This window comes from Macrobrachium rosenbergii, chromosome 2 (assembly GCF_040412425.1).
Source record: "Macrobrachium rosenbergii isolate ZJJX-2024 chromosome 2, ASM4041242v1, whole genome shotgun sequence".
NCBI lineage: Eukaryota > Metazoa > Arthropoda > Malacostraca > Decapoda > Palaemonidae > Macrobrachium > Macrobrachium rosenbergii.
The window spans coordinates 75284901-75356989 of NC_089742.1; the positions used below are offsets into that span (position 1 = coordinate 75284901).

Here is a 72089-nt window from a genome sequence, read left to right on the forward strand (position 1 = left end):
ACAATTAATTTTGATGCATCAGTCACAAATGACAACAATGATCACTAATTTTATTGTACTAACATACAAAAATACAGTCTTCTAACTACCTACATTTAACCAAGCCAAGAAACAATTCCCTAGACCTGGCAAAAAGAAAAAAAAAATCTAAAATAATCCAAAAACAATACAAGAGCCAAACAACAATCTACAACTACAGCTAGTCACTCATGTTCAACTTCTTGTGAATCATCCACATATAGACATGACAAAGGCATCACTACCAAAATAACAGATGCCAAATTTTGTGGAACTGGAAGAAATCCATATGTATTTGCCGAAAAAAAAAAAAAAATTAAATGAAGAACATTATAGTTACAACCACCGAATAAAGTTCATGAAGTTTTGATTTCATTATCTTATTACCATACATAGAGGAAAGTAACAATATATGATCATGAGTGAGACACAAGCAAAGGCAAGGAAACACTCTGTTAAGATAAGCATACTAGTAATTCTATCATGATGCCCTGATTCAACAAACTCCACAGCCATTTCCAAAAATATGCAATAAATGCAAAAACCACATTCACCATTTTTGCTAGTCATAAATTCAAATTGTAAAAATGGAATGCTTATGGATATGGTCACATCACACAAACTTTGGATTGGTTAAGTGACAGTACTTCTTGGTCTAAATTATAAGAAATTAGCAATTTTGCTTCCTTTGAGATTTTAAGCACAATATATACCCTGAACTGTTTCTGCAAACCTCAAAGTACATCTTACACTCAGGTGTAGTAGAGTAGAGGACTAGGTTAAGGCAATTGAGGGGTAAGCAAATTGTAGAGACTAGGTTAAGGCAATTGAGGGGTAAGCAAATTGTTTTCATTAGTTATTTCATGATTGGCCATCACAATCATGATTTGTAAAACTTAATCCACAACTGTCACAATGGAATATAAAAATCATTACCTACACTGTGCTGCACACAAGTTAACACTGAGTTTTTAAAACCTCAAGACTATTCAACTGATACTGACAGAATCGAAAATATGACACTCAGGGAATCTTACTGATAATCACAAGCCCTTCATCCTAAGGCAGAGCATAAGAAACCAAGGAGCCCAAACTCATAATATTCATAAAAAAGTTATATATATATATATACGAAATATAAAAGTACTGTCGTACTTCTCAGAAATGTGAGGTAAGATGCAAAGTGAAATACATGTTACAAAACAGTTTATTAAAAATATATTGTGTACAAAGCTTATAGCTTTTGTCAAATTGCCATGGACTTGATCACTAAAAATCTATAAGCTTTGTACTTATATATGTTTTAATACACTGTGTTTTGTAAAATGCTGTCATTATGGATCTTACCTCACACACAATATATATATATAGAGCCTTAAGTGCCACACATTAGTTTTAAAGTTCTATGCACTACATTAATATCATGGAACCGTTCCATGTCATTTAGGTACAACTTGTTACATCTAACTCTCTTCCTAAGAAAAGACAAATTTTGGATTTCTCTATAACCCATTTAAAAAAAAATCCATAATCAAGAACTTAAACATGTGTTATGAAATTTAAGCAGGATATTCCCTCACTGTCCTGACTAGCAAGCAAGTCTTTCTTATAATTTGGACATAGACATCATACTTGTAGATCCATTACTATTATTGACTCTTATTTCACATTTTAACAAACCTGAGATAAAATATTTGTAGATCCAATTCATCTCTTAAATGCATCCAGCATCTTCACAAATATAACCTCAGCAAGTTGAATACCCAAATTGAGACACCATGTTAGCAACTTCATAATCACTGTATTATGATATAGTTGAAATGCACCAGGACCTTATTTAGTGACTATTATTGGGCTAGCTCATATATTGTTTTTGAAATATTTAATAAACTGCCATTCTGTACAAACTCCATGACTGCATAAACTGAAAATGCTGTTGGAAAAAATTTTCTTACTGGATTTGTTTCTGAGACTGACTTTCACTGTTGGTTGCAATCTGGATAATACCATAGACATGCTGAACGGTTAGTACTGACCTGCAATCTGTGCATTTGGGGATTATGCCATTTGAAAACACTCTAAAGAAGTTGCAATTTGCTGTATTAAACTTGCTGGTCTGACAAACTAAACAATTTTAAAGTGGTTCTATAGAAACCTTGAAATTTAGTACACCATGACTGTATTACACATTCCACCAAACCCATATGATACTTAAACTACCTGACTAAAGTTGAAAGTTCTAATCTCGTAATAATTCCCATCACTACATAATATTAAAATTTGGTTTTGCAATTTCATACAAATTTACTACAAAAATTTCTTTTGAAAAGTACACACTTCTGCAAAAACTTCAATTTTTATTATACCAGATTCCTGGAAATGAGCTTCAATCTGCACAAATGTCTCCACTACCTACAAAATATATCCAAGAAAAGTCTAAACAGATCTTTGTTATACATGGGAAAAATTATAAACTCTGTATGGAATATATGACTTTCCATCAGTCTTAAAAATAAAATAATGTGTATAATTAATGCAGAAATTATCTCCTTACAATATGTTTATCAACTTACAAAAAACTGGCAAGATTACTCACAATAACCCTTAAAAGTTAAAAGTGGACAGCTTTTTGGACGGTTATATAAATTTCCATAATTTTTCTCTCCTAAATATAAATCTAAAATTAGTAACAAGCAACTCGAGAATGCCAACACATAATAACGATGCCATTTTAAAACATTTGCTGGTGCACATAAACAATGGGTTAATTAAATTTTGCCAATAGAGAAAAGAACTGTACAACACTAAAACCCCTTGATGAAACTTCAAACTAGGTTTGAGCATGCAACAATAATTATTCACTTTGCACAGAATGTAAGTGAACATCAGTGTAGAGATACATGTGCATGTACATTACTGTATAAACAAATTATGCTGTAATTTTGGGATGCAGAACTACACCAAGTCGTCATAATACTGGTGGAGGCAGATTCTTACGATCAACTTAAACCTTCAGGTAACTTTTCTGTTAATGAGAATCCATTTTCTACTTCTCTTCTCAATTCCATGACTCAAAAAACAAGAGACAGAAAGTCACAAAGGCAAAAAGGCAAAGGCAAAAAAAAAAAAAAAAAAAAAAAAAAGATTGATCACACATCAAAATTTTCAAGATATGTTTTGGATTCATTACACATCCCAATAATTGCATCACAAAGAAGAGTGTTACCTTCAAGTCATGACAAGATGTTCATCACATACAGTATAAGGGGATTTAGGAATGTCAGAACCCAAAACAACATTTGACCAATACAACTCTGTGAACATTACTCCCACTGAATGTGGGAGTAATGTTTTTTAGATATGCTTTTTATATCTATTACATACATTACAGGCACACAACTGTTTATTTACCCAACTGACAGCCTATTAAGGTAAAAAAAAAAAAAAAACACTAATTCAGAAACAGAATAACTTACTGTTCATATAAGGCAAAGCCAAGGTTTATATTCTACCTGATGCATAATATTTTTCATTATGCTGGGTTTACACTGAATACTTGGGAGGCTTAGTAACTGATGTTTATACAATTACACCTACATACGTGTATACATAAAAGTGAATATTTATGTATACAATCTGGATGTACATGCAGAGAAGACTCTTCTTGAAGACAGAACAGGATAGCAGTAACATAGATGTAAAAAACTACTTATTGCTAGTGATAACAGAAATATGAACCTATCAGAATACCAATATCAAAAATAAATCAACAGATACTCTACATAAACTATCCCATAAGACAAACTTGGCATCCTTTCATTTATTTGGCATTTTCAAGAGCTTGGATATTTAAGCAATCTTGACAAAAATAAATTCACTATACTCATTACTTCAAGCCTGGTGCCTTCCACAGAAAAAGGGAAAATATTGATAATGTACAACAGTAGACTCACAAATTGCCACAAACATTAGCTTCCTTAGTGAGTAAAAGTAAAACCTGCATAAGACTGAAATCCACTCAAAACATGAATGAGGATCTAAATACTTTAACTTACGTCAACGTTCCTAGAATATTTAAAATTTTAAAAAATTCTAAGCTTTTCAAACTTATTTCGACATAATATGTCTACCGTTTATGACCTCTGCAATAATTTCAAGTCTGCATGTTTGTCTTGTACTGTATTTCTTTCTCTTAAAAAAAATCTATAAATTACGTTAATTAAATGGAAATACTTAAGTACTATCACATTCAACAACTCATGAAAACCTACTGTTGTCTTCCGAAATGCCTGTAACACAATGATAATTTCCTTCTCAAAAAAAAAAAGTAATACAGTGCTGCAGTAAACTACATGACAATTACTGTATTATTGTAAAGAAAATGTTTGTTTCCTCATAGCTTATAGAATTATATATAAACTCTTCATAACCTAAAGGATAACCTTCAAGTTTATTATAAAATGAGAACAGTAAAAAAAAAAAAATGAAATTGTGAATGGCTTCAGGAACACCAACTATAACATTAAAAAATGAGACAATAAAACAAACAGCACTCATTAAAATGAAAAACATAAAATACATAACATGCTTGTAAGCACAAGTACATAATATCAGATGCTAACTTGATTACTCATGGCCCATGAATATTATACACATTTGCTACAATATTGGAATAAAATAAAATTTACTAAAGCTACGTCTCACCTACACTTAAGATGATCAACGTCAGTATCCACCTTGAATTAGGACTGCAATGAATTTCCCTTACTAAATGATTTTCTCTCTTTCAACTCTTGTACTGTTTTACTGTAATGTATAACCTAATATTAATAAGTCATGGATAAATGGCATAAGCTCTCAATATCATTCAATGATCCCTAAAATTCCTAAATAAATCCGACAAAAAAAGGAAAAATAGGATATCATCTGATAATAAACCAGGTTGATTCTTTCAGTAAAAAAAAAAATAAAAAAATAACTAGATAAGTGGGGTCATATTTGTGAGACATTGAATAAAGCTCTACTAAAATAAAATAAATTTCAGGCATTTTTCCAACATAGCAATAAACAAACCTACAAAATATCGTAAAACTATGTAACTTAAATGACTCAAGATCTTGAAAATAAAGTGACAGAAATAAACCAGTAACTTAGGTGACTGAAATAACCTAAAATCTAATGAGTAAATTAAATCAAATTCCTTGACTTAAATGATCTCACTTACAAACGAGAATACACAAGTTCAAGAAACAAGACTGTCTGTGTCGTTTCCTTGTTGCATCTGCACATCCCAACTGGAATTTGCCAAAAGACTTGGAGACAGGGTATCAGTTGAAGCAAATGGTGCTTGAATGGTAGGATATGCAACCACATCTCCCTCTATCCAGCAGTTCAAAGTCCAAAATGAGCTGTTTGGGTATAGGGTTATAATTAGATTTTAAAAAGCTATGACACTGTACTAATGATTCAGCCCATCTTTTAATTATAAAATAAGCATCCAGTAAAAGTTATCAAAATCTTATTCCAGCTACGGAACAGGCATTATTAATAATAATTCGTATAAAGTATTTCAAATACTTTGCACAAGTCTTTGAGATGGTTTGGACATACAATGAGGAGGGGTGAAGACCAGTTACCTAGCAAAGCAGCAGATAAGGAAAGTAATCTTTCAATTATCTGGATTAATAGAGCCAAGGACCCATCAGATCATGGTAAAATCCAGATAAGGGCACTGGACAAGTAAAAAGTCTAAGGGGTGTTCAAAGGTAACTCTGTACCCTTCCTCACCTAACCTCGTCAATACCACATTAACTGTAAACACCCAATATGCTTATAAAAAACTATCAACACTCTTTAAACTGAAAACTTTATGCAAAAGGCAATTATCTACCTTTTTTCCCAAAACTGTAACAAAATATACTGCATAAATACACTCAGAAAGAACATTGTCTCTCTCTTTCTCTCTCTCTCTCATAAAATGTCACAATTCAGTTCGTATGTAGCCTAGCTTGTGTGTACCCACAGCCTACTATGATTTTAAGATCATTAATGTGTTTTTATACACCTATTTTCTTATCATTGTTATCATTTTGTATTACCATACATGAGATACCATATGTGTGTGCAAACTATTGACCTAGGACAGGTGTTACACTTGTAATCATTTGTTTAAGTCAAATAAGCTATTAAAGCTGTATTTAAGATGAAGATAATGGCAATGAAACTCATATTTTACTTACTGAATCCATTTACTTACCAAAAAGATGGGATTACTGCGGTAAGAGGTTAGCAAATGTTCTCTGGGCTATCTAAAATGCAACTCACGATACATGATATATACTCGTATCTCGTATGATAAGATCATGTTTAGGGGACGAAATTTTAAGGGTCACATGTTACGAAAGACACGTGTATACGGATCCTTCATTTGTTTTGCTCATTTCGCCCTATCATGGAAACTGTATTTGTGTATACAGTAAACCTCCAGTATTTGCGTTCTCACAATCCCTGAACTCACGCATTTGCGGGTTTCTCTGTGGAACATATCTACCCATTATTTGCGGAAAATTCGCCCATTCGCTGTATTTTTCACTAAGAAATGTTCACTAATTACTGTATTTTCATATAATTTTCATGAATAAATGCACTTTTTGTGATAAAACTATTAACATACTCAGGTATAAGCATTTTTACAGGGTTTTTCTTGTGTTTAAACTATCAAAATGGTCAGTTCTAAGTGTTTTCAGAGGGATTTTAAGTACTCGCGGATTTTAGCTATTCGTGGGGGGTGGGGGTGTGGTACACATTCCCCGCGAATACGGGGGTTCACTGTAATGCCATGTTTACATCTTTAGTATGTATGGCACTTCTTAAAGATGAACATCCACAGCAGATTCATTTTAACAATGCTACTAAAAAGTAATTGACCATTTTCTGTTTTACTGGAATTACTGTAATGATTTTTCATTTCACCTCAAATTATCACGGAACCTTTACTTGTATGCCTGTGTGTGTTTACATCTACTAGTGTCATTTCATCGATGCTGAAGTCACTGTCTCTTACATAGTGTGGGGGTGTATGTGTCACTCTTAGCACAGTGTCACATTTGCCATTTTTCTTTTTGCTTTGCTTGATCTACTGTACAGTATTTCATTACAAATTTAGGTGTGTGTGTGTTATTGTATAGGCTTTAATGTAATAGATACTTTCTCTCTGTTGTATATTTTTTTTTTTTTGCTTTGTTACAGCAACACTGTACATATACTTTAATAAAATGTGGAGAAATCAAGCATAAAAGCAATATAGAAAAGCTCTAGCAAGGTCAATAATGCCAGCGAATGAGTGTATGTATGTACGCACCCTACACACTCAACTGCATTGATCTTTTGGGTTATTAAAATAAAAATTGAGAAAATACAGTAAAAATATAAACGAGAATAGTGTAAAATATAAATAAAAAAGTGAAGGAGAGTGTGTCGTTACTTCAGTTGTTCTCTCTCTCTATAACGTATCTCAGTACTGTACATATCCTTTAATAAAATATGAATTATTATAAACATAAAAACATTAAACAAAACAAGCCATAGCAAGTGAGATGTCTATCTAGCCTTCTCATTCCCCCCACCCAGCCATGGAAATTGCTCCCCAGCTCCACCCACCTTCCAAAACAACCCCTTCTCTGAGTGAGTTCCCCTACACAGCCTTACTGGCCCTCCTCCCCCATGGTGCTCTGCCCAGCTATCCAACCCAACTCCCCTACCCCACCTTAGAAATTTCTTGAGGCTTCCCCCACCCACCAAATTCCTTTCTCAGTCTGTTTATGTGCAAGCAATGTTACCAACATTTTCCTGAGGCAGTACAGCATTGCCAACTATCAGAGGGTGTTTTTTCAAATTTTTTGAAACATGTATACAGGTATTCCCCTACTTACGATGGGGTTAGGTTCCAAAAAACCCATCGTTTGTTGAAAAAATCGTAACTCGAATAAGGCCTAGCCTACACTAGGGTAATCAATACCATCTATACACATATGGTAGCCTAGCCTACACTACACAGTATACTTTATACATATATGGTATAGTAGTTATTAGTGTCGGCTAATTCTGCAGGTTCAATGCAGATTGACATGATAAGTCAGTATAAAGAGAAATTGAATAACAAACAAGGCCTAGCCTGCACTTTCGTATATCATATATGGTAGCCTAGCCTACATTATACTCTATTCTATTTTCACATAACACGTATTATACATACAGTACATCAAAATAACGAATGTGCATCTTTTCCACGGATCTTTTAAAAAGTTATGTCTTACTACACTGTATCCAATTGTATAAATTTTCATATTGCTTTTGCATTATAAACTGCGATCATAGCAATCAAATGTTTTGGTTTGGGAATCGATCATGCGGTGTTTATTTCGCCGCATTCAACTCGGTTCAGAGCGCATTTCTTGCTTCTAGTTAGCGTAAATGAGTCTCTACATACTTTATTTATAAGGGACATATATATTTTTCGTTATACGAAGTGTTTTTAAGTTGAAATATAACTTAAATATGTCTCGTTATGAAATTAATTTAGCTATTTTTTTTTCGTTAATAGATGACGTTGACGGCTGGCTGTTTGGGGGCATGTTTGTTTTGTGTAAAAAAAAAATCAAGATTCCGTTCACTATTTTCTCTTGATTTCATCATCATACTACGAGTTTTTCGTATTTATCTTTTATCGGCGTGAAAACAGCAGTAATATGTGTTCTTTCATGCCCAGTAATTTTGATTAAAATACTTTCTAATTTTATTTGCGGTCGAGTTTCATCCATGTTGCCAATGCACGATAATTTATAGTCATTAGCAGCTTGAACATTCTTTTCTCAGCTTCAACTACAACTTGCAGCTTAAATTTACTGTAGCAGTATATTTCCTTGCTGATCTTTTCTCCAAAGTGGATAAGAGTATAGTGTAAAAATATATCAGTGGTTAACGTCATTTTTAACATAACTACGGTAATTAACCGTACGATGGTTGAAATACAAGCAAAACAGCTGTTATCCAATTCAGTTATTAGCAAAACAACAGTTTCTCATTCGGTTGTTTATGGCTGTACGCATTTTCGCAAGAGTATAAGGTTACTAACAATACTTTTATCATTCTCTTACTTTTTTAACTAGAAGATAGAATAAAGAAATGGCGAAAAAGAAGTTGGTCTATTGTAAGTTGGTCTCTTTTGCTGTCTGAGACGCTGTTGCCTTTGCCCGCTCGAAATTTAAAAATATTTTCCAAATATTGTCGCATCGGTATTAACTGCTAACTCCATCGTAAACTCGAATTATCGTAAGACCAATTATTGTCACTCATGCACTACCTGTATTTACAAACGCAAAAAAATTGCAAACGAACACTGACCTATTTTGACTTCCGACACAACGAGAGCAAGTGAGGTCGGCTCATTGAATTAATGTACCTATTCCAGCCTCTTGGGCCAATGTATCGTACACCGTACGCTGCCGGATTGTACGCTGTTGCCTGCGCCAGTTGCTCGCGAAATTTAAAAATACATATTTTCCAAATACTGTATTGTCGTATCGATATTAATTGCTAACCCCATCGTAAAAGCGAATTATTATAAGTCAAATTATCATAACTCGAGCACTACCTGTATCATATACCTTTGGGGCCTTGGTCCTTTGTCTGGGTGCATCGGATAATGTCAAAGTTCCGGATAGTGGTGATCGGATAACTGAAGGATTACTGTAGCTGGATGAAGGAGAATAGTGTTAGGGTAGTAATGTATTGTATCTTTGCCTGAGCTTTTTAAGTTCCAATTGCACAACATCCTCAGGGAGACTGTTCCACAGTCCAACATTGTGAGGAACAAAGGACCTCTGAAACTGATAAGTTCTATAGCGAGGCACAGTTACTGCATATTGGTGCTGCTGTTCAGCAAATCTGATTGCTCTCGATAGAAAAAGGGGATCAGGGATCAATGTGAATGATCTGTTCAAATACAACTCATGATACACTGACAAACAAGAGACCATCCACATCAACAGTCCAAGTCATAACTGCTAATATTAAGAAATGGAAACCTACCACCGCAAACCAATCTATCTAAAAGAGATAAAATCACTGGCAGAAGCAGACATCCATACCGGAGAACAGCATTCTAATAAAGGAAGGACAAATGACCTAAAACAGATTGCACTGTAATAAATATAAGAGGCCTTTCATACAACACCTAACTTTCGTGTGACATTTGCTGACACTTTCATTAGATGTTTCTCAAAAGTAAGATGAAAGCCAAAAGTTACACCTAGAATAGTTGAAGCTTCGGACTCATTCAGCAGAGTCCCATCGACTTGGAGGGGAGGTTGGGGTGGAAAATCTGTGTGAGATCTGCTATCAACAGTATTTTTGTTTTACTAGAGTTCAGCCTCATAACCCACCAACTAAACCATGCATTGATCTGCTCCATGTCCTGATTGAGACTGAGGGCAGCTTCATTTCTCATAAGTGGAGATTTTACTACACCCACAAGTGTTGCATCGTCGGCATACTGAACTATCTTGTTTTCCAGGCCAACAACCATATCACTTGTAACAGTGGTCCAAGAACACTACCTGGTGGAAATCCAGACTTAGTCTTGCTTCGCTAAGATCCCATCAACAGCAACTTGTTGCTGCCTACCTGTAAGGAAATCTTGAAGCAATCCTAAAACATATCCACCCACTCCATGATTCTGAAGATTATAAAGATGTGCTTTGTGATTTACTAAATTGAAAGCAATGCTATAATCTATTTGAATTACTCTATACTCAAGACCCTTATCGAGGTTCTCTTACAAATGGCATGTCAATTACAAGGAGCATCGCAGGTACCTAACTGCTTCTGATATGCATATTGACTATCAGCAAACAATCCTTTAGATTCCACATACTTATATAGTGGCTTAAAAATAAGTTTTTCTGCAACTTTGAAAAGCACAGGCAGAATAGAAATTAGCCTGTAGTTACTGCAGTCTGTAGATATGCCACTCTTTAGAACAGGCATTGTATCGCTAAGCTTGTGCTCATCCACAAAGATACTATGTTGACATAAAAATCTATAGAATCTACTAACCTTGGGGGACAACACACCAGAAACTTTTTTAAAAAACAAATGGAAGAACCCATAAGGGTCTTCTCCACCTCAACTATCAAGATTGTCAAGAATTTTCTTAACATCCCTAGAGCAAAATGCAAATTTTGTAAAAATAGGTTCAAGATGACAAATATCAGGGAGAGAGACATCCTCAGCTGACTGCTTAGCTTCAAGAGCTCTACGAAGCAGTTCAGCTTTTTCCTTAAGACCAGTAACCAATCTATCATCATCCGTTAGTAGTGGAGGAATGGAAGATGAGCCTGACCCAAAGACAGACGATGGCAATTTGGTCCACCACAGATGAGGCTGAGTAATTCCTTCAAGTTTCCTCTTTAAATAATTGCTGTAATTTCTCTCAGCTATACGATAAACGAGACAACAAAAATGGTGTAATTTTCATGTGAATGATTTTGTCTTGTGTTGAATTTGGTCTGTTTGTTATGGTAAGCTCTTCTATATGTTATCAAACCATGGCTGGTCATTTGTCCTGAATTTAATTACCTTTCTAGGGACATACCTTACTAAAATAGGAATCAGCATTTCATTTAAGTTCTTCTTGGGATCAGGATCTGATGTAGCATCTGTAATATTAAGTGCCTGACATGCTTCAATAATGCAATCCCAATTGGCTCTAGATTTCAGCCAAACTGTTTTTCCAATGGTAGAAATAGGAATACAGTGATTAACAGATATATCCATCTCAATGTTACAGTGATCGGAAGTCCCTATATACCTGCAGACCTTGGACTTCACAATAGCCGGAACAACTGTGAATATGAGGTCTAATCTATTACCAGAAATATGGGTGGGTTCCTCAATTAGCTGGACAAAATCGGAGGATACACAAAACTCAAGAGTAGACCGGCCATGTTGATCTGTGGAATTTGATTCAAGCCATTCCCTGTGCTTAGCATTGTAGTCTCCACAAATAACGGGAAAGTTGATGTAAAAACATTAATAATAATGATGAGGATGATGTTACTAATATCAATTCCAAATCAATTCAATTTTTAGTGTATCAATGAATTCCACAAAAATAACTTCGAGCAAAATATGTTACACAACCAAATATAGATGTACAGCAGTACTTTAAAATTTTCTATTTTTTTATTACAAAAAATTCTACAAGAAGTCATACAAATGTAGTAGTAAGTTTTATTTGGATGTTTTTCTAAAACTTATCTTTCAGTTAGATTTTTTATCTACTCTTTTTTTTTTTCCCTAGCTTCAACTAGAACTTTCATGGTACACAAAATTTCACAATAGCCTCATTTCTGTCGATGATAGCGGATGAAGCCAACTGAAACCTGAAAAAAAGTCAGGCTCCAATGCTACTGGCACCCTACTGACAACACTCACTTGAACGTTTGTACTGTACTAATATAGCCCTTGAAAGCTTTCTACTAATATACAGCACACTTAAAAAGAAATAATTTAGGATAATTAATGATTATGACAATGCTTTAAGAGAGGTAATCCTGAACAATCCAAAAGGCTAAGGAAAGACTGTGAGCTATAAACTAGTCCGACGTAAGAAGTGAGATAGTCACTTGTGGCTTGGGGAACCATATGCACATGTGGCAAGCTATCAGGAGCAAATCTTATTTTCTTCTACTGAGGGACTGATTACCTAGATTCATACAGATGTGCGAATAAGCTATGTTAAAAGTGATGAGCTTGTGATGATGATGATGATGATGACGATTTATGGAAATTTGGCTATAAAGCCAAGCACTGGGGCACTTTCAGCCATTCAGTAGTGTTTGGACAGCAAGATTAAAGAATGGAAGACGACCTGAGGTACGGTAAAAGGCTAAAAAGTGGATGCAGCTAGGGGTTTGAAGGGATGCTGCAAACAACCTTTAGTAAGGCCTACAATACACAACATGAGGTGTACTGACAGCACTAACCCTTTTTGCAGGATGGGCTTGTGATGAAAATTTACCATTTTCCTCTGAACCACCAGTTAGGTATCAATTTTGTATTTTAAATCATTTTGAACTTGGGCTTAATTACATTTTACACAATACACTGTACAGATCTCTCTCTATATATATATTGTTAATAATTCACACTTCTTTTAGTATGGCTGCCTCCACACTTGCACATGACAGGTACACAGGTAGGTGGCATGTGTGGCACAAAATGAATCCAGTAAGTCGAATGTTAAATTAAACTGTTGAGTAATCTTATAAAAGTTTAACTTCTTATTTACTGAGTTGCTTGGTCAGGATATATCATCTTTATTAAGCAGCTGTTAGTTCACAACAAGAGAAGAGAAATATGGAGCTAACTTGACATTTACATAAAACACACACACACAAAGTAAAGTTCACAGAATTATCACTAGCCAAATATCAATTTGAAAATATTCTCTCGGGAAACAGACATAATGGTATTGGGCACAATGCAGGTAGATACGGGACTATGACTATATTTTCTCCTGACAAAGTGTGATGAAAATTGAATGTCATAAGCATCAAAATATGAGGCATTCTTAGTGGTGGATGTATCACTCACAACAACTTATTTGAGCTGAGATTCAGTACAATAATAAATTCTCCACATGGCCAAACCACATTCAAGAATATTCAGCAAGACTTACATCAATACAATACTGATATATTTATTTTATAAAGTGTCCTGTGCCACTGCCGTGAAAAATCATACCAACACATTCAATTTCTGTCAGGTACCCCATATTTACTCGTTCCACTTATCATACTCCTAAATTGTACTACAAGCAGTCCCTAGTTAACAACTAGGGTTCTGTTCCCGGCCGAGTGCCCATAACCAGAACACCACAATAATTACAGTAATAAATGGCATTTACAACACTGTAAGCGCTGACTGGCACTGATAAACAGCTTACCGACGCCGAAAGTCGCTTCCCAACGCTGATAAACTACCTACTGGTACCAATAAACCACCTACTGATGTCGATAAACTGCTTACCGGCACCAAAAATCTGGTTAATGATGTCTTTAGCCAAGTGTCACAAAACCGAAACATCGTTAACCAATGCTGCTGATAAGCCGGGACTGACAAGGTAGATTGTTCATCTACACTACTGAGATGTTAATTTGCGAGTCAATTATTACTATTATTCAGAAGATAAAACCTATTCATATGGAACAAGCTCACAGGGAAATAGTATTAGAGTGGTAACATATTGCATCTTCTCTTGAACTTCTGAAGTCCAATTGCATGACATCCTCTGGGAGGCTGTTCCACAGTCCAACAGTGTGAGGAATAAAGGATCTCTGGAACTGACAAGTTTGACAGCAAGGCACATTTACTGTATATTGGTGCTGCTGTTCAGTGAATCTGGTTGCTCTCAACAGATAAAAGGGATTAGGGATCAATTGAGAATATGAAAGATCTGTTGAAATACAACTTATGAAAAAGTGACAAACGAGACCATCTGTCAATGGTCCAAGTCATAACTGCTACTATTAGGAAACAGAAACCCTACCACCACGAACCATTCCATCCAAAAGAGATAAATCTCCAGCAGAATCAGACATCCATACCAGGGAACAGTATTCTAGTAAAGGAAGCACTAACGACCTAAAACAGGTTGTACTGATTTTATCACTGTTATAAATATATGAGGCCTTACAAATAATACCTAACTTTTGTGTGGCATTTGCTGAAACTTTCATTATGTTTCTCAAAAGTTATATGTGAGTAAAAAGTTACACCCAGAATAGTTAAAGCTTCAGACTCATTCAGCAAAGTTCCATCCACCTGAAGAGGAGGATGGGGTGGGAAATCTATACGAGATCTGCTAATCATAAGTGTTCTTGTTTTAGAAGGGTTCAAGCCTGAGATAAAAGCAAACTCTAGCTACAGTAGAGAAAATAAAAAGTATGTTGCCTGAAGATTTTGCTTCAAAGTCTATGTGGCAAAAAACTAAGAATCTACTGTACTTTATGAAAATGCCCACAGTCATACTCCGAACTTACGTGAGGTTAGGTTCCAGAACTCCTTGCTCAAGGCGATTTTTCACGTAAGTTTGGCAAGGTCCCTAAAAATGCTAATAAATGCTTATTTCTAGAGTTTAAACACTAAATATGACCGTAATCATAATCATGCTCGCAAAGTATTTTAAATGAAATTAAAGTTACTGTAATATCATTTAAAAGTCAACTTAATACATTACCCTTAAAAAAAGAAATAAATAGTTGAAACAAAAATAGAGAGCTGGAAGAGAATTTCTTTCTCCCCTTCCGACCGATCTATTTTTAGAAGTCTTCTCATCCTCATTTTTATGAACTTCTTTATTCTACATCTTTTTATCTTTGTTCTGAAATGCTTTTTCCTGAACAAACAGTGTTTTTTTATTTGGACTAATACAACTCTTGCCACACAGGTAAAATGAGATCATTTACACTTCTACTGTAGGTGGTAATGAGGTAAAATGAGATCAATTTACTTCGTAGGTGGTACAGGCAAAATGAGATCAATTTAAACTATCTACTGTACAGGTAAAGACGTACAGAGAAATAATGAGTTGTAAAAATGAGCACTAATTACGAGAGAGAGAGAGAGAGAGAGAGAGATTGTCCTTACTTAAGAGAGGGAATCAATTATTACGGAGACAGAGAGAATACCACAAGAGAGAGAGAGAGAGAGAGAGAGTTGTCCTTACTTAAAATATAGTTAAATTATTTGTGAATTTTATGGAGAGAGAGAGAGAGAGAGAGAGAGAGTTATTCTTATGTTAGATATCAAAAGAGGGGGAAATTCATGATTTGTGAAGGAAAAAGAGAGAGAGAGAGAGAGAGAGAGAGAGAGAGAGAGAGAGAGAGAGAGAGAGAGAGAGAGAGAGAGAGAGAGAGAGAGAGAGAGAGAGTTACTTTGTCCTTACTTGAAATATCTAGTTAAATTATTTATAGAAATGTATAAATTTTATAATTACAGTTAATTATTATGGAGAGAGAGAGAGAGAGAGAGAGAGAGAGAGAGAGAGAGAGAGAGAGAGAGAGAGTTATTTGTATTATTTACACATAAAAGCTTGAAAACTTATAAATTATATAAGAATGTAAACAAACAGTTTTGCAGGGTTTCTCGAGGATTCGCAAATGTCGCGTCTGAAAAAATCCCGTATGACAATTGGTTAGGTTCCAATGAAAAGCTCACGTGTCTGTGAATTTGCGCAACTCGAATCATGTAAGGTTGAGGTATTACTGTACAACACTGCAAAATTCTTATTTTCTTCAGGCAGATAACTCAAGTAACTGAATGTCTATATGTAACAAAAATCTCAACATTCTACAAATGAACCTAACAGACTTTGAGACTTCTATGGCTAAACTATAGTGCCAATGACCAGACAAGCTTAGGTAGGTACAAGATATCTAACTAAATTGATCTGGATGAAATGACTAGTTTGAGTGGGTACTATTTAGTAGTGTATAATGAGGCAAGAGAGAAAGGGATTCCATTAAGCAATGTGTATGAACAAAGGAGATAAGTGAATCAGGTTAAAAGATGTGTAAAGTATCTCTTGTATACCCTTGGTAAGTGCTTATGTGTCTATTGAGACACTTCCTTGATGTATAAATAGTGACTCATAGGTAAAAACTTAACATTATGTGCTACTTATACTATGTGCTCTTATACTATGGAACATTTTCATCTTGTGCACCATTTGCAATTATTGTGTAAATGATTTTTTCTACATCTGCATTCCTTGATTAGCCAGCATTATGTCCCCATTGGTCTTTCTTCCTTCATAGTGTATTTAAATACATTTTTACAAAACAGACTTATATTTTTCCTACACTAAACCACTAACCAGGTGCACTATAAATTCTTTATCAGAACCCAGTGCTAGTTTAAGTGCACTAAGATGTGCCTTAAAACTGTCTATTGCCGATATGACTCCAAATTCCTAAACCACTTCACCATTGACAGATTTTACAAGTAATCCTGATTGACAAAATTAGTATCTCCTTCAAAATATGACAAAAGATGCAAACGAAACTAATAAATTTTACCTCAATAAAATATCAACCAAAGGCCTTTTAAAAAGACTGTACATGCATGAAAATTTTTTCAATAAATATCTGCTATAAAAAAGGAACTACAATACACTCTAATTTACCTGTGGAAGGGTGGTTACACCAACAAGGTACATAGGATGAAGGATCTAACACTCTTCGTGGGGCTTCAGGGGAGTAAGAACAATTCGTGGGTCCTCCTCTAGAATACGTTCAGTGTCATCGCTGTCAAAGAGCAGGTAATACGGGGATCAATTTATAATTAACCAACATACTCCTTAGGACACCTTAGTACAGTATCACAGTTATTGCTAAGAAGACAAATCTACGAGGAAAGATAGGCAAAAAACAAATTATAACTACTTCCAAACAAGGACAGAAGGTTGCTATTATACCAGTACTTGAGACTTCAGTTGAACCTATAGAGAACAGTAGTCTGTAATTTAAATTTATTTAACTATACAAAATTAGGAGTATTATTCATAATGGTAACTGTCATTCTTTATTTACATTGGTAAAAAAAATAAAAAAATGAAAAAACATTTTGCAAATAATTAATAAATGAAAAAAATTAATACTATGGGCATATATCAAGAATAAATCTACTGGAAATCTATTTAGTAAATGTAATAGGATATAATGCATGAATGACCTCTATTACACACAGTACATGAAACTTTTCCAACTTATGTTAAGACCTTCATTTAGGAATGTAGCCCAGTGGTAAATGGAGAACAGTCGATTCCTATTACGGCAAATAACAAAACATCTTATATTTTGAAGACATTCAGTGTTGCTTTCCAGGAGCTATAAACTTTTGACAGAAGGTTTAAAAGGCCATTCTAGTTCAAAATTGCCTGTAAGCTACAAAATTACATAGGAACTGTTCAGAATATTCAAAAGCACTCATTTGCATGAAAACAGTTTTTGATGGAACACTTAACAAGTAAGTATTGTTAATGTTTGCATGAAGCTGGCAAAATCACTTGGCAACTAAGCGACAGACATGGTAATACTGACTATATGTCAGTATGCTGATTACATGGAATGAGAGGGCACAACATCAAAATTCTCTAAAACACTTTAATATACAGCTTATATGAGGAAAAATGTTTTACAACATACTTCCTTTTAAGGAATCAATTGATGGTTTAGAGGACCTTCACCATCAGGTAAGTTATTACATAAGATTTTCCCTTACGGGGTAAAGACATGAAGTGGAATGGAATTTAAAATTTTGGACAGAGGCCATGTGCTGGGACCTATGAGGTTTTTCAACACTGAAAGCCAAATTGAGAGTAAAAAGGTTTTAAAGGTGTAACAGGAGGAAAACCTTGCAGTTTACACTATGAAACAATTAAGAAGGGGTGGAAAGTAAGATGGATAGGGCTGAAGGGATGCTGAAAAGAGCCTCAAGTAATGCCTACTTCACAGTGCACTAACAAGATGTTGGGGTGGTTTACGACATGAAATTTGTCTCCCCTCTCTTCTGTGTTGTGTACTTGCTGATCGAATTCTAATCTAGCCTGTCTTCATCTACACCTTTTCAATGATTTCTTTGCCCTTCTTACTGGCTTTTGTCCTACTTTCATATCTACTAGTATTTTGACTAACCATTCCTAAACCTTTCTAGTCACTTGTCCAAATATTCTCATGTCTTTCTACCACCCTTTCTCTCCACAACAAGACCTTCCCACCATCCTTAGGCAATAATTTTTAGCATTCTATACTCACACGTTTTCAAAACCTTCATTTTCCTTTGTAGCACATATATCTCTGCAGCATAACGGGATACTCTTATATACCAAAAAGAAAAGCATCTCTTTCTACTTCATCCATGCTCTTCCTACTTTTTCTTGGTTCCCTCTTAATACCTGCTTCACACAGTCCAGCATTCTTCCCAGGTAACTATGTTTTATAAGATCTGACCTTCCCTGTAGCATATTATTCCCCCTCCTTCTCTTCCCTTTTGCTGCTCCTGTACATTTTGGGCATCAAAATCTCTTATTCCCGAAAGGGTCTTCGGAGAGAATGTAAGACTTATAAAAAGTACTTTTTGTACCATCTCTTGATTCTACTATTTAAAAAAAACACTCATTCCAAGAGACACGATCAAAATATAACACAAGTTATATACAACTAAACATTACTGGTATTCTGAAAAACACAAAACACCTCCACCAATAAAAGGTAATCATGAAACAGTGGTTCCTATATTACAAAAAATGGTATAAAACTGACATACCAACATCAATCTGATGTATGAAGTGCAGTGACAAAGTATACACTGCTTCTATCAGTTAATAAAAAGAACAAGCTATAAGACCTTTCAAAACATTTTAGTTATCACTGCAAATATCTCTAGCATAAGAAACAGCAAGAACATCCATACGAGTATTATCAAATCTCCCTCCCAAAAGAATTAGTAGGCCCTAAGTAAAGCTGCAGTCACAATGCGCAATTCATGGTTCTGAGAAGACGAAAGGGCACCCCATGACAAGAACTAATGCCCTATGCTGATAACCCTTCTCAACCAACAAAGATGGCATCTTTGGGGACAATAGCAAAAATCTTCAAACTGATGTTACGAGAAGAACTGTTGCCCATTAAGCTTTCAGACATAACCCAAAAGGTTTTTTATTTACAAACCTTTTGGGTTATGTCTGTAAATAAAAAACAGTTCTATGATCAGGTCATTAAGCACAAATGATGAGGAAAAATCTCATTCAACCTATTTCGGATACATCTCTTCTGAATGAAGTATGAAGCAATATCATGCTCAAACTCAATACTAATCATGTGGACCCAAAATGGGGATAAACAGGCAGCAGAACACATGAAATCATAACTCTAAAGAACTGTGGGTTCCTTAACCACTCAAGTAAACTTTTTTGTCAACATCACCTACTGTCTTAACACACAAAAAACTGAGGTTGAACATGACCACTCTTTGTCTTGGCAAGAGGTTCCCTTAGATATAGTTATCTTGAGGACACCCTGAGGCAACAGAATTCTGTCACAAATCTCTACCAGCATGATGGTAACAACAGTCAAAAGCAAATCTACCTGACTAAACAGCCCAGAAAAGCCTCAATTGCTGGAAATGACAAGACACTGCTCAAGAAACTCTCTCTTCCAGATACAAAATAAATGACCAAGTACAATATAACTATAAAATGCTGTATTAGAATCAAAAGATTACAGCACACTAATACAAAAATAAAGCAGTAAGGGAGATGCAAAAGACTGGACACTGTACAATCTAACAATGTTAACATTAGAAACAAAACAAAAAAAACACAAACAAACAGGCAAAAGGCCAATGATACTTCAATATGAAAGAAAGGAAACACAAAATTTCAGCGAAATCTTGCTAATCCAGACTAATTTGACGAAAGTCATCTCTGAATATGTTGATGTGTAAGATAACCCAGGCTGCTTATGTTCCTGTTGCCTGCACCAACCCAAAACTATTACCAAACATGTCAAAAAGATACAAAATGCGATGTATTTTTCTGTAACTTACCAAAACAAAATAATCTTTCTACCCCAGCCTAACCTGAGTTCGAGCATTCTAAACCTACCTACCTTTATTTGTGATGGCACGTTACAATAACTGTATCAACACTTGAAGCTGTATGTTGAATCATTACATAAAACTGCTATTATTTATTTCTAAAAATAAATAGGATCAACCTCCATCAGAAACAAAATTATTATAATGCAAATGCCATAAGACTTTATTTAAATTACATTATGCTTCTCAGGACACTAAACATTTTGTACAATTGTTTTAGATTGGCTGTTAATTGCAAAAAACAGTATTATGCAATCACTAAACATATTCCCCTGCAATACAGGCTATCTCTGCCAGGTTGTCACCTTTGTCTCTCTCACTAATTTAGATCCATTAACCATTTACTGCCTTGTCTCTGTGGACATGGAAATCCAAGTAACAACAATCTTCAGCAATGAAGACTGGAAAGTCTCTACTACATAAGCTCAGTCCTGAACTTCATATTGCTCACTTCACTCGAACTTTGTGTGAAAACTGGTTAACAGCCTTAAGTGAAAAGACTTGCTATAAAAACACATTCTGTTTCATTACAATCCTATTAACCATACATAACCCTTGTATAAATTCAGGAGGGAGGGCAAAGTAATTATAACTTCTGAGGTGAACCTTGTAATTGCAAGATCAGAGGACTGAAGACGAATACCCTAGAGGACTGACACTGAATAAGGTTAAATGCCAACCTCCAGGAATATAAAGGCTATCTGCTGCAAAACGCTGGAGAATGAGGCTGAGCACTTACCCACAACATGAGGTGTGAAGATAGGCATCCAAGACAATCATGCCATTTAAGAGTGCAGAGACGATATGACAAAGTTCCTATGAAGATAGAGGAACAAGTTCCTTCCTCATTGGTAACAAGACCTAAAAGAACAATCAGCTGCCTTGAGAATGCATCTAAATAAGAGATTAATGAATCCAAATACTGTAGGAGATTAATAAAAGTTGAGTGGCATGTCCATATTTATGCCCGAAGGATAGCAAGAAGCTCCAAATTGTACTTAAAAGAAACTAGGAGAGAGCATGTACTCGTGGGAGTTCACCTTTAGCTGCATGACATAAATGTCTGAAACAACCTGATGGGAGATAGGAGGAGTGCAGAATTTCTGAGTTCATTCCAAATACTGTATATACTAAGCATCCTAACAGGGAAAAATAGAGTCCACACCACTAAAAACACCATGGGAAAGGTAGGAGTAGCAAAAGGAGAGACCATTTAGTCTGGAAGACTGCATTTTGACAATGAAATTAAGAGGGACACAAAGACCAAAGGATGTACAATTTTCTTACTGGGCAGCATTCGAGATGAAGCATAAAACGACTGGACCCATTGTTTGTGATGGATGGTGACTGGTCCATACAGACTAGGACACGTACCGTGTAAAGGCGGCCTGTGACAAGCACCCCAGACATTGAAATGGGCAAAGAATGTGACCAGTTTTGTACAAAGGTGACTAAAGCTGCTCACCATGGTGGACACTGACCAGTTTGGATAGGCTTAGGCTAGTACTGGGCATTGTAGGCAGATGTTGTTTACATGCATTTGTGACCATGCCAAAAACCAGTTCTGAGGAACTGGGATGATTGGGGGCAAGGAAGGTGCAAACTCCCTCTGTAGTGACTCCAGAGAAGCACAGCTACAGAGCAGGTTCCAAGTTGGCCCCCCCCCCCCTTCTCTTAAATTCCTGAGCAGGTGATTGGTCCCAGCATGCTCATAACCTGAGCCATCAGCCTTCCATCTGGAGCTCTGGCCCCACAAGCCCTCAACCTGCAGCACTGATACCACAAATGGGAGAGATGACTGTTGCTACCCTTCAAGGAAGCGTAGTGCCCATAGGATGTCCCGTGGGAACTACTAAGATGAGGACTTCTGAGCCTTCTTCTCCCCCTTCAACAGTTCAGGGACAAAGAAGGTGTGGAGATGGAAAAGTAACAGTATCAGTGTCAGAAGCATCAAAAGGATCTTTAACAGGAGCAGCAGCTGCAGAGGAAGGCTTCCCAACCAAATCTAACGATGACCAAGGAGCTTTCAGTAACTTCCTGGACTCTAAAGGAAGCTTCAGATCCCGGTCTAGCATTGCAGAAGTAGGGGCAATGGGGTAGGGAGCTTGTCAATGAGTGAGCAGGGGACATCCACCAACAGCCAGCCTATTCCACTGCTAGAGAGGGGGAAGGGCAGCAGCCTATACTGCCTGCTGAATCCCTAAAGATGTCTAAATGAGGGAATTCTAGTTTCTCACACCACTCAGTATTCTCCTTGCCGTATTAAGTCCCTGGAACACTCTTGCCACCAACAAAAACAAGGCATGGGATAAAAATTCATGGGTGATATAAACTCAGCACATAGGCCAATGCTCAAGGCACCTAGACTTAATGAGTACAGCAACAAAATATAAAAAATAAATAAAAATATAAAAAGATATTACCACACTGGCAAAAACTAATAATCATTATTCAACCAGCAGCAAACTTACAGCCCATATGGTGATTGGAGAAAAAGTAAGGGTATGCAGCCTAGGGAGAACTATCTTGTTAACATGTTTCAACAACCAAACCAAAGTGGTGCCAGAAATATTTCTGTGCCAGAGATGAAGGTTTGTAGTCTCATCAGAACAATAAGAACCACACCATAAACAGATAAAAAAATAATGATCCATTAAACTCTTGGAGTGATACAATTAACCTAATGCATTTACAGCATCACAACCAAGGGATGTTACAACACAATAAGTCTCATCAAAATTTCCACAAAATGTATGGTTATTTCTAAAAACTAAAGGCTACTACTGTACATTACACAATTCCCTTGGGATTGTGGTAACAAAACTAAAATACAGAATACAATGTACTGTGCACAAATAAGAGAAAGCGATGTTTATTTACCCAATGTCAGCTTTCTCTTCCATGAGATGCTGTTCCTCTGATACATCAGTGTATGGTGGTGGAGGGGTATTTCCAACACCTGGATGTGTTGGTGGGCAATACTGGGCAGATACAGGCTCTCCGGTGCTAACCATCTGTAAGCATATGAAGAAAAGAATTGAGATACTATTACCAATAAAACTGCCAAAGTTAACTCCTCGCTACTGTGCAGTGCATGTAAAATTTTGTTCAACTGTGTAAAATACTCAGGTGTACACCAACTACATTTATCAGTGTGAAATGCATAAAATGTGAAATAGTCTTCTTATGTTTCAGTTTATGATGCAACAGCCAACATAATTTTAAAAACCACACACAAAACCCTGAAACCAGGCAACTTCTTGATGGCTTGTAAGGTATCAAATTTCAGAAAAATCTCTAGAGTTACATCATAACTTGGATTCGTTTTAAAATGTCTCAGTATGAACTCAAAGGCTAGGAAGGTATACTCCAATTACTTTTAGTAATCATTTAGTCTGCCTGATGCCGAGTCTAAATTTAACAACCATGATATTTGCTTAGTAAATATTCTTTATAGATATCTATTTCAAATGAACTCACAGCCTTCAAAAGGTTACTGAATTACCTGTCCATTTACCATCATCTGGTTCTCGTGGAGTCTCTTTCTGATTCGAGCAATTTTGCCAGGGCAACATGGAACGTTGTAACCCATATTTCTGCATGAGTAAAGAAAAAAATATGTGGAAATTTTAACTGACAAAGAGGTCTCATACTACTTTCCAAATGCTGTTGTGTTTATGAATACAAGAACTTCAGCCAAAACAACCAAAGGTACTAGCTAAACATTCCAAATAAATCTCTAATAAAAAGTTTTTTACCCTTATTCATTTAAATTGATTTTGTTATAAATAAAGTCCAAAAATAGCATACCTCATATAGAAGACAACGGCAATAATTGCTGCCAACTCAAGCAAAACTCCTAAACACAAAATAATGATGTATGCTGTACTGTTCACCTCCTTGACTGAACCATCTTCCAGAGACTGGTAAGATATTGCTCCAACTATTATCATAACCTGAAAATTCATGAATTAGATCAACATTTCACTTTAGTGTACGATGAATTATAATAATTAAATTTTGATATACATTTGTAATCATTTTCAAAAGGCAGTTTATCTTATGTAAGAAAATATTTCTATGAAACAAATTACATTGATATTTTACCACAATCCCATGGTATACTTCCAACTTAATTAAAAATAAGATGTGTTAGTGAAGCACACTGCTCTACCAGCGGCACAATCCTATTTGACCTCTGACAATGACCTTCGCCTCAATGATCACATCAGCTTCATTACTGGAGGCCAAAGTTAAATTCCAATTAAACCTTTGACCTCTAGGTAATATATGACCTTGTTCTTGACCCTCTGAACCAACACTAACAAATGCTGAAATTCCATAAACAACATATTCACTAAACTGACAGATGAATCATGTGGTGTAGAAAAGTAGAGAAAACTTAAAAAGTTTAACAGGTCATGAATGTGTAAATTACACAGTTTAGTCTACCTGACATTATATGAATTAAAATTATATCAAGTAAAACCTGCAGACCATGTACATATGGTTGGAAACAAAGAGGAAGCCAAAAATCACCTGTAAATCCTCAAAATACTTTTCCCATTTATTAACATGAATACTTACACAACATGAATTACAGTAATTTTGAAGGAAAAAAAAAAAAAAATCTGTTCACAACAGAACTACTGATCTGTATGCTTTGTCGGGGGATCCCAGCATCTTTGTCTAAGCTTCTAACCTCACTCACATAGTTTGAGTCACACATTTATCAGTACTAGTCTTCAAGTCTTTGAAACCTTATTAACAATGGATAATGCCCTTGGCCACCAAGAATCCCATGACATCAACAATGAAGATATCGAAGTCATGTACTTGGCCCCTTAACATTTCCCTCATCCAAACTCAAGACTGGGGGGGGGGGGGCAGTTAAGGTACAGAGCATTTGGTAGGTACTGTAGGGGGAGAATTATTCAGGTCATTGAAGATGACATAAATACAATCAGATTTCTCAAGGAACCTTTCAAAGAAACGAGTTAAGAATGACTTGCTAGAGCTGACAGTAATAAATGCTTTACCAAACATATAGGACAAAGAAGAAAAAAGAGGGAACAACAATAGCAGAGAACAAGTTTACATTAGATATTGCAAAGGGATGGCATCCATTCATTGCTCTCATGGACTATTTTTATGATGCTGAACTGTAGATAATACAGGACTTGAGAGTGCAGGAAACAGCAGAGGAAGCAATTAAAGCATATAAATAAATTTTTAAATTCATCAAAAGGCAAAGGCAGTTAAACAAAGTCATACTATTTCCACAGGGCCAAATCCAGAATCATTCTAGTCCCCATACATCTTCCACCTGTCATCACAGGCTATATTATCAAATACCTTACAGTCAAAGGGGCTAGGCAGTCTGTCTCATAATGTGGCTGGTATTAACTTGTCATTAAAAAGCCGTGTCAAAGAAGTACGGCTTATCTGTAAACAGCAAAAAACAGTCTCCCATCTTTTAAATATGTTGCTATACTTCCAGAAGATATCATCTCCATGATCTCTCTCATTTTACTCTGCCCTGGTGTTCCCATTGTTCCTGATGTACATCTGGGATGACTTCTGATTCCATTGCACAAAAGATGGTCTCTCCTTGGAAGTAAATTCAGTGCAGCTTCACTTGCTGATATATAAGCCTCTTCATAACCATCCACACCTACATGTGCACAAATCCAACAAAGTTCAATTGCACTACTCTACACTTTATTATGCACAATCATCACACAATCTATAAAACCAACAATTTTTGTTTAATTACTAAATCAAATAAGGTTGAACTCAGCACACTACTTTGGAGAATTCCTTCCAGTTGGCATTTATTTGCTGACAAAGTGTTCAGCCAGGGAATTACTCACTGGTCATGTGCTTATCATCCATTTTTACAATCAAGGGTGGATTTGGAGAAAAAAATTCTTCCATTTTCTTTTGTTTCTTCCAAAACAATAAAAGGAGTTCTGCTGTTTACTAAAGGCACTAACAATTTTGTAGGTTAGAAGAAAAATGTGTTAAATAGTTTCTTGTAAAAATTTCCCTCATTTGAGGTTGCTATTTTATCACCAACAGCTGAAATCTCACACAGTTCGACTGTATAAGTGGTTATAACAACAAGTGCATCCTCACAACAAAATTGAAGGCTAATATTCCAAATCCAATGCCAACACTTTACTTCGGAGCTGTCGATAAATTTAAACGCTGAACCACTAAGTTCCATAAAAATTACATGAGACACTATCTGTCATAAAAATTTCCATTAGGGCAGGGGGAGGGGGGGGGTTGCTGATATTCTGAATGCAAGCATTTCACCTTTGGCCATGTTGAGATTATTTAATATTTTTTTTACCCTAAAACTTAAGGTTGTGGCACTTCAGAGTGTGATTCATAATACTGTAAAACCTTTCAGTATTATGAGTCTTGAATTGCAGGAGTTGGTAAGTCTATACAACCTACAACAGTATCAAATGTTGGGAGATTGCTAGAATGTCTAAAGCTCCTCTCCATCATCAACAAAAAGACTTGACAAGTGAGGATTTCAAGCCTTTTGTGACCAATCTACTGCCAATATGAAAAACAGAGCCTAAATCTTTATTCAGCTTATAAATGAAGAATTTGCTAACCTTTAGTGAGGATATCAGTTTTGTCCAACATTGGACAAAACTGTCATACTAGTTGGAAATTTAAAATCATTCATATCTGCCCCGAGTACAACTCTGTCAGTTATCACTTAAACTTTCGTTTCTACTGCTACTCTTGCCATGGCAAATGATAACGGAAAAATCATCCATAAAGAATGTGGAAGGAAGTCATGGGGAATGACTTAGGATATCCCATTGATTACTATATCAAATAAGGTTGAACTCAGCACACTACTCTGGGGAACTCCTTCCTCTTGGCATTTATTTGCTGACAGTGTGTTCAGCCAGATAATTACTCAATTCTGTTGCACTAGTCATCCATTTTTACAATCAAGAGTAGATTTGGAGCAAGATATCCTTTGATTTTCCTTTGTTTCTTCCAAAGCAATTGATGTAGTTCTGCTGTTTACTAAAAGCACTAGCAATGATTATGAATTGCCTCTACCTGCTTTTATTGCACAATAGAGCTATTCTCTACCTTTCATGTATATATATTACAGTACAGGTCGACTGTAATACACTTAACCCAACCACCTCATCCTACTTTAAAATATCCTGTAAATCAGTACAAGTTGATTAATAAGGAAAAAAGAAACATTAAATGAAAATCCACGTGAAATATTACTGAAGCACAGGCAAAATAAGTGGTACAGGTACTTCTGTTGACTTACACTAGAAAGTTCATCACTGCCGCTTCCAAAATGAAGAACTGGAATTTGCAACTAAGCACATTCACATGTCTTCAGGTGAAGGGCTGTCAAGATTCCCACCTTCTTCATCTTGGAATTTTATTATATATTTTTGCTATTCTCATCCATATTTTTACTGTATTTTCTAATTTTTTAATTTTTACAACACAAAAGATAACCACAATCGTGTGTGTAAGGTAGGTACGAACACACAAACTCATTCGTTGGCACTGGAGAACTTCCTACAGCTTGTTTTGGTTCAAGTTGTTATGCTTAATTTTTTAATTTATATTTTATGTTATTCTACTTTTTATTTTTACAACCCGAAAGATAACTGCAGTTGTGCGCATAGGGTATGTACAAACGCACAAACTCATTTGCTAGTGCCGGAGAACTTGCATCAGCTTGTTTTGGTTCATGATGCGCTTATTTTTCTTTATATTTTATGCTATCCTCATTTATATTTTTACTGTATTTTCTCTTTTTTTTTTTTTTTCACAACCCAAATGGTAAACGCAATCGTGTGCCTAGGGTACGTATGAACACAAATTCATTTGCTGGCATTGGAAAGCTCACTACAGCTTGTTTTTGGTTGGTGTTGTTACTCTTATGATGTTTTTATCTAAATTTTACACTTTTCTCATTTATAATTTTACTGTATTTTCTCATTTTTTATTCTTAAAACCCCAAGGGTAAACGTAATCATGTGCATAGGGTACGTATCAACACACAGACTCATTCTTTGGCACTGGAGAACTTGCTACAGGATGTTGTGGTTCATGTTGTTACATTTGGGATTTTTTTATTTATATTTTACACTACGTACTCTCATTTATATTTTTACTGTATTTTCTCACTTTCTATTTCTACAACCCAAAAGATAAATGCAATCCTGTGTGTAGGGTATGTACTTATGCACAAACTCATTTACTGGCACTGGAGAACTTCCTACAGCTTTTGTTTCATGTTGTTATGCTTATGCTTTTCTTATTTATATATTCTGCTATTATTTATATTTTTACTGCAGTTTCTCATTTTTTTACAACCCAAAAGACAAATACAATCGTGTGCGTAGGGAACGTACGTACACACACACACACACGTAGCGCCAACAAACAGTAGCGGCAGCTTGGTGTGGTGACCCGGAAAATTTTAAATTGTGTTAGCTGAAATTACTTTACTGTATATATCTTGTAATCATGTGAACACGGAGCCCAAGATGATGCTGACAGGGGCAAAAATACTCAAAAAGGAAAAATTCATTAAACCCTTAAACATACTCAAGGTGAAAGATGAAAATGTAAGAAACATCACAAAATAATGAAAAGAAAAGTACAGAAGCTACCAGAAATCAGTCTAGCCTGAGATAAACTGTATTTGTCCAAACACTTGAAAGTTACACAGGAGAATGAGTATTATGCTTCCTGGAAGACAGTGGACTACAAACTGAGCATGTGCAGTGGAACCTACTTTCTTTCAGCTCTTCAAATCATTAAAACTGGGATCCATTTACATAGAATACGGCTAGCTATGATTATGGGGTTTCTTACTGTATAACCAATATAAAATATATTACCTGTCAAAAAAAAAAAAAAAAAAAAAAAAAAAAAAAACAAGAATAACACTACAGTCCAATGAAGCTTATATTACTCACCAATCCCATGACTGCAAACATGACCGACACAATAAGGACCAGGGTGCGTGACCACAAACTTCCTGAAGAACTCTGTGCTAGAAATGAAGGCATCCATGTTTTACTTCGGTCATGTTGAAGGGTTGTAGTAGTAGGCTGATAGACCTGGTCCCGCATTGTATTGAACAACTGACTGCCAGAATAGAAAGATATTATTTGCTTTATTTACAAGAATATAAAAATATTTATTGCTTTATTTACAAGAATAAAAATATATGTTTTTTTACACATGAAAACACATTTTTAGCATAAGAGTACCTGAATACAAAGTAAAAAAAAATTGAATATAGGTTAAACCCCCTAGTACAGTACTAAGTTGCATATAAACAGTTATTAACAAATAATCGAATTGTATCTATAATGCTCTTACACCACTGTTTAGTGTCTGAATTCATTTCAGGATAATAATAATGCAAACTATACTCTCAAGTCCAGCAGATACAGCACTCATGTAATCTTGATCACAATTTAGTAAAGACCAATCCCAATTAAAAGATACCTTAGCATCTGGAAAACTAATCAAAATATGACAGTAATTTCACATTGCCTGACATATAATTCAGAACAACGTGCTGCCTTTGCTTCAGACATCTGAGCAGCGACTTCACTCCATCCACAAGTAACTCCTTTCATCAACGGCAACTGTGTAAATGGTATCACAGTGCCCCTCTTCATCTGCCACAACTAAATGTGCTGATTATAACCTGACATAACTAAATGTATCACAATGGTTATCTTCATACACTGCACATAAGTGGAGTAACAGAGCCTATCTTTACCCAGCAAAACTAAGTGGTATCACAGTGCCTCTCTTCACCTGACACGACAAATTAGTAACACTGTGCCTATCTTCACTTGATGCAACTGAATGGTATCACAGTACCTATCTATGCCAGGAACATCTTAACTTGATGCAAAGTAAGTGGTATTACAAAACACACCATAACTTGATGGAGCTAAGAGGTATAACAGTACCAATCTTCACCTGTCACAACTAAATGGTATCGAAAACAGTATCAAAGTGTCTGTCTTCTGACAGAACTAAAAGATATCAATGTGCCTATCTTCATGTGATGTAACTAAGTGGTACAGCAGTGGCTATTCCTCACCTAACACAACTTAATATCACAGTGCCTATCTTCACCTAATGCAACAAAATGGTATCACAGTCCACATTTCCAACTAGCATAACTAAATTATATAAAAAAAGCATATTTTTACCCAAGGATATAACTTAACACTCTTGTTGGTTTGCCACTTACAAATAATGTTTTTATGTGACCTAATCCTACTCAAGATTAGGAAGTTTCATACTATGCACATATAGACAACTTTGTAGAATAGATATTCCTAAAATCAACAGTAATACGTCTTATATATAAAAAAATGCAAATAATTCTGTTCAAGCTGAGAGTGCTAGGTTTTTCAATACTTCCCTGAATATCAAGGTGAATCAGTTTTTAAAAAATTACATATTTCTAAATATATAAAAATTATATATTTCTAAATATATATATATATTATATTATATATATATATATATATATATATATATATATATATATATATATATATATATATATATATATATATATATATATATATATATAAATAAGAACCACTTACACTTGCAACTCTGAATTACTGTTACAGAAACTTTTTATACATCATGTTACATATCTCTAAAAGTTACATACACAGTATTATACCTACAGGGCAATAGTAAGCAAACAACAAAACAGTTTCTTTATGAAGTAACACAATCAAACTAGCTAAAAAACAGCCACCCACAGCACTGACAATACTTTAAGCAACATACCTTGGTGGACTTCTCCAAACCTTATTACATCATGATAAACGAGAAAATGAGAATGAAGAGTTATAGATAATCAGTCTGAATCCAGACAACATGGGTGAATAAGACAAGCGAAACTGTCGTACCTGTTTTAGGTTAACCTGTTTTTCCAGTAAACCTCACTTTTACAAAGAACTTCTAATTCTAAAATTATATTATCTGTCTACACAGTAGTACATATACATTTCTTATGGAATCTCCATTACTACTGTAAGGGATGCACAAAAAAAAAAAAATTAAATGCCATATCCACCCCATGGGGTTTTTTGAGCATTGTGGAACCTGATGCCAGTTTCAATGCATTGATTTCTGGAATGATGTTGCTTGCCCATACACATGTCTTGTAGTACTTGGTTGCTGTATAATTATTGGGTAATCTGTAACAGCTTCATGACCACATATCACTCAATTGGTTTCTGTTAACCTTTAATATATGTAACATTTTTCAGGTGTTGTCCCTTTGTGTATTAATGACTGATTTTCTCTTCTCCACCAACTTGTTACTTATTTGTTTTGGATTTTTTCTTTTTTTAAAAACAGGATTATGTCCACATTATGAGTAATAATAATTATAACAACATGGTAATACCATAATTATTGATTGTTAAAAATGTAGTTAAGGTAAGTGCAAGGTAGGAGGAATCCCATGTCCCACCTGACAGAAGCTTCACTTTTTTCTTTGGCCAAACGAACAGATGTGGGGCTGGTCAGAAGTAGGTTTAGTACATATACACTTCATAAGTGTAATCTAAAAAACTTTGAAATTTTCTATTTTTCCTAGAATACACATACAAGGTCAAGAACTCTAATGTCTCATCTTTATCTAGTTTGCACCTTATGGTGAGGCTGACTGAATGGTACATCACCACCCAAAACCATCATCTTCAAGATCATGTAAAAGAGAAGGGGATGGCTGACTCATAGAAATGTTCCTACAGCCCAACATACCAATGGAAAAGACTGATTGGGCCCTTTGGGCCCTGTGCCAGAGTTTGGTCCCTTTCCTTACCATTAAATGTCCAATAAATCCAGGTCAGCAAGCAGCCATGTTATAAAAACAGGCATGAACAATACTACAGTGCTACATCCGAGGCACCCTTGTCTCAAGAGGATGCAGACAATATCATAAGACCATAGTTTTCAGATAGGTGCTAGCTTTCGCAGCTTACCTGCATCAAGCCACACCAACAAAAACACTGATTGGACTGTCATCAGTATGAAGGGAACAAAAGAGGACCCAGCATTGTAATTAGCCAATAGCATATAGCAGTGTGTGGTAATAAAGCTTTCTTTGTGCTGTACATAAAATAGTTTATAATAAACAAAAATCTCTATTCCTTCCTTGAAAAATCGGCAATGAAACACAGTCCAACTTCTTAAATCCAGGAACCTTGGGACCAAGCGACTGCTGGAAACCAGAATCCCGGAATATAGAATACACCCCTACAAAATTTGATAACCACAGCTTGACAGCACAAGAAAGGACAACCGAATGACTTTGAAGAGGACAGAACAGTGTGTTTCAATAACGCAGACATTCTGTTTGTGTGCTATGCTTGATAGCAAAAGAATTATTGTAATTGCCAAAACACACACACTGTACAGTTCACAACTGGGGGACATATAGGGAAGTTTTAAACCTATGAGAGGCCTGGGAGAAACCTAACATTTTTGGAGCTAATTCAGACTATGTTGGGGTTGGAAGGATGGCAAGAAGTACCCTAGTTGCCAACGTAGCCTACTACTTTGCGAAGTTCTGACACCACTTTTTATAATTTTATTACTCATATTTTCACTTTACCATTTTATAAATCACATTTTATATCTTTGGACTCTTTCTTCATACTCCATAATTTTCTTTAAAATAGTGTACTTTACGTAACACATTCAGCCTACATTCCTGAGTTAGCCTAACCGTAAGTCAACTACTTAACTTTTCTGAATCTGCTGAATACGTATTATCGGTGATTTTCATCTCCTAAATTTACTACCTTCATAATGATCGCTATTAGTTTCTTTGTCATTAACTTTGATTGTAGAGCAATGAAATGACAAAAATAAAGAACAAATTTTGGCGATCACTTAGGGCATTTGACACTTTGCTGTCAAAAAAGTAAACAAAGTACACTGCCATCTATTGAGGCTAATGGGAGGGGAAGGATAGAAAACCTTTTCTAGCATGGGTAAAGATTTATGCTTGCACTTCTGACATCTAGCATCATCTGATCTCATGGGTGGCATATCAAATAGGTAAATATACAGCTATATAAAAGAAAAGATCAAGACCATATCGTCTAGCTCCTGGTTCCTAGGCACTCACTCCACAAACACAGTTGCGGGTACACTACACTTTTCACGTGAGGTGCAGAGCTTTTTTTAACTTGATTCAGTTTTACTTTATACCCTTCTCTTTCATACTGCTGATTAGATTTTTTACCTGAATCCCCTTGTTTTTTATTACACTTTTAAATGTCTTTAGCTTTACTTTAATAGTACATCAAACTGTTTACTTTAATCCTTGACCATTACCCTATTCTACAACAAGGAACCCCCCAAAAGTTGTAAACAATATGTGGCACCGCCCTTGTGGCTGCTCAGTGAACTAATGGCAGTTGATTCAAAATCGAGCTAAACCAAGGGAGTTCCTGGACCACAGAATGACAGTTTCAAGAGGTTTGTCTGTACAAGAAATAAAGTTTTCATATATCATATATCATGTGGACATGGAGGTTTTTATCTTTGAAAAGTTTGTGAGTTTGTATGTAAAGCACTACTTGTACTCTGAAACCAATGTTACATGTTACTGCAGCAGATGTAAAACCCAAGTTGACAAAATGAAGACAGTAGCCAAGTATTTCCAACTTTTGATAAACAACCTAAGGATCTGATCAAAATTGGTTACAGTACAAATACTGAAACTTATCAAATTGTTTTAAAAACTTGCATTTAGGCTAATACCATACCATTTAAAATTACCAAAAACTTCCAATCTCTCTCTTTAAATACAAAATACTGGGAAAAAATTAACACCAAAGCAGTTATTTTCAAAATATGGTAATTTAATGCAATAAGGCCTTATACATAATGTTTATACTGTACACAGTGAAAATATTCATTAAGATATGTGCTACAGAAAAACATTACCTGTACAGTAAGGGGCGAGGAATTTCTAATTTACACACATTTTACACCAAATGTACTTTATTTTATAGAACTGACATCTACATAAACTGACTTGCTTGAACTTACAAATGCAACACGAAGTACTAACTTCAGGTAATGAAAATTTATATACATATAACCTAAATTTAGGTTAATTTTGTTTTCCAGCATTTTCAATTTTATGGTAGTTTCTGTTAAAAATAATTTATAAAAAATCAAAATCAACATATAACGGTGAGCAACAAATACTAAAAAGCCACCTACATATAAATTCCATTAAATGTTTTAACAAATTCTATAATATATAATACTGTATAATGAATAATATCACTTAAAAGCTCAAACACATTCAAAATGCCTTATTTGCACGATGTTCAATGTAACGTTCAAGCATTCAGAAGTCTGGCAACACTGGTTCTTGGCTGTATATTCAAACATATGCCTGCATATGTATTAATGGCTATCTCAATTGCACTGAATCTGTGACTTGAATATTTGTCCCCATAGCTTAGAAGAAAATTCCTACTAGTGATATTGAGCATCATGCTACTCTGTTGGAAAATGAGGTGGCCATGATAAAATGTCATTAACAGGGTGAAAAGGTTGGCGCATAGCTTGTTCTTTTGGCTCATGTCAGACAACGGTATATTGGTACTGACTGCTGTTCATGATAAGGCACAGATTTTATCCCATGTCACAGATGACTCTCCAAGGATGAGAAACAGCATCAACAACACAATCAAGATCAAGATTCATGGTAAAATTACATTGGCTTATGAGTAGCAGCATCCAAATTTCCTGCCACAATGGCAATGATTTTTGAAGCACAGCAATTTCTTCCAGAACAGATACTGTTATTCGATGTTGATGAGAACGCTTTTTACTGGATGAAAATGCCACTGCTCATTCGTATCCATGGAGGAGAAGGCTAAACTAGGTTTTGAGGTTGCAAAAGACAGCTTGACCCTTGCACAGTAATGGTGTATTGTATCATTCAAAGAACTTTCGAGCATTGTAAAACATCACCACAGCCTCCCTCACAATTATACAGATATCAAATTCCCAGTTTAGATGACCATCATCATTTCTGAGAATTGGTTCTTCCACCACTTTGTATCAGTAGTAAAGTATTGTAAGGACAAGGGCATATCAGTTAAGATCCTCCTTAACAATGCTTCTGGCCACCTACAAAACATTGTTGATTTTCTTCTTAAAACCACTGTTCAGGCACTATTACCGTAGGGAGCCTGTAGATGCAATGGACATGAATGGTGAATCAACAATCTGTGGCACACAGACATCACCCATCTGGTATATGTTAATTTTTATTGTTTTGTCTTTAAATTCTTTACAATTAAAATATATACAATTATTACATAGGCAGTAGAAAATGTATCAAATGACTTACTGCTTTAGTGACATAATGGGACTGTTATAAAGTATATATGGTGTCTAAGTTTTTTTGTAAAGGGTTTATTCAAGTTGTTTATTTGTTGCAAGTCTTAAAAAGAATTAATGACGGTACTGTATTACCTTATCGGTAAACATTCAAGTGAAATCTTCAACTTCACAGAAGGGAAAACATGTTGCAACACAAAATCTATAAGCTACAGTGAATTAAAACTACAAAATAATAGGGTATAGTACATAGCTATACAGTAAATACAGCACAGAAAAATTCTGACACACAGAAATACAAAACCGAGTCACGAAAAAGCAAAGCAAAGATACATTTGGCTCAACTTAAGCACAACAAAAGCACCTTAAAAAATTAACTCATCCACTACTACATGATGTTTCTATGGCTTCTTAATAAGCACAGAGCCATCATACTCCCATACCTCATCTTGCTGTGCTCAGGGAAGAGGGAAAGGGAGTCCGTTACTCTTACAGAGTTTCCCCGATGTTAAAATGCAAAAGTTGTAACCTATATGCAAAATAATATAAAAATTAAAATTAATCATTTAAAAACATATACTGTAGTAACAAGGCCTTATAAATAAACAGTTTCCAAGCAAAAGCAAGGCATAATTCAGCCATATGATATTTACTATTCTTAATTAACAGAGAATATTACATTAGAACATTTGTGAATATCCACTGGAAACAGAGTGGAACAAAATGGTTTAAGCGAATTCCCCCAGGGTAGATGCAACATCAATTTTCCCTGCTCCATAACTCCACTCTGTTGATGCAACACCAAACAGACTGTGAAAATATATATATTATATCTGTATTTGAAGAATACAAAAAGAGAAATTTGGATTTTCACTTGCAGCTTTTAAACATACTAATAAACACTTTCAAATACTAAGTGAAGAAAAAATACAACACAGGAAATTTTAATCTTCACAGGAAATGCATAAAATGTCATTTGACATACACAGCTGCCTTTGTACTGTAAGTTTCAACAATTATTTGTTTTTTGCTTCATTTACTTCAGTCAGTGAAAGGTTCCATTCTTGATGTCAATACTGTGCTTCTAAAAAAAAAAAAAAAAAAATTTGAAAATTGTTTGATAAAAACTGAATTGCCAAGCTTCTAAATTCATTTGCATTTACAAAGACTTAAAAGGTGAGCTTTGTAAATGAAGAATATTTGGTAATATGTATAAAAAGAAAATACCTTTGCATACACTGTGTATTTTTCAATTTCTTGTGTGACTGCTTGGAACAGAACACTAACATTAGTAATGAGAAACAATGATATCAACACTAAAGGTAATATAAATTTTCATAAAATTTATTACTTGGATACTGACCTACTATTAAAGATAGCTTTTATCTCTGTGCTAATAGATGAGTCAGCATTCAAACAAAAGAAGGTCGAATGGCTGACCAGATGAGTCTAATACACCTGTTCTCCACCATATGTGTTTCAAATGTTTTAGCTCTTGTCAGAATTCTCCTTGACATCCCACTAAGTAGTTGGGAGGTTGGATGGGTTCTACTTTAACAGTAAGAATGCAAATAATAAATTTTAATATAGCAAATTTATAAAGTATTTCTTATTTTTCCTAACATACAAACCTGAAGACCTTTACATAGAATTTAACTTGCAGACGAGCTGGAATGGCTGTTAACTTTCAAACAAGGTTGTCAACTGCTGACAGTAGGGGGAAGGCCTGACCACTTGTCGGTCTGAACTCCACTTCGGCCCAGGCATCAGAATGAGGGGTGGCTGCAGCGGGCCATAAATATAAGGAACTTCAGATTTGCATGTTAGGAAAACTAAAAATTACTTGAAAAATGAAGTTTTCATAATAAAACTAATATTGTAATACTTATCTGAACACCTGAATTCGCCCTTAATCCCACTAACCCAAACAACTCTCAATTACCAATCTCACTACTGGGAATTCTAACAGCCAGCGTTACCAACGCTGCAGGTAAAATCTTGTCACTCGAGCTACCTGAACAAACGGTTGGCAATGCTGACACAGGTATGTGCTGACAAACCCACCCTCGTCAATTGCTTTACAGGCAGTCCTTGGTTATCGGCGGGGGTTCCATTCTGGGGGTGTGATGATAACCGAAAATCGCCACTAACCAAAAATCGGCAATTTCTGGCGCTTCTTTGACGATTTTTGGGCTTATCAGTGCTGAAAAGTGCCGATTTTCGGTTATCGGCGCCTCTGTTAGGTATGCATTGGTGCCCATACCCAATTATAGGCGCAGATGTGGAAATCGGCGATTTTCAGCGCCGAAAATTGCCAATTTTTGTCGCTAGACAAGCGCCATAAAACTGGATCGCCATTAACCAGGGACTGCCTGTATTCAAGTTCAAAACTGATGTGGGGAAAGGAGGGTGGGAATCACTCAAGTGTTCAGGTAAGTATTACAATATTAGTTTTATTGTGAAAACTTCATGTTGCAATACACTCCCTGAACACCTGAATTTGCCCAATTAACATCATTTAAAGGAGGAGGGATCAATTCTATTGCATGCCCCTTTTACAACTGCAGAGATGGTAGCTCACCAATCTGCTCTGCATAGGCTATCTGTATATCCATATACTCACCATATAGATCAATGTTTTTGGTGAAGAGACATACTGGAGAGCACTTTGATCGTCAGTCAGGTCAGTATTGTCTTCATCTGTCGACCTCCCACGTGGCTATTCAGAACCTCTGATGTATGGAGGAGTACGATGAGCCTCCCATGTGGCTATTCAGAGCCTCTCATGTATGGAGGGGAATGAAGTAGTGTGCACGACTGACAAGCGATGAAGTATCTCGGCACCGACGAAAGAGCCTAGCCTACTAGAGCACCGCCTTGGATTCTCATAGGGAAACTATTAAGAGACTACAATACTTAAAAAAAAAAAAAAAAAAAAAAAAAAAAAAAAAATTACTAAACCCAAGTTCATGTGATTATACTATCACTGCTGCCTAAGATTCTAAAGGCTAACAGGAATTCCTCTATCTGGTTAACCTAAGAACCCAAACTAAGAGAATACCCCCTCAGATAAAATGAATGCACCCGAGATAATAGAGTTAGCCACAACATAAGGACTAAGAGAATACTCCTCCGATGAGGCGAATTGAATGTCTCTTAAGTAAAAAGAAGTAAACACTGAGACGGACTTCCAAATAGCCACCTCCAGAATAGAAGAAACTGGATAATTCCTTAGAAAGGAAAATGAAGTGGCCATACTCCGAATACTGTGTGCTTGGGGTAAGACAGAGCTTGAAGATAATGAAGAAGAGCCCAGAGAGGCCTGAGAAATCACCTCTCAGAAAGTAACTAATCGCATTCTTTGACAGTGGACGGGAAGGATTCCGCGGAGACAAAAAGTGTACGCGGACGAGGATGGAGTTTCTCAACCTTTGACAAATAGACTTTTAATGCTCGCACCGGACATACAGACATCTCCAGTGGATTGCCAGCAACAAACTCTTGCAGAGAAAGAACCCTAAACGAATGAGGCAGAGGGTTAACCTCCGACTCCGTCTTCGCCACAAATTCCGGAAGAAAAGACAAATGCATATCCTTTCTCGTATAAGAAACCAGCCTAGAAACTGCCTGAAGCTTGCCCACCCTTCTCGCTGTAGCTAAAGCCGTAAGAAAATGCACCTTCTTAGTCAGCTGTCATAACGTTAAGAGCTTCAATGAGTTCAAAAGCAGGAGAACGTAAAAATTGAAGTACTTCAGACAAATCCAACGGAGGGGCCTGAGTCGGCAAGACAGGACGTTCAATCTTAAAAGAACGTAATAAATCATGGATGATCTTACTACTAGATATTTCAGGAAGATGGAAGCTAAATGTAGTGCTAAGCATTGAGCGGTAGCAGCAATAGCCGAATACAAAAGGGCCTTGACTTTCCAAAGGAATAAAAGAAAATCAGCTGTCTTAGCAATGGAGGGTCTGGAGATGGAGTGTCCTTCCTTACGACACCAACTTCTATACATTGTCCATCTGACCTGGTAAAGCTTACGGGTTGACTCTCTCAAGCTGAAAGAAAGCTGTTTAGCCACTGCTTTACAGTCCGGTCTGTCTAGCTGCTCGCTCGACAGTCGCCATGCAACTAGGTTCAGCACGCGAGGGTTTGGATGATAATGGTGAAAATGTGGTTGTCTGAGGTGATCTTTCCGCATGGGTAGGAACATCAGAACTTCCGTGAGGAGCTCTAAGAGTTCCGGAAACCAAGGGCGTTGGGGCCAGCAAGGAGCTTTTAGAGTTATAGACGTCTTGACACTTTCCCGCAATTTCCTGATTACTTGATGAATGAGACCGAATGGAGGAAAAGCATACACCTGCATGTGATTCCAATTTTGTAAAACTGCATCGGTGCCTATCGACATGGGGTCCACCACTGGTGAGAAATGAACCGGAAGACGATGGTTCAATCTCGTCACGAAGAAGTCCACAGTTGCTGGTCACTTCCGGAGAACCTGACCTACTATGTCCTGAGCCAAAGTCCACTCTCCCCCCAATACCTGACGAGAGCGACTGAATGAATCGGCCAGCATGTTGAGACTCCCCGATACAAATTGGGGAAGAAGAGACACTTTCCGTTCTTCGCACCATCTCAGGCTCTCTGAGCTATAATACTGAGTTCTGTTGATCTTGTTCCCCCCACCCCCATATCTTCAGATACGACACGGCAGTTACGCTGTCGCAAAACAGAGCCACTACTCTCTTGCGCACTAGGTCTGAAAAACACCTGAGGGCTTCTTCTACAGCCCTGAGTTCCCGAAGATTGATTGACTCCTTCAGTTTCTGATCCCCCCCCAGGAGGCCTGAAGCCTGGGTTTCCTCCAAGGTTGCTCCCCAACCTTGATCTGAGGCATCTGAGTACAGATGAACGTTGGGAAGAGGGGAGTCGATGGACCTTCCGGGTGTCAGATGCACTTCTTCTGACCACCACAGAAGATCTGACAGGCAAGACTCGTTCCAGACTATGACTGCGTTCTCGTTGCGGAAGTCCCAGCGATTCCTGAGACATACCTGAAGAGAGTGCATCCGGAGACGAGACTCTGGAATTAAAAGAGAGAGAGAGAGAGACATTCTCCCTAAGAGGCTTCTCTAAGCTGATACCCGCTGTTCCCTGTTGGACAGGAACACCTGTACCTGTTGAAGGACCAACTGGATCCTCTCCAGGGTTGGGAAAACCCTCAAAGGAAGAGAGAGAATCCTCATCCCTAAATAGGTCATACATTGTGTTGGCCCTAGGCAGCTCTTGGCAAAGTTTAAATGAATTCCTAATATCTTGCATAGTTTCAACAAGAAGTCCCTCGCCCCTACTAGCTCCTCTAGAGAGGAGGCAAGGATCAGCCAATCGTCTAGATACCTCAACATTCTGTACCCTCCACGATGCATAATTGCCGACACCGGAGACCATGACCCTCGTAAACACCTGTGGTGATGTGGTCAGCCCGAAGGGGAGAACCTTGAACTGGAAGGTGCTGGCGGAAGACACGAACCTGAGGTACCTCTGAGAATCCAGATGAACAGGAATCTGGAGGTACGCATCCTTAAGATCCACCGAGACCATCCAATCCCCCCTCCTGACTGACTGCTGCACCAACTGCGAAGTCTCCATACGAAACTTCATTGAAACCACCTGATGGTTGAGGCCTGAAAGGAGGAGGAACTGAACGAAGCCCAGACGACGACGAAGAGTCTGCAAACAGACCGCCATAACCAGGATGCTGAACACCGACACCTATCCCGGTACCTGTAGCTGAATCCACATTGTTGATTCCACAGGGAGGAAGAGAGGGAGGAACCGAGAGGAGCCAATTCCACATTGTTACTGAAGGGAAGACGAGTGAGGGGAGCCAAACCCACATTACAAAACCTTGGGAGAGGATGCTCAAACGAAACCGTTTCCAGAGGGACGGAAGAAGACGAAGAGGAAGGAGGAAGAATGAAGGAGGTAGAAGCTACGCTCGCAGGATCCGCAGTGGAAAATGCATGCGATGACAGCTGCAAAGCGCTCAAAGAAGGAACCGCCAGACTAGTCAACACAGTGGAGCCCAAACCCAAACTAGAAGCGACAGGCAAACCCTGTGAAATACCGGATACTACCGGAACAGCCGCTTGATGCGGAAGCAAGGGGTTGCACATACCCAAATGGTTGGAACATGAAACGTCTGAGGCCAAATTCTGCTGAAACTGTGGTTTCACCTGTCCGGAAGATCCTCCTACCAAAGAAGGCTGTACTGAGGAAAGAAAGGCGGAAGACAGGAATAGCGGACGAAGAAAGAGCTACCTGAGAAGAGGAAATGCTAGGAGTCACAGAAGGAGGGAAAGTGGAAGATGTGGAAGCCGCAGGAAAGACAGAAGAAGCCGAAGAGGAGACTGAAAAAGGAGCAACAGAGAATGTGGGAGTGGAAGGTGAAGCTATGGATAGCCCAGAAGAAAAAGCAGAATCCTTAGAACGAAGGGACAAAAAGTACACACAATCCATCCCTCCTTGATAATCCTGAGGCATGTCCGACATGAATTCTGGACACTCCTGAGTCACATATTCTCTAATGTTAGAGAAACCATTCAAAAAGCAACCTCTCATCAAAAGCCTATATCCTTTTGAAAGACCCAACAAATCTGCATTATATTCCGCCACATCCCAATGCTGATCACGCAAACCACTTTTAGAAGCCAAAAGAGACACACCTGAATCCGCCTTACTAGATGAAGAAGACTTTGTGCCAGACCGAAAAAGAAGTGATGAAGGCGAAAATTTTGCCGGAGCACAAATTCTAATCGAACCCAAAACTGAAACCCCTTCAGGAGAACGACTCTGCACACTCAATACTTTCTCCTCACTACCTAACCCACACCTTTCCGTCTTTGTCACACCTAGATCCTGATCCTGACTAACACTGTCACCATTAAATTTTTCATCAACACTACAAGGGGGTTGGGGATCCTTTACTGCCTGCTCCACGCTGAGGGGGCCGGCAGAACCTATCCACTCAAGAGGTTTGCGGTTCTCCGTTACCCTCAGCAGCCGCTAGGGCTGGTTCTGGAACAGGCAGGGGAGCTGAAAAGGAAGAAGGATTAGACATCCTAACACTACTACTATCCTTACCTGAAAATTGTTGAAAAAAACTAGCTATTAAATTTGTCATACTACTTGCAATCCTATCCTCTATATGTTTGACTACCTCTGAACTTGCTAAATCTTTCAACTGATCTGTAACAGAAGTCTGAGATCCTTGAGGCAATGAAGAATCTGACCATTGTTTGCCGCCCTTACTAGCTAACGACTTGCGATGACGAATGTAATCCTCCATCTCTTCTACTGTCCAATCGGAACATTCATTGCAACGAGACTGCACATCACACTGAATCTTCCAACATACCTGACAGATTGAGTGTCTATCATGTCTCAAAGTGCTCATCTGTCTCTTGCAGAAAGAGCAGGAGCGATGAGCACAAGCATCCACAGTCGTAGGGGCAGTCGAAGTTGAAGCCGAAGGAGCGGTAGTAGAAGGTGAAAGAGATGACTTGTCCATGATGATCAATCAAATCCAGGAACCGGCAAACCCAAATCCAAAAATGCTCCACGACAAAAAAAAATTCCAGAAAAAACTCAGCAACCAAGCTTAAGTCGTAAATCCAGGAGAAAACCAATAGTGTAAATACAATCCAGTCTTCCAGAAAACCAAAATACAAAAGAGAAGTCGGGCAATAGGATTAAACCTCGCCCTGTCAAAGGAAACAACCGTTCAGCAGCATGAACTAAAAGTAATTGATGAAGGTGGGTGTGTCGGCACACACGTGTCAGCGTTGCCAATCATTTGTTATGGTAGCTCAAGTGACAAGATTTTACCTGCAGCATTGGTAATGCTGGCTGTTAAAATTCTCACTAGTGGGATTGGTAATTGAGAGTTGTTCGGGCTAGTGGGATTAAGGGCGAATTCAGGTGTTCAGGGAGTGTATTGCAATATCTGTTATTTGTTCCTACACAAACCTTTGGTCTTTACTTAGGAGACTTACTCACTGGAGGGTGGAGTCTGAGTAAATTTCTGAACTGACTGGCTGGTTCTACCCACCTGGGAATACCTGCCTGGTCTGGAAGAGCTGAGGAAGGAATCCCGTACCTCTAGTTTGTTGGACATATGGGATGTTGCAACTGCTAGACTTCTGGGCTTAAAGTAATGAATTGCCTCATTACTTTGAATACAGCTTGGAAGAACCCCAGTGTGTCTGAGACAAAAAACCTTGTTAATAAAACCAACAGGTTTGTTTTGTTGTCTATCCCTCTCTTCCCTTGTCAACAGAGAGGAGAGACATGCATCCAAACCATCTAGCACAAGATGAAGGACAAGATACCCTCGTCATGCAGTCACCTGCAAACTCGTCCATCCAGCACATGAGAGCTCACTACCTGTCTCTCAGTCCTAAGAAAATGTTAAGTATATCTTAGTTTAACCAGACCACTGAGCTCATTAACAGCTCTCCTAGGGCTGGCCCGAAGGATTAGATTTATTTTTACGTGGCTAAGAACCAATTGGTTACTTAGCAACGGGACCAACAGCTTATTGTGGAATCCGAACCACATTATAGTGAGAAATGAATTTCTATCACCAGAAACAAATACCTCTTGTTCTTCAATGGCCGGTCGGAGAAAGACAAACAAAAGAGAGAAGGGAGAGACCAGTCACTTACACATATTTGCTCCCACTTACTGAACACCTTAGACGAGATGCAATTGTCCCCTAGGGGAGCCAGATGAGCCACACAACTTGTTGGGCAGCCACCAAAAGACCCAAGGAAACAACATGTCCAAGGATTGTGACTGGGCAAGTCACAAAGATAATAAAAGGTAAATGTCGTCTGGCGTGACCACATATTGAACCGGCAGGTTCTTGCGGAATACAAGGGATGGGGCAATAAACTTCATGATCTCTTGCCCAGACCGAACTACCGTCTATCCTGTCAGATGAACAGAAAGCCAGCGGCTGTCTCACAAAGCTCAAAAGAGAATGTGTTCTTGGACACCTCTTCCTTGGCCAAGTCGGTACAGTACTCACGAAGAGGCATTGACTCTCAGGCCTGAGATGCCGCGTTCTCGAGGTAGTACTGCAGTACCCCAACTGGACAAAGTAGCGTTTCGTCCTGATCATACCTACAAAGTCCTTCAGGAGGGGACTGAGAGAGACTCGAATCCGGCATCAGGGACCTATGGATTCTGAGTCTTCGTTACAAATTCTGGGACCAACTTGAGTGTAAAAGATCCCCTTCCCCTTGAGTGGTTAGCATCGAAGGCTGTGAAGCTTATCTACTCTCTTTGCTGAAGCTAGGATAAGCAAAGAAAAACAGTCTTAGAGAGTACTCTGTCTGACGACCCTCCCAAAAGCTTGTATGGCATACATGCTAGGTTCCTTAAGATGAGAATTGCAACCCACTTAGGGGCTGAGTTCCCTGGGTGGGCAAGATTGTTTGAAACTTCTCAGAAGTATAAAGATCCCTCATGAGGATGAGAGATCTATTTCCTTCGACCAAAGGACTTGGCCAAGGGCAGCTCTATCGCCCTTAATGGCCAAAATAAAGAGAAGCTTCTCATGGCAGAAAAGGGCGAGAAGTCCAGTACCTGCTGAATAGAAGCTTGACGGGAAATATACCTTGTCGACTACACCAACTCCAGAAGATGGTTCATTTCCCCTGGTACACAGCTGCTGAGGATTCCGCAGTTACCCCAACATCTCCTTGATATGCACCGGGAAACAATCCTCTCACTTGCAGGAGATACTGGATGGTCTCCAGGCGTGAAGTGCCATCAATTTCACTGCTTGGTGAAACCTCTCAACATGTGGCTTGCATAGAGGGAATCTCTCTAGGGACTCTAGTAAATAAAATAGAGCTCGCAGGTCCGGGGACCACTTGACATGTGGCCACTGGAAGCCACCACAGTCAAACCAAAATTCAGGATGATCAGAGACCTGTTGACCACTCAACGAATCTGACAAAATGCAGAGAAAGGCGTAAGCCTCCAAAATGTCCCCTGGGTGCTGAAAAGACATCCTCCATTGCAACCCAAGGGCCAGCACAATTGAGCCATACTCTGGTAACTTCTGTCTTACTGGTTAAAAAGAGATCACAGTTGGGACTCCCCATAACTCGAGGAGTCTCTCCGCAATACCTCAGTGTAAAGACATCTGTATCACCAGGCTCTGGCAACTGAGCTTGTCTGCCACCACATTGTAAGACCCCTGTATGTACCTGGCTGACAGCTTGCTCCTGCCCACTCATGTACCTGCACTGTCAACCTGTGAGGCTGGAAGGACACCAGTCCCCCTAATTGATGATGTAGGACACTACTGCAGTGTTGTTGCTTGTCAGCACCACCACTCAGTACGAAAACTCTTGCTGGGCTAAAATAGCTGCCTTGGATTTCAGGACACTGATATGAAGAAGTCTGTCGTTATGGTCCCACACACCTAGAACCAACAGTTCTTCCAGGTGTACACTTTATCCCTAATAGATTCACCTGAAAAATGAAAGCACCTTGGGAGGTGGGGTGCCCAATAGTACCCCTAAAGAGAGGCTCCTGTTGTCTAACTACTCATTTCCTGCAACAAAGAAGCAGGAGAGAAGGGCGGGTCCCTTGCTGGAGACCCATCCACCTTCATCCTCCACTAAAGGGCACATCTTCTACAATCACAACAGGTGACCCAGAATGACATGCCACTGCTGAGCAGGTTGTTCCTGCTGAGACAGGAAAATCTGCACTGCCTCCCTGAACTTGCTAATACAGGAATATAAAAGGAAGACCCTCGCTGCCGCTGTGTATCAGCATGTCCACATACTTTACCTTCTGCTTGCGCGTGAAGACTAACTTCACAAGGTTGATCACTACAGCATACCCAAGTCATGACAAAAACTCGAGAAGCTGATCTCTGTCCTAGGGACAGCAGTAGTGAGTTTGCCAGGACCAGCCAATTGCACGGGTACTTCCGTAGATGTACCCGTGCAAACGAGCTCCAGCAGATCAAAATTAACACTCGAGTGAACACCTGGAGAGTGTTTAAGAGTCCAAGACAAGTGCCTTGAATTAGAACACCATTCCCCCCCCTGTAAAGAGGAGATACTTGCAAGAGGGCCGACAGACAGGTATTGAACATACACATCCCTCAAATCCACCGAAATGCAAGAAGTTGCCCTCTCTGAAGGAATTAAGAAGTGAACAGAATGTTCCATTTAGGAACAGTTATGGCAAACGAACCAGTTCAGTGGGGAGATGGGGAAGAAGCTCCCACAGTGCCTTCCGGGAGCATCACATTCACCGCTTCCCACAGGGGGAGGTTCTTCCATGAGCCGTGAACGAACATTTGGAACCAGACTGGAAAGAGGGTCTGGGATGACGAAGACTCAAGGGTAGCTGAATTGATGGGCATCCACTGTCCATGCTTCTGCTACATGCCACTGCCAGGCTTACCCAGTGGCTTTACAGGCACCCGCCCCAATCAGCAACAATCGGGGGGAAATGCCGCACCCCTCACGTCTTCCGTCTTCTACTGGTAGAAGAGGTCTGGGTACCACTATGAGGGGTTGAGGAAGTCTGGGACTTTCTCTGACCAAAGGAAGGGCTAGCCTGACCCGAGGGTCGAGCTGCAGTACCATGACAAGACCTGAAGGTCTTAGCCAGTACCTGGTGAATGATGTGAAGCCCCCTCCCTCTAGCAAAGGATGGGGGGAGGATCCCAGAACCAGTCCATTCCTGAGCATCAAAGCTGACTCGGGACCAATAAATACACAGAAGTCTGAAACAGCAGAGTCTTGTTGTCCATAGGTTGCTGTCTAGTGGAAGAGGTAGATAATATCACTAACCACCCCCAAGAGTAACAGTCTCTTGAACGCTGCATTCCCCTTAGGTGTATGAAAGCCTGAGGAAAAAAAGATCTTGGCCAATGATAGACCCAAAGATTGACCTACAAGACTGACTGGAATGCTGCTCTGGATGCACTCCTAAAGCGCCAGCTGCACTTCTTGCACGCACTACACTTGGATTTGTCGGATCCCAAATCCGAATCACTCAAAGAAAGGGCATGTACTCTAGGATGGACACCTTTCCAGCGGCTGTCCACTGAGTCCTGGGATCCTCGTACAACAGGCTCGGTTGAGGGGATGACTGCCGTGGGCAAACCCCTCCGATCTCCCTTGGACTTACTGTTTGCCTCCTCCCAGGTTTAGGGGAGTTTGACAAGGACCTACGTCTACGAGCGTCGGTGGGACAGGTAGCCACCGCCTCCACTGACACAACGCTTGCACCGTGATCATTGGCACTACAGTAAATTCATCCATATGGCCCGTCACTGAAGCCCCTATTTGAGCTACAGTGTTAACCAAAAGACTGAATTTCTTGTCTATTCTGGCTTCCAGACTGGCATTGGCATTGAGTTCGGAAGGTCGAAAGCTGGGTAATGGAGTTACAGGTAGAGTCAGAGGACTGGTGATAGGGGAAAAGGCAGTTACAGGAGTAGAAAGGGCAGGTTAAAATGGCATTTTCATGATATAATAAAGTTTTATATATACTTATCAGGTTATTACATTGCTTATAGTTTCACTCGTCAGCAGCCTAAAAATTTTGAAATTCATGGTAGCACTAGCGTTGGTGCAGGTGACTAGTCCTTGCCCGCTTTCGGGGTACGAGAGGAGTGACTTCAACATTGCGATTCAGATGTTTTTTGCCCTTCTTTCCATATGAGGGGAGGAGGGAGGGCTTGATTCGTAATTTCTTGGAAGTATATATAAAACTTTATTTTATCATAAAAATGTAACTTACCAAGTAATTACATTGCTGAATCCCAAATTGACATGGAGGTGGGATATAGATTACCTACCCCAAAACATTATGGATGATAATGAGTCAGAGGATAGCAAAATTAGCATTGGTACAATGCCTGTCATTCCTTACCTGGTAAGGGAACTGCTGCAGGTAGATACTGCCTCTGGTCGGTGCTCACCTTAACCATGTAGGGTATGGCGAGTTGGCCAGACGCACCACTACATCAGTGGGTACTTTGCAGCAAGGGATGAACCTGGTGACTAACAAAGTATATGAGAAGCCAGTTGCCCCTGCCCTGGGCACATACTGACCAACCAAATGACCAGAATCAATGAACACGAGTATCACCTACACCACAAAATGTAAAAACACCACCCATCCATCGAAGCTAAGACTGGTGGGTCTCCAGGTACATAGTACCCCAGGCTCCCCTTACGACTCAACACCTAAGTTCAAGGCGAAGAGAAAAGAAAGGAAGAAAGGCTTACTATGCTTCCTCCCCAAAAGACCATACCAGCCAAGGATAACAGCCCTAAAGGACTCCAGTTTTCAAAAGTAGTTTCCACAACACGAAGATAGACTTGCACCTCCAGTAAGTCGCTTAAAGAATTGATGATACTGGTTGTGCTTGAAGGCTAAAGACATGGAGACAACTCTGACCTCAAGAGCTTTAGCTTTGACAGATGTTAAAGCCACATCTCCAACCTGCGAATGGGCCTCAGAGATCAGATCCTTCAAGAAGAAAGACAAGCCGTTCTCTGATAGGGCACAAGACAGATTCCTAACCGAGCGCCACAAATTACACGTAAGACCTCGAATCTTTTCCGTTCTGTGCAAGTAGTACCTCAGTGCTCTCACTGGGCACAGAACTCTCTCCTCCTCATCTGGGCCTAGTATTTCCATCAGGATTTTAATAGTGAAGGAATGAGGCAAGGGCTTGGTTGGGTCTTCAGTCTTTGCTAAAAAGCCCAGGGTGAAGGAACATAAGGCATCACCTTGGGAAAATCCCACTCTCTTATCAGGTGCATGCACTTCACTGACCCTTTTGGGTTTTTCTGGTAAGATCTTGTAACAAAGCAGGGCGAAGAGGCTCGAAGTGGAGTCAGGAGAGCCATTTCAAACTATGTCCAGATTCCAAGAGATGGCCTCTTGCCCCTTGGATCTGGAGGTATCGAAGGATTTAATGAGATTGGGGTCTTGATTAGCAGAGAGATCCATACCTCTGTGCTGAAACACTGAACTCAGCATAGCCCTGTATCCTCTGATCGTAGAGGAGGACAGGCCCCTAAATGTCCTCTAGTACAAGAGAAATTCAGCAATGTCTGCTACAGACATCTTAAAAGATGAGATGTCATGTCTTCTACACCAAGCTCTGAATATTGTCCACTCAGCTTGGACAGTTGAAGTGTTCATATTTTCGTACTGCACTGTCAGATCTAAATAGCATACACTCAGTTTTGTCTAAGTTTCATTATTGCATCAATTCTACTCATGGTGTCTTCTACCGTTCTGACAGGAAAATAGAACTGGGTATCATCAGCATATAGCTTATACTTAACCTTGTGCTTATTTAGAATTCTAGATAATTCAATTGTGTAAATGCCAAATAGCAGTGGACCCAGAACGCTTTTCTTTTCTGATTTCACACTTGATATAACCACTGTAACCTTCCTATTTTCTATGATATAACCACTATAACCTTCCTATTTTCTATGTAACTTTTGTACCATTTGTGTACGTCATCTTTGATGCGTATCTCTCTCAAGTCTTCAAGCAGTAGATTGTGGTCAACTGTGTCAAATGCTGCATGTAAGTCAAGCATGACCAGGATGCCACATTTTCCATTTGCTATAATTTCTACCATATCATTTATAATTGCACACAATGTAGTCTCTGTTGAGTGGTTTTTTCTGTATGCTGACTGATCATCTGGTACAATGTTGAGTTGTTTTAAGTGTTTCCATGTTTGTTTGTGAACTTCCATTTCTATGAGTTTTGATAAGTACGATAGGTTCAATATTGGTCTATAGAAGCTTAGATTTTCTTTATTACCTTTTCCTTTATAGGCCATCTTTATACAAGCAAGCTTCTCACTATTTGGTAAAGATGCCTGTGCTAGACTTGTGTTGACAATATCAAAATACAGCTCCCATAACTGATAAAAGTTTTTTGCCTCTTTTATATCACTTATGGGTAACGGGTCATTTTCACAATAAGTGTTTTTTACTTTTCTACTCATTTTGTCTGTCATTCATGTTCAGTTCTTTAAACTTGCTGAATTTGCTATTTCTCATTGTGATCACCGGGAGATCAGGAAGGATCCCCTAATCTAAACTATGAGAGATTCTTTCAATTTTTTCTTCAAAGTAGTTCACAAAGTTATTGGCCAGGTTTTTGTAGTCACTAGTTACATCAGATAGAACTTTTTTCTTTCTTGAGTCCCAATATTCCAGCTAAATTGTTAGGGATTTTTTTTGGATTTTTCTCTACACTAAACATTTTATTGTAATACATTTTCTTGGTTTTCATAATCAAGTCGTAATGATTTCTAGCTGTTTTATACAGTGACAGAAATATACAGTGACCAATTTTTACTATATCTTGATTCTTTCTATGTTTTCCATAGATCTTCAATTTTTTTCTTGATTCTTTCGATGTTTTCCATAGATCTTCCATTTTTTCTTTTCTTTTTCTTAGCTTCATGTAATTCACTGTTAAACCATTTGGCATTTTCTTTAACTATTGTTTGCCTTGTTACTTCTGGGCATTTATCGTTGTAGCTTGACGCCAATATACTTTTGCTATAGAATGTAAAACAGTTTACACATACTTGGTCACCTGTCAAGGTATTCCTCAAATTACACCCGCACGCCTGGCTTGTTTCTCTGTTTTCTTTATGCTCTCAACAATAAGTTCACCAGCTTTGAAGTTGGTTTTATTTCTGTAAGTGATAGTTTTTTCCAGTGTATAATCTTTCCAGATATTTATGCTAAATATACAGGGTTTATGCATTGGAGATAACACGCATTCAGGCTCAACTTGTATGTCACTCACAATCTCGTTGTTTTTGTTTTGTATCACTAGGTCAATGGTATGGTTCGATAATGATGTCGGTTTTTCACAACATTTACGAGGTCGTGGCTTTCACGTAACTATAAATTCTTTGACATATTTGTCATCATTATCATCCAGATGTAGGTTGAAGGCACCACAAATCAGTATATTTTTATCAGCTAGCAAGTCGAGGAAGTCACTGAATTCATCTAGGAATGATCTCTTACTTGTGCTAGATGGTTTATAAACTGTTATGATTTGTATGTGTTTGTTTGTGTGTGTAATTTTGGTGTTGATGTATTCAAATGTACTGAACACATTTTGGTTCATTACAGATACTTTGTACACTTTTTTGACAGATTCCTACTCCACCACCTTTTTTTCTCTTGGCACATGGTAAAAGTTGTGAGACCCAGCCGTCATTTCGTTTTAGAATAATCACTTACATTTTGCTTAGCCACGTCTCCGTTAGCATGCATGTATCTAGATTGTAATCACTTATAAGATTTCTAATTGTGTTAGTTTTATATCCTATGGACTGCATGTTTATTACATTGCATAAAAGATTATTAGTCAAATCCATGGTCCGTATTATTTTTCACCTTTGACACATATTCTTTATATACTGTGCACTTATTGCCAACATATATTTATGTTTAGTATACTATGGCCTTTCTTTACACAATTTTTACACTTGAAGATGCTGCTAGCACATTCATTTGATTTGTGATTTTCACCACTCTAGAAACCTCCTGAGACGAGACACTTATCACGGCAAAGTCTGCCAACGTGTTCAGCCACATGCTGAGCCATGAGGCTGCCTAAAGGAGGCCATGGCGACAGACTCAGAAGCAGAGAGGGAGTTGCCATCTTGGTAGTCTCACAGAGGAAGATCGTCTGTCATCCCACAAAAGAAGTGGTCTTCACCCTACATGACTTAAAATCTCCTCTGGCACTTAAGCACTTGGGAAGGAACTTCAAACATCTGCTAGACAACCCTAAACTCTCTGACCCACAAATCAGAGTTCATATGGCCCTAAACACCATGTGCAACTGATAGTCATGCTTTATGAGTGCACCAAGATTAGGCTCAAACAACAAGACTAAGGCCAGGTGTGTGGTGCCATGAAAGGCTCCCACCATTATTATGCTCAGGAATGAGTGTGACAATCGCTCAGAAATGCTGCTCCAGTTCGGCCTTCTAAGGTTCTGGAGGAGGTGCATCATCCCAACCCATCAGATCCTCTCCCACAGGGGAGGACGATGCACCGTCTGCTTTGTTGCCCGCCCCTGGAAGTGTGGTGTTTAGTTGGTAATGTAAGTATCTTAAGAAACACCATGTGCCATGGAATCAGTCAGCCAACCTATACACCTTCGTATATTTGGTAACAGCACACCCTGAGCTCGTGGCAAAATATGAACTACACAAACAATGGCATGGTCCCAAGTCAGCTTATTCTCTTAGTTGGTGTGCCCTGAGAGGGAGACCTGTCATGAGTGAACCTGCCCTCAGCCAACCTTAACTGGTTTGGCAAACTAAGAAAGCCTAGCCTAGCTAGCTTAGCAAATCAGCCAAGGCTAGCTGGTTTTGCAAGTCAGCCAACAGTAGCCTAGTTGGTTTGGTAAATCAGCATAGTGTAGTATAGTCGGTTTTAATTAGCTAATGGTTTTGCCTATACTAATCTACCTTTAGGGAAACTGCTGAAAATATGCAATAACATTAGCATAATAAACAAAAGTCGGCTGTTCTAAGCCTAGCAAATTATGTTTTGCAAGTTGTCTAATGTAATTGACTGACTTAATTTATGAAATTTAGGATGTAAAGCCAAGCCATTTCAGTGATTTTGTCCTATGTGAAGAAACTGCAGTCTCTCTCTCCATCACTTCATTTGAATTTATTTTTGCCTACTTGTCCATTTTAGGTTCCTTGATATTTATTTTAGCAAACAACATACAAAATCCAGACTGGTCTGCAGAGGCTCTCAGGTGCCTTCCACAGGGTATGGTCTAGTTACAGAAAATTAAAAACTTAAATTTAGGTTAGAAATGTATGGTTAAGATTTCAGTATTACTTCGTAAGTTGCCAATACATGATATGAAATTGTAACCTGCATTTTTTAAAAGAGCTCTTCATCAAATTACATCTTATAAGGTAAGACAATACCAGCCCCCCGGCCCCTCCACAACTAATACAGCAAAATTGTAACCAGTAAACACCCCTAGGTTACGTGATATTATTTTATATATTAGCAACTTATAAAATTTTAGCAAGATTTCTTCCTGGAAGTCAGGGTGGAAGCCTTATGTTCGAACAAGAACTCACAGTATCTAGGACCCATCGCTCTAGATAATGTACACTGGATAAGAATGGTTAGGCCAAGTTTGTAAACTGTGGGACAACTGTCGGAGAAAATAAAACAACCAGCTACCCTAGGCCTATGTTCCATAATGTTCAGGTAAAACTGAAGAATACCACCGCAGCCTGATTTCTGCCAGTTACTGACCAGAATATCTGTCCTGTCCTTTTATGTTTTTGTTGCCATTTGTCTTATGTTTATGAACCAGAAGGATGAGGTAGTAGTCTCCAGTGTTACCAAATTTTTATGGTGCTCTTCCCAATTCGAAAATAGCCAGTATTATTATACTTTACACCCAGTCTGCAACCCAACTATGAAACCCATATAGATAGGTAGTACGCAATGAGAGGAGTTCAAAACACCCCCATCTTTCCATTCACTAATTAACAGTTTTGGAGATGTGATTGATAAATGTTGAAAAGTTACCAATATATGATAGAGCTATATAACTTACACAGCTGTGCAGAGCTCCTCAAAACTAACATTTTGAACCCCCATACCACTAGCTGCAAACCAAATTTTCTTATATAATGAATTTATTTAAAAACCATGATTTTTTACTCCAGTAAACAACGAAAATTTTATAAGTCTCAAGTTCATCTTAACCCCGCCCGAAACTGCTCCTGTTCATTCATTTATGCGTGTTCATTGAGGATTGTTTGGGTGAAGTTCAGCCCACGTATTTGAATCATCCAATAAATTCAATTTTTTTCAGTTGGCATGTTTTTTTAAGCCTCTCCCAGTCTCTTTCTAAACAATGGGAGTTCACTATTCAAATGTCTTTAGGTAGACTCTGGATATATTTTAAATTTCAAATCACTTAGTTGTTCCCCTTAAAAATGGAAGGACTCCAATTGTGCGTTTCGTGCAATATATCTTGCTTGCTTTTAGTTTTTTGAAGAGGAGGAGAAGGCAGTGGGCTTTTAAAGAAGACATGGGGTGCTGTCCATACAGGTTTCGTGTAAAAAGGGTGAAAAACCTTGTAGATACAGAGAGGACAGGAAACTGGGTGTGTGACCGTTACGTGTGCTATAGTAAAAGCAAGAAGAGAAATTATTTCAAGTTTGTGGTGAGTGACTCAGGCTACACATATTTTTCTTGCTTGGTTTTGATGGTTTTTGCATGTTTCTTACCATTATTGTTTTTGGAAATTCTTAGTTTTCGACTCTGATTAATGTCAGTCATTTTTCGGAAACCTCCAGCCAGCATAAAAAAAAATTTTTTCTGTTAGTTTTCTTGTTTTGTTTTGTTGTTTTTCACATCTTCCACGCATCACTCGTCTTCTGTTACAACCTTCCTCACATCGCTTGTTTTCTGTAACCCCTGTGGCTAGCGCACGCAATGCAACATTACTGCCAGCCAGATCATCAAGCTTGCCAAGAATCTTTCAAAATGCGGATAAGGCGCAAAGCGCCGTTTGGCCACGCCCAAACTAAAAGCATAAATGTTAAAAAAAATGACCATTAAAAAGGTAGCGTCACCCACATTGTTGGGTTATGTTGAAGTCGTGACAATCGGAAAACAATAGTTTTGCCGAATATAACAACATCGGAAATGACAAAACAAGAAAACTACCAGGAAAAAAATGTTTTCTTATGGTGGCTGGAGGCTTCCGAACAATGACCTTCGACTTTAAAAAAGCAGACAACTAATTATTTCCGAAAACAATAATGGTATGAAACATGCAAAAACCATCAAAACAAGCAAGAATAATATCGTGTGTAGCCTGAGAGGCAGCCTGGGTGTAAAGTTTAATTTTACTCTTTCACCCAAACCTGCATCTAACAATTTGGCAATAAAAAATGGGCTTTGTCTCAAAATGAGTCTTAAAGTTCTACTTAGCCAAAATAGCCTACCAAAAAACAATGGAGGGGTAGAATGAAGAGTAGTCTTAGGTGTCACAAATTGCTAGAGGGGGTTTGGGGAGAGCGAATCGCCGCCCCCAACCCCCAGCCAGGCTAGGGCACGCAGTCCAAAGTTAGGTTTGGTAAAGGTGGCGCCTAGGCCTCTCCACTTCGAATTAAAAGCGTAGCCTAAACATACAGAGTTCCCGTGATGGATAAACTACAGCAGCCCATTTTCTCAACTGGCTGAAGCCTACAACTCTAATTAAACTGGAATACAGAAAAATCATCGCACGCACCTACAACTCAGTTATTAAAATGAGAAATCTTCAGTGACCGCATTGTTTGCTTTCCTGGTCACTGGATGACAGCACCTGGGGACAAACAAAACTTTCCTACCTATTCAAGGTACAATTCACTTCCTAATCACATCAAACTATGTTACGCAAAATAACTTCACACAAAATTTGTCTTAATTCTCTAAATGAGCGAAAATGGGTGCAAATAATGAGTGAAACTGACCTGTATTCGTTATTTCGTTGATAAGGCAGACAAAGGTTACGGACTTTGGTATGAGTCACTGTGTTTACACTTTCGCTGACACCACCCTGCCACCTATTGGCGATGCGCGGAACTAACAACCCTACCAATTTCATTTAGATATTTCTTGCAAGCACCAGTCTTTGGCAGGTGTTCTTTGATATTTGAGATGTAATAACTTTGGAAAACTAATAACTCTTGCTTTGCAGATGGCTGATTTGCTTTTAATTCTTTATGCACACAATTCCTTTTGTTTTGTTTTTCTTTGTTTTCTTCTTAAGCAATCGGATCTGAACGATTCCAAGTTTCCAACACCCGTTGCAACTATGAATCATCATTTACTTATTATCACGTTATTCTTCATCTTATTTGTAGCAAAATACAGTTTTATACTGTGAAGATGAAGTTCGCAATACTCCTAAACCTTGTACAGCGCTTGCCAAAGTGGTAAATAAGCTTTTGTTACCAGATTTTGAATAGACTGAGGTTATGTACGATGCAGTGGATGGTTCTGAATTTAATTGACGTGCATAAATTCTAATGGTGAAATTTAAAAATGAAAATGTGTAAGCAAAATACCAAAACAGGTACCATAAGACAGTGGCCTGGGACTTATATTTCTGATTACTCATAAATGGTGTCCTTGAACACGTGCTGGAAGAGTTCCTATTCAATTAAGTTTCTTTGATGCCAAAATGTCACAAAGCCACCAGCAAGCCAGAGCACGCTTTCTTGTTGCGCGATGGTAGACCTAATATTCTGTTTCCATAGTTAACTTGTAATATTTTCCGTAAAGCTCAGACTTTCCTCGCTCCTTTTCTTTGTCTTGTTTTCGTCAGGCCTGGCCTAGAGAGAGACATTATGATTTCTGTCCCATTGGCCTTTGTTCTTTGGGAAGTGATGGCATGGGTCCCTTCATTTTGGCAAATTGCTTTTTGACTCCACGTACCCTAACCTTGTCTAACAAATATGTATCTCCTTGGTCAAAATACTTTTGAGGGCCATTTATTTATTTACTGTATGCAGTATTGCTTAATAACTGTTGTTGAGAAACAGCCTAGATATATTGTACTCCTATAATAAGTGTTCCCACTGTTTAACTGTGTAAATGGCAGTACTGCCAAGGGCGAGGTCAAATGAAGACTCAGTTGCTCCCTGTTCCTGTTCTGTTAGTCTGTTGCAATGGCTGTTAAGAGTTACGTATGATTCATACATCCCTTGAATGAAATCAGTGCCTAACTATTACCACCCAGTCTAAAAGAAAGTCTAGAATCGCCATTATTCAGTGCTGTTTGCTTTCACTTGAAGTTTTAACAGCGATAAGAGAAACAACCCATTCACTAATAAATTCTGAGTTACAATAACACACAGAATACTAATATTAAAAGTTGCCATAACTATATAGAATATGAATATCAAAAGACTTTTGTCATATGTTACAAAATTCCAAAAATTGAAACATTGACCAGTTACTATATTTTGTCTTTCTACATCATTCAAAAATTGCAGCATTATATCTGTCATTGAATTCAATTACAGTCTAGAACGATATGAGCAGTTCCACGAGGTAACAAACTTACCTCCTGCTTTAATTATATCAGTGACAGTTTCTGTCAACTCATACTTCAACCATATCGTCTCTATCATTATAAACATGATAGATCGTATCATAAATATGGTTTCAATTTCATGATAATCTTTGTAATTGTACCTGTCATCATAGCATCTCTCTACTGCTTCAGTCAGCAAGATTGACATAAAAATTGCCATCAGAGTTAGACTTCGTCTCAGTTATTGGATATATCCTTAAGACCTTTGGCACTTCTCTGGGATTTTACTGGAGGCCTGTATTTGGAGCAGTCATCTCTCTCATAGCAACTTCCAGTTCAATCTTTCTCATGAGATCATCAATTCACGAGTCAATTTCCAGTGATTTACTCTTCTCAGTAATCAGTATAGAGGTCAACATCTCAGGGCAAATCTGCAGTTACCAAATAGCTTATGCCGAAAAATTTCAAGACCAGCATACCAGCAACCTTGGCATCTCGCTCAGCAATAACTTCATCCCGCAGCTTAGTTTCACTCTTCAATACATATATTGCATTTTGCACTTCATTCATTCTTTATTTTATGTATTTATCAAAACAACAAAGACGACAGGGCCCTTTCACTTTTTCATATCATCACTGATGTCATCTATAGAAGCACGCATTTCTCACGTTAACAGCCTTCACCGTCGAGAATTTCTCGACGATAACTCAGTTTATTGGCTGGCCCTTGTCCGCTGTTCTGGGCCTAATGCACCAGGATTAAGTTTATTGGCTGGCCCTTGTCCGCTGTTCTGGGTCTAATGCACCAGGATTAATAGAGTACTTTTAATCCTGTAATCCACTGTCTAAAGGAGACTCCGACTCCGAACCAGCACTACAGGTGGTGGCTACACAAAACACGGTACATTTTTAAAGTTTTACCCCAAAAATATACTATGGCTACACAAAACACGAGTACATTTTTAAAGTTTTACTACAAAAATATACTTTAACACAGAAAAACACCCAAGCTATAGAACTTACGTTACTACAAACTAACCGCAAATATACAACATCGTTACGTTAATGCAAGATTTAGCTGGGTTCTTAACCAAAACACACTGACAATGAACAATGAAAGAAATTCTGGAACACGTGGGAACGGCAATCAAGATTCAAAAAGTGACCTCATTTCTGGTACCGATCACTAAAATCGCAACTTGAACAAGCCCACGATGGTTGCGTTACTATTTGACATGATACACATTAACGCAAAACAAAGATCGGCGTCGATCAAGTTGGATTAAACAAGGGTACAATTATCTTATGCTTCTAGAACCATCTGGCGAATGGCCGGTTGGTCGGGAAAGACACACAAAAGGCAAGCCTAACTTGTAAACGTAAGAGACTAGCGTGTTAGATGATGAGTTTCACTTTCATTTTGTTTGGTTTTATGTACAGCCCCCAACAGGGATAATTCCCTCTCTGGCGGGCCCATGTACGTTTTCAAAATAAGGTGCTTCTTATATTTTATAATTGGCTTTCATTGTTTTCTCGTCAGTATCGTAGTTCCAATAGGAGAGTCTTTAGTTCCTTTTTAAATCTGCATTCTTCTTCAGGCGGTATTTTGTTGTACTGTCTTGGTGCGCAGTGTACAAATGCTCTCTCGCCTGACTTACAATTCGGTCTAGGTTCAAATAGCTTCACGTGCAGGTCTGATTACAATATTCATTTTAGGTCTAAAAAAGCTTAAGCAGTGTCTCAGATATGTTGGTTCATCATATTTGAGTGCTTTAAAGACTGTAAGTAGTATTTTATATGCTTTTCTAGTTTTTACTGGGAGCCAATGTAGCTCAATTAGTGCTGGGGTTATTCTATTACGGGAACGTAGTCCTTATATTAACCTGGCTGCTCTGTTTTGTACTCCTTGCAATTTTCTTAGTAGGTAGTTAGGGAGACCGTAGTATATAATGTTGCAGTAGTCAAGCCTCGAAAGTATTTGGTTGCAAATTGGTGTTTTCAGAGTATCTTCGTTTAGGTTTTTTCTAATAAATGCAATGTTTCTAATATTCTTTTGAAGTGTTCATATTTTCGTAGTGCACTGTCAGATCCAAAAAGCATACTCTCAGTTTGGTCTTCATTAAGTTTCAATTTCTTCGCCGACATCCATTTTTGATATCTTTCATTATTGCATCAGTTTTAATAATGATGTCTTCTATCATTTCGACAGGGAAACAGAACCGAGTATCATCAGCATACAGTTATACTTAACCTTGTGCTTATTTAGAATTCTAGATAATTCAATTGTGTAAATGCCAAATAGCAGTGGACCCAGAACGTTGCCCTGGGGCACTCCTTTCGTTAGGCCTTTCTTTTCTGACTTCACATTTGATATAACCACTGTAACCTTCCTATTTTATAAGCAGCTTTTGTACCATTTGTGTACGTCATCTTCGACGCCTACTCCTCTCAGGTCTTCAAGCAGTAGACTGTGGTCAACTGTGTCAAATGCTGCACTTAGGTTAAGCATAACCGGATGCTACATTTTCCATGTGCTATAATTTCTACCATATAACATTTATAACTGCACACAATGTAGTTTCTGTTGACTGTTTTTTCTGTATGCTGACTGAACATCAGGTATAATGTTGAGTTGTTTCAAGTGTTTCCATGTTTGTTTGTGAACTTCCGTTTCTATAAGTTTTGATAAGTAAGATAGATTCGATATTGGTCTATAGAAGCTTAGATTTTCTTTATCATCTTTTCCTTTATAGACCGGCTTTATGCAAGGAAGCTTTTCACTATTTGGTCAAGATGCCTGTGCTAGACTCATGTTGACAATATCAAAATATAGCTCCAGCAACTAATCAAACATTTTTGCCTCTTTTTTTATATCACTTATGGGAAACGGGTCATTTTCACAATAGGTGTTTTTTACTTTTCTCGTCGTTTTTTCAAAGTCATTCATATGCAGTTCATTATACTTACTGAATTTGCTACTTCTCATTGCGATCACCGGGAGATCAGGAGGGATCCTTACCTAAGCTGTGACAGATCCCTTCAATTTTTTCTTCAAAGTAGTTCACAAAGTCATCGGCCAGGTTTTAGTAATCACTAGTTATATCAGGTAGAACTATTTCTTTCTTGAGTCCCAATATTCCGGCTAAATTGTCATGGATTTTTTGAGGGGATTTTACTCTACGCTAAACATTTTATGGCAATGTATTTTCTTGGTTTCATAATCAAGTCGTTGAAATGATTTCTGGCTGTTTTATACAGTGACCAATTTTCACTACTTGATTCTGTCGATCTTTTCCATAGATCTTCCATTTTTCTGTTCTTTTTCTTAGCTTCATGTAATTCACTTTTAAACCATTTGGCATTTTCTTTAACTATTATTTGCCTTGTTACTTCTGGACATTTATCGTTGTAGCTTGACGCCAATATAATTTTGCTATAGAATGTAAGTCGCCTGTCAAGGTATTCCTCAAATTACACCTGCACTCCTGGCTTGTTTCCCTTATTTTCTTGATGCTCTCAGCAACAAATTCATCAGCTTTAAAGGTAGTTTTGTTTTTGTAAGTGATAGTTTTTTCAGTGTATAACCTTTCCAGATAGCCTATTTATACTAAATGTAACTGGTTTACGTATTGTGGATATCACGCATTCAGGCTCAACTTGTATGTCACTCACAATCTCGTTGTTTTTGTTTTGAATCACTAGGTCAATGGTATGGTTCAATAATGAATTTGGTTTTTTCATAATATTTACGAGGTCGTGGCTTTCAAGTAACTATAAATTCTTTGAAATATTTGTCATCGTTATCATCCAGATGTAGGTTGAAAAATGGGACGCTGTAGCATGGCCAAGAGCGTTCTTTTCAGAAATTTCAAATTTACAATTACGTTACTACAAGAAAGTTTCTTAGTTCCAAAACTCTAGATAACTAAGGGTGCAACGTACAGTGCACTTTTCAAGAATAAAAGACATGCAACAAAGGAAATAATATTATAAGGCATTTTCCAAATCAGAACCATCGCGTAATTTCCACACCGTCGTTTCTTGACACGCAATCACTACGTTCGCTAATTCTAGCAATATGTAAAACGACTAGATAAGAGGTTTTGGCTGCTAAATCCCAAGGATTTTGTCGATATTCACATTCACGTCACTAGGGGATCCAGAAAAATTTCATGGGGGCCCCACCAGTTTTCATATATATATATATATATATATATATATATATATATATATATATATATATATATATTATATATATACAGTATATATATATGTAGATATATATTTACAATAATAGATTTGTATTTTTTACATATTCTATAATAGATTTGTATTTTTTCCATATTCGTATTTCTCATTTATGTTATCTAAATCTTCAGTATTATTATTCTGTCATTTTTCATGGGTGGGGGCACGTGTCCAGGTGGCACCCCCCTCCCCGGATCCGCTAGTGATTCACGTCCTACCCAGTCTTAACCTTTGCCTTTATGAGATCTACGAGGGGAACAAAGAAATGTCCCCCTCTCACTTGCCGTAATGCAGTTTCATTTACACTCGTATTTTATGATGACAGTTTTTTTTTGTATGCACTATACAACTCAGCCACTCTTGCGAAGAACACGAAAAACAGGATTGGTTCTGCTTAAGATGAGAGAGTACTCAATAAGCACTCTGCCTCTCACACCCTTTGCAAGTAGCCTTTCTAGAAGCACTTTAACTTTGTTTAATTTATGCCTATTGGAAGAATGATTCATTTCAATAGAAGAAAAATAACGATGTCAAGTTCACGGGAGAGCACTCTTAAAGAAAAAACCAAAACTCATCTGGATCTTCATCCAAAAAATCTTTGGTGCCGACTGCTGCGTGCAAAACAAGGAACAATGTAAATAACATTCTCCTACAGGGAATGTCTCTGTTCTGCTTATGGGAGCTGACGGTAAATATCTACACCTGATATAAATATCGCTGCCTGTCCTGCTTCTCACGGATCGATGTATTGAAGTAGTATATAAAGTGAATCACCTTTTATAGATTTGCAGATACTCAAGCATTGTGATGAATTTCTAAAAATGCCCTCCTAGCATCAGCTCCTTGTATGTTTTGCCAAATACCGATCTTAAAATATTTGATTGCCCATTCTATGACTAGTTAAAAAAATTTAGATGCCCGAAAGCATTTCAGCCACGATCTTTTTCTTCAGTTACGATTAGCTTCAGTGGTATTGACTGTAAACATTTACCGGTAGCTCAAGAAACAAGACGAAGAAGAAGAAGAAGAAAAGGAAGAAGAAGAAGAAGAAAACAGTGTAGGCTATAAAAATTACAGGAAAATCTTTATGCATTCATTGATTTCCTGGAGAGATGATTAAAAGTTTGGTTTTTAGGACTATATATACTGTAGGTATCTTGAAATTAAATGTTTAATTCATGATAACAGTACGTATGTGGGAAACAATAATGTACATGTAATGCTCCTTTAGACCTAACTTTTTCGTCCAAGACAAACTTGACAATGAATGTCGCCTCATACTTATTCAATTAATTTAGTGTCTTTTAAGGCTAGTCACACCAGACTTAGCCACCTTATAAATTTTGAACCTGTACTGCAATGTTGGCTATCGTTATCGGATTTCCTCTAGTTTCTCTGGAGATGAAAAACGGCTAGTTATGACCAATGACGGCATTTGGAGTAAGGTCAATGTTTTTAGCTTCACAGATTAGTCCTTCTGGACCTTGGATGCTTTCAGTTCTTACTTCAGGCATGATTTTTTTTTACCTTGAAAACAAGATGGCGCAGAACGTAGTTAACACACATCTCGTTGCAATTATGTGCTGTTGACGAAAGTGAGGGAAGACCGTAGCTGCAAGCCATAGTTTTGGATTACTGAATTTTTCCTTGGCGTGGTCACTGGGGCATGCAGATGGAATTCAGGAAAATGAAAACTGTAAGAAATGATCTCATATTTGATGGTAGCCAATCTTAGGTTCCATTTGTCTCCAAGATTTTGGTTTTGTAACACTTGGACACACTTTTCACCTACAGCTGTCAACGAACTTGACGAATTTCATAAAAATTCCCATATTTACAGAAATAACGGTATAATTTTGAAAACACTGGCGTCTTCACCTCACCCTTCTAGAACCTTTCACTTAAACCTACCGCTTTTCACGGCATTTTACCCAAACAGACTATTAAAGTTTTGAGTGCTTTCTTTATAAGTTACTAAGCACTGGTATAGGAAGTTTTATTTAAAATGCAGCGTAGTCGAATGCTAACCAGAATTTCTAGTTTTCTTTCATATTTCATGATATACGTTATGGATTGCACATTTTTGGAATTTTAGTCTTGTCACTTACGGCCCAAGCCTTCGTTGTGGTAGGTACGTATTGCACTTAAAATTGCTCTGGTAAAGTTGTGGACAAAAAAATTGAACTCACAGTGTTTCATCAAGTTTATTTAAGGGTAAGGCCACATAAAACTGACAAGTGTTTATGCTTCTGCATGAAGATAACATGGAATGGAGAACTTAAAAATAAAAAAAAGTCAACTTAAGATATGCATCCTTTGCTGATCCAGATTTACAGAAGGAAAACAACGCAAGTAAAACATAAAAGGAGAGAAAACGGAGAGGAGAGGAGAGTGGTTAGAGCAGTGTTTCTATTAGGCATCTTGAGAAGCATCATGGCCGAATGACTGTGGTTAAGACAACCTGTGAAATGTTATACACCATAATGTATGTCATGCACTGTATCGTGTGTCATACACCATAATGTAGGCTGGATACATCAGAGGAATTGGGAAATGGTATAATCCGCCAAGAAATAAAGGATATTTTCCATTGCATAAATCACAGATGCATTATATTTACACCTTAAAAAGTAAAGTACTGAAGAGAAAGATATGCCATATGCATTTCACCTAAGTCTGTGGTTTCATATGCTCAAAAATAGAAATTTGTTGTATTGGGTCAATGTGTTCCACCTGTATAAAACTGGTTCTGATAATGTCACTACAGAACAGTGATTCTTAAACTGGGGGGCGCGCCCGCCAGAAGCTTCCAAGGGGGGTGCAAGCAGAGTTGCCAGATGGTGCCTATTATTTTTTTAATTTATGATGCTAATTACAAAATTGCCAGAAACGTTATCACTGCTTCCATATATTTTCTAATTATTATCTCAAAACATGCCAAAAATTCAAAATAGAAGTCAATTTTAATTTCAAATCTTGTTTATGAATTGCCTTTTATTGTTATGATAAGTATAATAGCATACAAATAGACAACATATTGTTTATAGATTATAGTTGGCAAAAATTTCAGGGGCAGGGGGCGTGGGATCTATACATAATGCAGAGGGGGGCGCAAGGCAAAAAAGTTTAAGAACCACTGCTACAGAATATGATAACATTATCCAGCCAAATACTTATGTGTGTTTGTGTGCGTTGTTTTCATACTGTGTAGCAGCCACTACAAGAAAAGTGTGTAGTGGCAAAATGTGATACAAAATGCGTGGTTTACTGATTTAGGTCATGTGACTAAATACTTTTTTTTCTCAGAATGGTTTATCATGGCATTTTAAATTGCATAATATACAAAAATACGATACAGACTTGCGACATATGTAATGTTGGCGTATGTGTGTTAAGATTTACTGGTATACAAGTGTTACAATCACATCATATGAAAATATCAGGACTTGTTTACTCCAGGCTACCTATAAAAAACTGTACCAGTTGCCGCAGGTTTAGTTTCAAAGGCCACAGGCTTGTTAAGTACCTTATTTACACATATCACTTGAGAGATAGCACCATTATACATATAGTTTTCAACAGTGAAGGACATATTTTTAAAAGACAACGACCAGTAAGCAAGTAACTGAATTTCACAAAGCACCACTGTGTGACTTCACAGAAGAACTATACATACATCCTGTTCGGTAACCCTCACACGATTTACTCATTAGCTTGGGTCTATGTACATGACAAATATCTTCTTCAGTCCAAATGAAATATCACAACACAAGTGATACCAACTTCACAAAGAGTCAGTGTCATAGTGAAACTGCCAACGAGCAATGGTCTCCAGTCCTCATGGGAATACCGCACACGGGGCGCCGGTTCTTACAGGACGTCTTTGGTTGCAGATGCAAACGGTTCTGTTGCAAACATTACTTATTCTCCGGCACAGGTTATTAGCCCCATTTTTTTTTTTTTTGCATCTGTTGTCATGAATTACAACTCATCCTACAGAAACAGCAAAACTTCCAGTTAGAGTTCTTACTGTGAGAGCAGGTTTTACTACACAAAATGGTCATTACACTGAAATAACCAAAGACAAAATATACAACTTTCTGCTAAACCAACATATCGTTTGGTACAGCAAGAATCAAGTGTCAACTGAAGGCTAGTTGGATTAAAGAAAAAAAAAGTTTTATGAAGGGAAACGTCGGTGAGTTTCATAATTATTTCAAATATATTTGACCTACAAAATTAGAATCTACTGTGGGAATTTTATTATATTTTGGGATTTTTTTTGTACATATCATGCAATCCATGAAAGTGGTGGAGTACCTTTTTTGTATTGCTTGATATTCACTCTTCATGAAGAAGAAGAAGAAGAAGAAGAAGAAGAAGAAGAAGGTACTAGATAGGTCAACAGTCTCATTGTTCATCGTTGTTACTCAAACTTTGAGTGGCATTTGTTCACCACAAGAGCAGAGCATAAATGACATAATCAATAGGTTTACCACGTGTAAGAATACCTCATTGGCTGCGTAGTCATTCAAGAACTATTCAGTGCCATCAAAGTACACATCGGACTCCAAGATACGAGTACTTACAGTCATTTTTGCATTTCGTTAGCCTAAAAGAAGTTTTGAGATTTGCTTTTTCGTAAAACCAAGGCACATCATTTGGCACAACAGATCACAATCTTTTAATCATTTTAGCATTCAGCGAACACATCTTAAAAGAGAAAAACAACAACAACAACAATAACAACTACAGCAACAACACAGAAACCCAACACTTGTTACAAGCGTTTGGTATTCAAACGATTAGTTAATCTCCACATACATCTCCTAAGCAATCGGTGGGCCATCTTCTTATTCTACACGATCCTTGGTCACAGACGATGCAAAAAAGCGCGACTTTTCGCATCTGGTCATAAGCCTCATAAGGCACACTCTTCACCTTCGAAAATTATGCAATGTCAAGAACACTGATTAAGCATACGGATATATCTCATACAAAAATAAAGTGATTTAGACTTTCATCTATCGTCAGCGCAAACAATCACGACTATTTCTAACTAGGTATTATCAGAAGTTTAGCATCCATTGTTCTTCAGCAGCACTAAGCTGATGTGAGATCTAACCGAGAGGTGAATAAGAAACGGAATTTGGCTGTCAGTTCAACATCCTTCTCATCCGAAGTTTTTATGAGCCGCCAGAATGGACCCACTCGCCAACCAGCGTTGCAAGGGCTCTCGCGTCGAAGTCCTTCCACGAGGGCTCACATCACTATGTAATCCTTGTAGCCTTTGATGGCCTTCAGAGACTTCTTGAGTTGCTTGACTAGGTCCATGGGTTGAATGAGGATGGAAATGTCCCTTCCTACAGCGTTCAAGCGATCCGCGATCTCCATGTGCTAGAAAGAGAAACAGCATTGCTAGGAAAAGGGTAACGTTACCATGTTTATGTAGTTTTCCTATTCATGTAAAGGTTCTTGATATTAAATCAACGAAAAAAATCAATCGAAGATAACGTATACTGCCATTATTACTGATATTCGAAAAGAGTTTAATTATCCTCTACTTCTCTTTTGAGAGAGAGAGAGAGAGAGAGAGAGAGAGAGAGAGAGAGAGAGAGAGAGAGAGAGAGAGAGAGAGAGAGAGAGAGAGTACTTGTTTCCAATTACAAAAACTAAGACTAAGACCAACTCAGAATTATTATAGCTAACACAGACGCAGAGAAAAAATAATCTCCTAAAGGTCATATTTGTTAAAAGTACAACGGCTATTTATGTATGTATGTATATATATATATATATATAGTATATATATATATATATATATATTATATATATATATATACATATATATTGTATATATACAGATATGACAGCTATTATATTATTTTTATATATACATACACAGGTGTTAACAGAATGACAGCTGAGTTGGTTTTCTGTGTTTTTGTTATTGCCAACAAGTAGAGTTGAGTCTGAGTTTTTGTAATTGAGAAACAAGTAGAGAGAGAGAGAGAGAGAGAGAGAGAGAGAGAGAGAGAGAGAGAGAGAGATTTAGCCAGAATTCAGACAAAGGCTTTTGTGGACAGTATCTGAAAGGACTGAGATTCCTACCTTGAAGAAGAGGTTCAGGGGTCGGTGGTTAATCTCCGTCAGCACCCAGGAACAGAGCGACAGGTTGTCCATAGTTGGCGCTTTTGGCGGGACTCCGTGCTGAGCTGCCAATCCTCCAGGGACGATCTTCAAGGAAAAATCAAAGATTATCGGTAAAAGTTAAAGAAGAGACAGTTTTGAATAACTGATTTATTTACTCCTCCTTACCAACAAACTTATACTAATACACAAACACTATATACATACTGTATGTATATATTTACAGTTCATATATACATATACACACGTACACACGCACACATACTCACACACACACACACACACACATATATATATATATATATATATATATATATATATATATCTTATTTATTTATATATATATATTATATATATAATCATCTTAGGTTTCATTTTATATATATATATATATATATTATATATATATCTTATTTCATTTTATATATATATATATATATATATATATATATATATATATATATATATATATATATATATATATATATATATATATATATATATATATACTACTTACCTGAGGTTTCAATGAGAGAGGGATGGTTTAGATTCCAGATTCTTTAATTTACAAAGTACAGTTTACAAGTGCTATCACTTTCGAAGACACTGTCCTCTTCATCAGGAAGACTGTACTGTATGTCTTCGAAAGCTATAGTACTTGGTAAATTGTACTTTGCAAATTAAAGAATCTGGACTCTAAACCATCCTGTCTCACTGAAGCCTAATTCCAGAAGTAGGAATATACAGTATATACGCAGTGAAGTTGTGTTTTATGATATATTTTATGATATATATATATATATATATATATATATATATATATATATATATATATATATATATAAATATATATATATATATATATATATATATATATGTGTGTGTGTGTATACGTATGTATAGAATATTTCATTGTATATAGTTATGACAAATTATCCGCGCGAAATAAAAGTTATTTCATTAAAGTGATGACAAGAAATATGCGACAGGCTTATGCTACAAATGAGCCCTAAAAGAAATTACGAGTTACGTTCAGGAAAATCTATTCATCATGTGCTGTATTTTAAACTTCCACGAAAGATAGAAGGGAGTAGGAAATAAAAATAATACTTGAAAACTTAGCGATTTCAAGTATATCCATGGATCGCATTCGGTCACGTTCCAAGAAGCAAGACACTACTAAGAGTTTAGAGTCCTTGGCAAATGACAACATCGCCCTGGTTCGGACACAGGGAGCTTTAGACCGACTGTAACATTGTTCCGGGTAGTAAACGTTTAACGGGAGTTTGCTTAAGTGATCCATTTTTCCTGGGGACTCTCGGGGGTGGCGTATTCAGTTCCCCCTTATTAACGAATAGCCCCTGTTGTGAAGTTTTTACGAAGAAACCGTTTATCACGCGACTAGGCTGCAGTTGGCGCTTGAGATTTTCATCGATTGTTGTCACGTCGTTACCCCGGGCTCCTGCAAGGTAACACTGGAACTTTACTATGTTATTGATAATATTGTATTTGTTCTAGGGATTTTCGAATCTTGCTGCGTGTTTAGTCTCGCACAAATCTTTGGCAGTCATTTGAACTATTTCTATGGGCGTTTACCCATAATCTGACGTAAGTAAACGCCCGAACTTTACAAGATTTAGAGTAAGTTACGCACAGCTCTAAAGCTTTGTCTTTTCCAGGATGGTTTTTGTACGAGTTTGACTGTAGAGTTCCTGTTCTAACGGTAAAGCTTCACACATGATAAATTTGCTCTTTAGCAACAGGTATGTAGGAGGTATTTTCCGTCTAAGTTTAGTTTTAAGTCCTCTTTTGTCGTAAATTTTTTAACTTATAATTTTACTTTAAGTTTTGTAGTTTGTCATAAATTTACTTTTAAGTTTTGTAATTTAATTTTGTTTAATTTGCCACAAATTTACTTCGTTAAAATTTTTTTGTAATGAATTTACTGTATTTGTATATACTGTTCTTGAACATTATTTGCCTTATCCTCCGCCCCTTTCAGGGGCGGCGCCCCTGGAGGGGTGGGGGATAAGGTAAATAATGTTCAAAAACAGTATATACCTTATCCTCCACCCCTTTCAGGGGCGGCGCCCCTGGAGGGGTGGGGGAGCCCCCATGTTCTGCATAGTAGGTCGTATGACCTACTATGCAGGTTCTTGGGTGGTTTTGTAAACTAATCAAACTTTCTTTCAGGTTTTAAGTACATTCTTAATCTATTGCTTAGTTTTCTTGTGAGTTCAGATAGGTATTAGGTGGTTAAATGTGCTGGGCTACCTCCTACTCAGTTAAGTTTGCAGAAGCTCCCGAGGGTTTGAGGAAATTAAAAATGTTTATGCCAGCAAACGGGAATATTCAGCATTAAAACAAATTAAATTTATGTAGAGGTCTGGCGTCTTGGTATGTTTTACTTTGGAATTTTAGCTTCCTGAAAATGGATTAAATTTGTGGTTAGATTCAGTCAGATAAGTTTTGGCCAACATTCATAAAGGTTCTGCCCGAATTTAAATTTTAAAGCCTAAAGGTGGCGTTAGACTTAGAATTTTCAGAGGATTCGAACTTGGTATTTCCTTTCTGGCAACCGAAAATTTCTGGTTACAGGGGTTGTAGGAAGCTCCCTAAGTGTACGGGTCATTTACGACAACAGGGCATGCTTATCCAACAGCTAATCTACTGAAAATCATTTAAACCATGCAAAATTTTCCCAGACAGATTGTCCAGAGTAATGTTTGGATTTATGCTGTGAGCAGATGGAATTAGTTTTATGAAGGTTGTCAGTAACTCATAGCTAGGAACTTTAAGCTCCTGTTAACAGACAGCACGAAAGCAATTTTTTAGTTGAAAGTGTGGAAATTTTAAGTCAAGGATAATTGGAATATGTTTACTTTGAGTAGGGTGTAGTTAAAGTTTGTCAGGTATGTTGGTTAGTTTTGATACTGTTAGGTTACTCATAGCTTAAGCAGTGTATTTATGATGCCATCCGCACACAGGCAATGAGTTTGTTTGTTCCCCTATGAACACAGGCAATGAGTTTGTTATACTCTATGAACATAGGCAATGAGTTTTATACTCTATGAACATAGGCAATGAGTTTTCCTGTATTCAGAGTATAACAATGAGTTTGTTACCCTATGAACACAGGCAGTGAGTTTGTTACTCTATGAACCCAGGCAGTGAGTTTGTTACTCTATGAACCCAGGCAGTGAGTTTGTTACTCTATGAACACAGGCAGTGAGTTTGTTACTCTATGAACACAGGCAATGAGTTTGTTACTCTATGAACACAGGCAGTGAGTTTGTTACTCTATGAACACAGGCA

General features: G+C 37.7%; 2 protein-coding genes across 8 annotated transcripts in view; both read right to left on the reverse strand.

The window, feature by feature from the left end:
- Window positions 1-2355: 2355 nt before the first annotated feature.
- On the reverse strand, window positions 2356-57000 carry LOC136848689 (uncharacterized). Of its 4 annotated transcripts, XM_067121197.1 has the most exons (8): window positions 56809-56910; window positions 36630-36715; window positions 29733-29904; window positions 24550-24695; window positions 24245-24335; window positions 23620-23753; window positions 17267-17387; window positions 3557-5426 (listed from the first exon to the last, which is right to left on the reverse strand). In XM_067121197.1, exons 2-7 carry the CDS (start codon window positions 36632-36634, stop codon window positions 17312-17314), a joined length of 624 nt encoding a protein of 207 aa, XP_066977298.1. In that variant the 5' UTR covers window positions 36635-36715; window positions 56809-56910; the 3' UTR covers window positions 3557-5426; window positions 17267-17311. The 4 variants fall into 4 exon arrangements, with proteins under 4 accessions (XP_066977280.1, XP_066977298.1, XP_066977291.1 ...); XM_067121179.1 differs by lacking the exon at window positions 36630-36715 and having other exon boundaries at window positions 2356-5426; window positions 56809-56988; XM_067121190.1 differs by lacking the exon at window positions 36630-36715 and having other exon boundaries at window positions 24257-24335; window positions 56809-57000.
- A 7814-nt stretch (window positions 57001-64814) lies between these two features.
- LOC136848760 (uncharacterized) overlaps window positions 64815-72089 on the reverse strand; it is an 82212-nt gene continuing 74937 nt past the window's right edge. For all 4 annotated transcript variants that reach the window (XM_067121346.1, XM_067121356.1, XM_067121336.1 and 1 more), the window contains exons 11-12: window positions 68736-68861; window positions 64815-68021 (exon numbers count right to left, since the gene is read on the reverse strand). In XM_067121346.1, coding sequence (XP_066977447.1) covers window positions 67887-68021; window positions 68736-68861 — 261 coding nt within the window. In that variant the 3' untranslated portion in view covers window positions 64815-67886. The remainder of the gene's footprint in view (window positions 68022-68735; window positions 68862-72089) is intronic.

Coding starts and splice junctions, on each gene's coding strand:
- LOC136848689 (XM_067121179.1), bottom strand. CDS start 56,942: ATGAAATTGGTAGGGTTGTTAGTTCCGCGCATCGCCAATAGGTGGCAG. Junction 29,905..56,808: donor CAACGAAATAACGAATACAG/GTCAGTTTCACT, acceptor CTATTCTGGCAG/TCAGTTGTTCAATACAATGC. Junction 24,696..29,732: donor TGTTTGCAGTCATGGGATTG/GTGAGTAATATA, acceptor ATGAATTTTCAG/GTTATGATAATAGTTGGAGC.